At 38.4% G+C, this 72,089-nt stretch overlaps 2 protein-coding genes across 2 annotated transcripts; one reads left to right on the forward strand and one right to left on the reverse strand.

The window, feature by feature from the left end:
• The first annotated feature begins 41,173 nt into the window (after positions 1-41,173).
• Positions 41,174-48,203, forward strand: LOC111916864 (protein IQ-DOMAIN 10). Its single transcript, XM_023912520.3, has 3 exons — positions 41,174-41,393; positions 47,392-47,508; positions 47,605-48,203. The coding sequence occupies exons 1-3, from the start codon at positions 41,310-41,312 to the stop codon at positions 47,815-47,817; spliced, it is 414 nt and encodes a 137-aa protein (XP_023768288.1). The 5' UTR covers positions 41,174-41,309; the 3' UTR covers positions 47,818-48,203.
• Positions 48,204-55,214: 7,011 nt separating this feature from the next.
• On the reverse strand, positions 55,215-56,946 carry LOC111916884 (transcription factor TCP4). The gene is made up of 2 exons (XM_023912540.2): positions 55,549-56,946; positions 55,215-55,462 (listed from the first exon to the last, which is right to left on the reverse strand). The coding sequence occupies exon 1, from the start codon at positions 56,643-56,645 to the stop codon at positions 55,584-55,586; it is 1,062 nt and encodes a 353-aa protein (XP_023768308.1). The 5' UTR covers positions 56,646-56,946; the 3' UTR covers positions 55,215-55,462; positions 55,549-55,583.
• Positions 56,947-72,089: the final 15,143 nt, after the last annotated feature.

The raw sequence follows: 72,089 nt of genomic DNA on the forward strand, positions 1-72,089 counted from the left end.
CAACAACACATTAATGTTGCTGAGGAGGCCCCCAACATTCCACACTTTATGGCTCTATCCCCATCAACATTTTATGGTATTGCACCTACTACTGCCTTACGTCTCACGGGATTCGTCAACCACAAACCACTTCAAATCCTCGTTGATTCCGGCAGCACTCACAACCTGATTCAGCCCCACATCGCTGCTGAATTGCACCTTCCGATCCAGACGGCATCAACCTTTCCAGTCCTCATCGGCAATGGTGAACCACTGATGGGTTTTAGCCTTAAGAACATTCTATGTGCTCATGCAAACCCTAATGTGTGGATCTAGGTTTCTCTATTGTACATGCAATTCATCCAAGACTTTAACCCTAGTTCTAGCATACAATTAATCATATTAACATGTGAAAGGGTTTTTAGATCTTACCTTGATTGTTATGTAGTAATAACAATCTCAAATCCTCCTTGTAATGACTTTAGAAAGCTTAGAGTCACAAGTGTCACTCCTCTAATGGTTCACAAACACCAAGAGCAAGAGGATGAAGAATAAGGAGAGAGGAGGCTGCCCAAAACATGTGGAAACCTTAGAGGAACTCTTAGCCATGTTTTTGGGGCTTAAGGGTACTATATATAGATGTAGGCTATTAGGGTTTTCAACTAGGAAACCCTAATTTGACTGCTTAAGCCCTAAGCAGCCCATGGACCCTTTTAGAATAACCCTTGGACGATTTCTAATGGGTTTCCCCATAGAATTCGTCCAACCTATTATTCCAAGGTAATCCATAGCCCAAATGCAATTATCTTATAATTACAGTTCTAGTCCCTTAAGTTTAATTAATCTCTTTTAACCACAAAATTAATTATCAATTAATTCTTGACTAATATTAATTAAACAATAGGATTTCTCCTTTAATATATTATTCTCATAATATATTAATAAATCATAATTAATCCTTTCTCTTCATAATTCATCTTATCAAGTTGCTTTGGTGAAGGCAACCCAAAAGGACCATGCACCATCGGGTCAAGTACATACCAAAATAGTTATGGACTTAGACACTAATCCAACAACCACTACTTTGCAGTGGTTATTGCCCGGACGTTCCCCTCACACTCAATGAGGCTTCTTTTAATGTTCAGTTGTTTGTTTTGCCATTCAAAGGCTTTGATGTTATTCTCAGGTTCGATTGGTTACAATCCTTAGGTCCGCTTACAGCCAACTTTTCAGTTCCTTCAATCACTTTTCAACAGGGCAACAACACCATCACCTTGCAGGGGTCACGTCCATTTCCGGTCAAGTCCAGTCCAATTGTAGTAACAATCTCCGACCTTGAGGACAAGGTCGAGTCTCATGGGCAGGGTATTGATACAATCCGGAAGATAACTGATCCAAACTCGTGACCCACTAAGCCATGTGATTAACTTGCATGAGAGATTAACTTAGTTGAATTAGTCTTTTCCTATTTCCAGTCGTGGCTAGATAATAGCTCAGATGATGCATGCATAAGGTCTTTTACCATTTCCTTTCCTAGCTGGTAGTTACGTTTTCTTAGCTTTATTTAAATATATGTAATTCCCTTTTGGTAGCAGGAATGAAAAAAATATAGAAAATTGCTTCAAGGTTCTGCATCTTCTTCTTTCTAATTCTCGGGAGTGTGACCTACTCTAACAGGTCTCTTATCACAATTAATTTAAATTATTAAATCACATAAGGATTATCCATTAAATTAAGTAATCAATTTAACCTAATCCCTTATCCCATAGATTTTGAAATTTTGGGAAGGGATATTTCAAAATATCTTATTATCATATTAGACAATTAACAAGATAATAACAAAGGATAATACCTACCCACAACCCTAGATTTCTGAAATTTAATCTTGGGGTGGAAGGCAAGGCTTTCAACCTTGCCTAATTTTCGAAAATTCTAGAATTAGCAAACCCTAAAAATCGAAAATCTGAAGGCCAAAGGAAAGGGTTTAAAACCCATAGTAATTTTCAAAACTAGATGTAACATCCCGATTCCCAAGTATGAGAATTTTTATTAAAAAGGCAAATTTTCCTTGGAACTCGTCGAGTTGATGGCCTCAACTCGATTTGTATGATCAGTCGGAGCCAATAAGTAGACCTTAAAATACCATAGTGTTATTTGATATTGTGATATGTTAGAACAAAATGCTAGTGATAGGCTAGGGATCTTCAGGAATTGCAAGATAGAATTACCTGATAGCCTGGGATCTTTTTCTTTTATGGAATTGTCATCATTACTGTAGTTGCTTAGTGTATGCATCATGGTTATATATATAATTAAGATCTTATAGTTGAGAATGTTTGATTTGGAATTATTTCTTGTTCTTTTTTTATGAAGGGCTTAGGGTAGGATTAGATATTTGAAAGTATATAGGGTCCAATGTTATGTATGGCTAGCATACACGAGTGTTGTAGGGTTGGTGGAAGTTTCATGGATGAGTTGTGTGGGGTCAGCGGGCCAGTTGTGAGATGATTAGCTATCCTCTAAGAAGTGAGGATTAAGTTAGCATTTACGCTTGAGAGTATTTTTAGGGTGTTATGATAATCCTTGAGACAAATATGGGTAGGTGTGGAAGGTAGTATGGGCCCGTACTACTGAAATCACAGGACCCATACACGTAGCAAGGAAGTCACAACCCTTAGGGCTTCGTTGGGTCGGGATCGAGAGTTGGTAGTCAGGGTGGACCAGCATTGTTAGAGGGCCGCGTCAGGGAGATCATTCACGAGGAAGTGGTTGCTATTGTCCGGAGGCAGATTCTGGAGATGTTTGGGTCTATTAAGACCGCGATGATGGAGTTCTTTGATGATCATTATGTAGTCATTGCTACGACGGTTGTTGCCGCAGCCTTCGCCGCCATGGCGGCTACATGTGTTGGGACAGGGCAGGTCTTTCAGTATCGGGACTTCGATAATACGAATCCCCCGACTTTCAATGGAGTCCAGGACCCGATCATAGCTATGATGTGGCTATCTGATGTGGAGGGATGCTTCTTCACTTGTTCATGCCCTGCTGACCAGAAGGTTAGGTGTGCTCTGAATCTTCCGAGGTACGGAGCAAAGGATTGGTGGAGGCTCGCTACTAGTTCGTATTCTGTTGAGCAGAGGGCTACTGTGAATTGGGAGCAGTTTTCTGAGATGTTCCGCTCCCGATATGTCACGCTGATGGAGCAGGAGAGGTAAGCGTATGAGTATCTGGATTTGAGACAGGGTACTGAAACGGTGACAGAGATCACCAAGATGTTCACAGAGAGATCCATGTTCTACCTTGAGTTTGACACATCTAAGCAGGCTCAGATGACCCGCTACTTGAGCATGCTCAAGACGGAGATCGGGCAGTTTGTTTCTACTCAACGCTACAGTTCACTATTGGAGATGCAGGAGGCCGCCAGGCGACGTCATATTGAGATTGATCTGTAGACAAGAGATCAGAGGTCGGCCCTGGTGCAGTCGTAGCCTGTGCCAAAGCAGTTTAAGACCGTTGATGTCAGATCTGGGTCCGGAAGGGCCGCATTAGTGGCAAGTGCGACAAGGTGCATGAGGGTGCTTGTCGGTCATCTTCTGGGTGCCACAATTGTGGCTGGAAAGGTCACATAGCGAGGGATTACCACCAGCAGACTCCAACACTCAGTTCTAGGATTTGCGATCATTGCGACCAGGTTGGCCATGTGAAGGCCAACTGTCCATCGCTCGCAGCCAGGCCGACGCATGCTCCAGCACCGAATACATTGAGGATTACTGACGAGAGTCAGGGCAAGGCATAGCCCCTGAGGGCTCGAGGTCGTGTTTTCCAGCTTACTGCCGAGGAGGCCAGGGTAGCACCATATGTTGTGAATGGTACGTTCTTAGTGAACTCCTTGCATGCTATTGTGTTCTTCGACTCGAGTGCGAGTCGGTCCTTTGTCTCACAGTCTTTTAGTAGGGAGTTTGCTTTGCCTATATGAGAGTTGCAGTGTCTGTTGCGAGTTTCTATCGCTAACGAACACGGGTCTTCTACTGCTTCGATTTATAAGGGTTGCATTCTGGAGATTTTTGGAGAATCTTTCCCGATCGATTTGATCCCTATTTCTATGGGGGATGTTTGTGTGATAATGGGTATGGATTGGTTGAGCCGTTTCGGAGTCATGATCGACTACGAGGGTTAGCGCGTGGTGGTTCGAACCCCAAGTGGGGGAGAACTAGTTATTTATAGAGAGGCACTAGGCTAAGTTCAAGGTTTTGTTCGGCAGCCAGGGCTCGACTGTATATTCAACACCGGTGCGCGGTTTATTTGGCTTATGTAGTGGATACGCGGGTTGGGGATTAGGTATTAGTTGTTGATGTTCCAGTTGTCAGAGAGTTTGTCGATGTATTCCCAGGGGAGTTACCCAGTGTGCCTCCTGAGAGACAGGTTGAGTTCATAATCGACCTTGTGCCAGGTGCGGACCCTATTGCCAAGACGTCATACCGATTCGCACCACCTGAGATATAGGATATATCATCTCAGCTGCAGGAGCTGCTAGGCAAGCAATTCATCCGTCCGAGCAGTTCTCCGTGGGGAGCGTTGATTCTATTTGTCAGGAAGAAGAATGGTCTGCGGATTGATGATCTCTTTGATCAGTTGCAGGGAGAATCTTGGTTCTCCAAGATATATCTGAGGTTTGGGTACCATCAGGTTAGGGTGAGGGAGGAGCACGTGGAGAAGACCGCATTCTAGACTCGTTATGGGAATTACTAGTTCATGGTGTTGCCATTTGGGCTCACCAATGCACTTGCAGTATTTATGGATTTGATGAATCGGGTATGCAAGCTGATGCTCGATCGATCGGTTATTGTCTTTATTGATGATATCTTGGTATATTCTAAGACTATAGAGTAGCATGATGAGCATCTTCGCGAACTCCTGGAGGTTTTAAGGTGAGAATGGCTTTATGCTAAGTTCTCAAAATTCAAGTTTTGGTTACGAGAGGTTCAGTTCCTTGGACACCTCGTTAACCAAGATGGGATTTTGGTCGATCCGGCCAAAATCAAGGCGGTGATGCGGTAGGAGGTTCCAAAATCTCCCTTGGATATCAAGAGTTCTCTTGGTTTGGCAGGGTACTACCAGAGATTTATTCAGGATTTCTCCAAGATTGCAGTACCCCTCACTCATCTGAAGAGGAAGGGGGTGGATTTCCGGTGGGGCCCTGAGCAGCAATCAACATTTGAGACCCTTCGGCAGAGACTTTGTGAGGCTTTTGACCCTCCCAGAGGGAATTGAGGATTTTGTAATTTTCTGTGATGCATCCATCACTGGCTTGGGAAAATTCCTCATGCATAGAGGATGGGTGATAGCTTATGCTTCGCGACAGCTGAAGCCGCATGAGTCGAGATATCCCATGCATGATCTTGAGTTAGGGGCGGTGGTTTTCGCCCTTAAGATTTGGAGGCATTACCTTTATAGGGTATGCTGTAATATCTACAAGGATCATAAGAGTTTAAGGCATATTATGGATCAGCTGAACCTAAACATGAGGCAGCTCAAGTGACTGTATGTAGCCAATGATTATGACTACAAGATTCTTTACCATCCGGGTAAAGCAAATGCGGTCGAGGATGCTTTGAGACGCAAGTCAGTTGGATCTTCTGTTCCGATGACATGTATGAGGATATCTATGGACTCTCTACTTGTGGGTTTGATTAGGAAAGCTCGGACAGAGGGTGTTCGAGAGGAAAATTGGAAGATTTAGAGGATCAGGGGTGAGATTACCATATTTGTTTTGGACAGTCATGGTTTGTTGACCCATTGTGGTTGAGAATGGGTTCCTGTGTCTAGTGGGGTCAAACAGGTCGTGTTGGAGGAGGCTCATAAGTCTCGCTTCTCTATCCATCTGGGGGCCACCAAGATGTATTGGGATCCGAGGTTGAGTTATTGGTGGCCATGCATGAAGAGGGAGATTGATTGGTTCGTTCAGAGGTGCTTGACCTGCAGGATGGTCAAGGCCGAGTATCAGAGGCCGCATGGCAAGCTGCAGATTTTGATGGACTTCATCACCAAGTTGTCGAAGATGGCAAGGGGTGTTGATGCTATTTGGGTCATCGTGGATCAATTGACCAAGAGTGTCCACTTTCTGGCAATTCGGAAGAGCTCGTCGGCCGAGAAGTTGGCCGATGTGTATATTCGTGAGATCGTTGCTCTCCATGGGGTTCCGGTCTCTATTGTTTCAGACCGTGATGCTTCAGAACGTGATTGTTGCTCTCCATGGGGTTCACGTGACTTTCTAGCTCTTAGGTGCTAGATTGATGAAAAAGGACTGAATGTGTAAGAGGGTAAAACATGCAGCCAACTCGACGTTGGGGTTTTTCCCGACTCTCTGAATATTAAAGGAACTCGACGAGTTGATAGGTGCACTCGACGAGTTGGGACAACATGGACTGTTGACCTTGACCGTTGACTATGACTTTGACCATGGTTGACCAAGTTGGACTTTTGAGGGCATTTTGGGTATTTTGAGGTTTTGATGGGTTGGTCATGATGGTTGTAGGATTTGATTCGGTAGCTGAGATTCGGAGTTAGATCTTATCAGTTCAGTTGCTTGTGAGGTGACTTTTCCTCACTATACTTTCGGGTCGAATGCACCAAGGCCGACTCATTGGTTTGATAACCTGATATTGCCGATATGATGAGTATGATATAGTTATGCATGTTAGTCTTGTTATGCTAATTGGTAGATCTGTAGGACTACTGGTGAATTACATGTTATCTGTTTATGATTTTATTTGTTATATGTCGACATATTATGTGGGTTGGGTTGAGGTTTTACTGCTTTGTGTTGTAGCCAACAAACCTTGGAGTATGCAAAATGTGAGCTGAGGCCCAGGGAGGGCATGCCAAACTCATACTGAGGACTCATGAGCATTCCAGATATGAGCTGAGGGTCGGGAAGGGCATGCCAGACTCGTACTAAGGGCTTAGCGGTATTCAGTCTGTTGACAGACCAGGCCGGGGAGCAAGCCAGTCATAAGTTGTGGGCCTGTAAGGCAAGTCAGACTTATGCTATGAGCTCAAGAGTAATCCATTATGTAAAGTTGTGTACCCATTGCATAATATTATTATCTTGTGTTATTTGTTATGTATTATTAATTTAGGGGAAACTCACTAAGCTTTGGGCTTAGTGACTTTTAGATTATGTTTCAAGTACTTCAGAGGATCACGGGAAGGCGAAGGCATGTTTTGTTTTTATGATTTTGGGATTTCTCTTATATGAATCTTATTTTGGAAACAGTTTATAAATAATGAAGATTTTGAATGTTTTTAAAACTTTAATTTTTTCATGAATTTTATGGGTGTTACACTAGGGTTGTGAAACCCTAATTTGCGAAAAATCCAAGCTCTAGGGTTTAAAAGCCATAAACCCTAATTTGTCAAGTTCAATCTATTGTATTAAATCTAATTGAAAACGAAAACCATACGCTCTAATACTACTGATGGATATTCTACATAGCAAACAATCCTATATGTGCATGCAACCCTAATTTGAGGATCTATGTTTTCACTATTAGATATACAAGCATTGAGCACAAAAACTAGAAACCCTAGCATGCATCTAATAATTTTGAAATCTACATAAGAAGGATTAGATCACATACTTTTATTTCTATATAGTAATAACAATGAAATCTTGAAGATCCTTACTTTGAGAACAAGTACCACAAGCGTAGTACCTCTAATGGCTCACAAACACACTAGGGCAAAAGGATGATTATGAGAGAGGGGAGAGAGGAGATATGAAATCAAAGTTTCGGACCTTCTAGGGTTTCATAAGCATGGCCAAAACTCATAGGGTGAGGGTTGATGTGCACAAAAGTACCCACTAATTTTAACATTTATAACCTAACAAACTTAGACTAACTATGCACTTATATGCAGTGTACCTAGTCAGATTACAGTATAGCTTAGGTAAGTCGGGTGTCGATCATAGGGAACGGTGGTGAATTAATTTAAAATATTTGATTATAGGTTACAGGTCACACGAAAAGAATAAAGAAATAGTTTAATAAATCTCAAACGAACAATCAATTAACAACTTTCGATAAACTAACAGGAAAGCAAATCTCTTCATAGATAATTGCATACACAAATTCATTTATTCATGTTCTGTCACACCCCCAAACCAGAATGGCGGAAACATTCGGGGGTGGATGACTTCACGTAGTATCACAACTATTGAATATTGTAAAGAAAGTAACACAACCATCACATATATAATGAAAACGTATGTTGTTGCGTTATACATAATAGCAAAAGAATATTACAATGAGATGATAAATGTTCAATAATAAAACATCTTTAGTGTTTCCTTCTCCAAAAGCTGGTAGTTACCTGTATTACTGATTCCCTGAGAAATACAAGTGGTTTCGAAAAAGTGTCAACAATTAAGTTGGTGAGTTCATAAGTGTTTTGCATTGAAAAGTATGTCCTTTTTGATAGTAAAGCGATGAACGAGGTTTTCAGAAAATCCAATATTTTCTATATATGATTTGAAAAGTTTCCCGTGTTGGAGTGCATTAGTGTTTTCCATGCTTGAATAATAGTGATAACATTTGCATTGACAATAAAATGGAAAACTGAAATGCATGTATGAATCTCGTAAATCTAACTTGTTTTTATACTTTTATGTGAGTTTTATAACCATGCTAAAGACATTGTTGGCCTGTAACAACGTTCTTCAGGCGTTGGAACTGTTATGACATTTGTCACCCCAGGCCTGCCGGCCTAGCTGTAGCTAACAGCTTAGGTGTGGGATTGTCAATCCCGTATAGATCTATACACAAGTATCACGCTCCCCCTACAAGGGATTATGGTATATAATACAGGACTTAATAATGCATACTCGAACGTACGTGAAGCTGTCTCACATTACTAGGTATAAACAGATTTACGATGATAAAGACTGTACTTCTTTTGAAAGCATTTCATTTGTCGAGATGTATATGTAAAATGTATGAATCACTTGAATACTATGCTCATTATAGTTTGTCAAAAGTATGTTCCCATTTAGTAATAACAACTTGGTGATATAATATCCCTTTAAAACATAAAGTTATTTTTGTATCAACACTCTATAAGAACGATATTATAAAGATAACACTTTGATTTGTAATGTACTTGTATTTCCCCCCCTAAAACGTGAAAAGAATTGAAAAATAGGGGTATGAACTCACTCGTTTCGAAGAGAGAGGCTAGGGTTGAGCAGAACTTCGTCCGTGGATGGTTGCGTCGTCGGGCTCTTCGGGGATCTCTGCAGCGTAAATCTTCCGTCGGGGGCTCGAGTGCGGACACGAAGGTCGTCGGGGGTGGTCTCTGGGGCTTAGAAGTATGGGAGAATGACTGATGAATTGTGAGGGTGTGCCAAAGTTCGAAGCTCATGCCATCTATTTATAGTGCTGGAAAACCCCGTACGCGGCGCGTACTTCCGGAGTACGCGGGGCGTAACATGGCGTCATGGCTTACGACTCGGGTCTAGCTAGCGTAGCTTGGGCGGGTCGATGGGACTACTGGTTCTAGCCGGGTGTAGCTTGGGCGGGCCGATGAGACTCGACTCTGGGTCTAGTACGCGGGGCGTAATCCCTGCTTCCGACTTCTAAATTCCGTAACTTTCGCGTACGATCTCCGTTTTTCGCGTTCTTTATATCCACGCGTAGGTGAGATTATGCTCTACAACTTTCCTTTAGACTCCGTCGGCTAGTTTTGACTTTATTTTTAATGATATATTTTTAATAGGCCGGGCCTCCTAAAGTTCGTTAAAAATTCATAGGTTCTTTATTCGTCGTTGGTTTTCATTTGTCTTTTTATTGTTTTATTACTACTGAGGAGATCTTCAACTTTCGTTTAGGTTGCGTTAGCTAAATAACACTCGATCTTCAATCCGAGTTTTTAGCCCTCTACTACTGTTACGAAACTTTGAAAATTCGTAACTTCTTCATACGAGGTCCAATTTGGGCGATCTTTTTATGTACGTTCACCTTTCAACGAGATCTACGACTTTTGTTTAGATACTTAAGGCTTAAAATGCATTTTATTGAGGTTCTACTTTTTACGTCAAATAATGTTTTAACGTCGCGTCGTAAATATACGAGTGGTTATAATTTCTTCAATATAACCCGGTTTTGAGCGTTCTTTATGTTTTTGGAAACCTTGGCATGATATCTAATATTCGATGCATCCCAACTTAGATACTTGAACACTTTATTTTCGAGGTTAATTTCGTTGTTTTTAGCTTTCGAGTGTTTACAATGCTTTTTGGGAAAAATAGGGTTGTCACATCATCCCCCTGTTAAGGGAATTTCGTCCCGAAATTTACTCTAAGATAGAGTTTACAGTTTTAGGAAAAAGATGCGGGTACTTTTGTTTCATCTGATCTTCGCGTTCCCAGGTGTATTCAGGTCCTCGCTTGGCGTTCCAGCGGACCTTTATAATGGGTATGCGGCTTTGTTTAGTCCTTTTGATTTCCCGATCCATGATCTCTACTGGTTCCTCCACAAATTGAAGGTTTTCATTTATTGCAATTTCGTCTAGAGGGACGACAAGGGTCTCGTCGGATAAGCACTTCTTTAGATTTGATACGTGAAAGGTAGGGTGTACGTTGTGGAGTTCCTGAGGTAGTCTAAGTTTGTAGGCCACTGGACCGATCCTGGCAAGGATCTCGAATGGTCCGATGTATCTAGGGTTCAGTTTTCCACGTTTTCCGAAGCGTATTAAGCCTTTCCAAGGTGAGACTTTGAGTAGGACATGGTCTCCAACTTGGAATTCCAAGGGTTTGCGTCTCTTATCTGCGTAACTCTTTTGTCTATCTCTTGATGCTTTTAGACGTTCTCGGATTTGAACAATCTTCTCCGTAGTCTCCCTTATGATCTCTGGTCCAGTGAGCGTGTTGTCAGTTGCTTGTCCTTTTGCTAGTTGCGTGTCCCCCACTTCGGCCCAGCACAAAGGTGACCTGCATTTGCGGCCATAAAGGGCTTCGAACGGGGCAGCCTTGATGCTGGTGTGGTAGCTATTGTTGTACGAGAACTCGACCAATGGTAGATGTGTGTCCCATGCTTTGCCAAAATCGATTACGCAAGCTCTCAGCATGTCTTCTAGGGTTTGTATAGTTCTCTCACTCTGGCCGTTGGTTTGTGGGTGATAAGCGGTACTCATGTCTAGTCTTGTCCCCAAAGCTTTTTGTAGCGACTGCCAGAACCTTGAGGTGAATCTACTATCTCGGTCCGAGATAATAGATATGGGCACACCATGCAGTCGTACAATTTCTCTGAGGTATGTTCTTGTTAACTTCTCCAATTTATCCGTCTCTTTGATCGGTAGGAAATGTGCTGACTTAGTTAACCTGTCGACAATTACCCAAATGGTGTCGAGTCCGCTTGTTGTTTTGGGCAACTTTGTTATGAAATCCATGGTTATCCGCTCCCACTTCCATTCGGGTATTTCTGGTTGTTGTAATAAACCCGAGGGCTTCTGATATTCCACCTTGACCTTGGCACATGTCAGGCATTTGCTTACGTAGGTAGCAATTTCGGCTTTCATGTTTTGCCACCAGTACAATTTCTTGAGATCGAGATACATCTTATCGGAGCCGGGATGTATGGAGTATCGTGTTTTATGGGCTTCGTCCATAACGATTTCTCTGAATCCACCAAACTTCGGTATCCAAATTCGATCCATGAAATAATGAATTCCGTTGTTCTTGGTCTCAAGGTTCTTATCCATTCCTCTTAGGGCTTCTCCTGTCACATTTTCGGATTTCAAGGCTTCTATTTGGGCTTCCTTGATTTGCGTGAACAGGTGTGAATGGATTGTCATAGTTAGGGATTTCACTCGGCGACCTGAGTACTCCTTCCGACTGAGTGCATCAGCCACTACATTAGCCTTTCCGGGGTGATATCGGATTTCACACTCGTAATCACTTAGTAGTTCTACCCATCGCCTCTGTCTCATGTTGAGTTCCTTCTGGTTGAGGATATGTTGGAGGCTTTTATGATCAGTGAAGATGGTACATTTTGTGCCGTAGAGATAGTGTCTCCATATCTTCAGAGCGAAGACGACTGCTCCTAGCTCAAGATCATGCGTTGTGTAGTTCACTTCGTGCGTCTTTAGTTGTCTTGAGGCGTAGGCGATGACCTTCCCTCTTTGCATTAAGACACAACCAAGTCCTTGGTTTGATGCATCACAATAGACCACGAAGTCCTCCGTTCCCTCTGGCAAGGTTAGGATGGGCGCACTACATAAGGCTCGTTTTAGTGTCTGAAATGCGCTGTCTTGTTTTTCTCCCCAGTCGAAGGTCACATTCTTCTGGGTTAGGGTGGTAAGTGGCTTGGCAATCTTTGAAAAGTTCGGTATGAATCTTCGGTAATACCCGGCGAGTCCCAAAAATTGCCGGATTTCTGTAGGGGTTCTTGGAGTAGTCCAATTATCTATTGCCTTTATCTTGGAAGGGTCCACGTGTATTCCTTCTTTGCTTACAACATGTCCTAGGAAATCCACTTCTCGAATCCAAAATTCACATTTGGAAAATTTTGCGTAAAGTTTCTCTGCCCTTAATGTTTCCAATACTTGGCGGAGGTGTTTGCTGTGTTCTTCCTGGCTTCTTGAATAGATGAGTATATCATCTATGAACACGATCACGAACTTGTCCAGGAAGGGACGACATACTCGGTTCATCAAGTCCATGAACACTGCTGGAGCATTCGTCAATCCGAAGGGCATTACCACAAATTCGTAGTGACCATAACGTGTTCGGAAAGCCGTTTTGGGGATGTCTCCTTCCAGTACTCGTAGCTGGTGATAACCAGACCTTAGATCGATCTTTGAGAAGTAGCTTGCCCCCTGCAGTTGGTCGAATAGATCGTCTATGCGCGGTAAGGGATATCGGTTCTTGATTGTGAGTTTGTTTAGCTCCCGATAATCGATGCACATGCGAAAGGATCCGTCCTTCTTCTTCACAAATAGGACTGGCGCTCCCCATGGTGAGAAACTTGGTCTGATGAATCCCTTGCTTAGCAGCTCGTTTAATTGACTGGATAGTTCCTGCATCTCGGCTGGAGCTAAACGGTACGGCGACTTTGCTACAGGGGTAGCCCCGGGGATTAAGTCGATTCTGAACTCGACTTGACGTTCCGGTGGGATTCCTGGAAGATCTTCTGGGAAAATATCCGGGAAGTTGCAGACTTCCGGAATATCTTTAACGTTTTTCGATTCTCGTTTCTTGTCTACTACGTGGGCTAGAAAGGCATGATATTCCTTACGAAGATACTTTTGTGCTCTAATACAGGAAATGATTTGTAAACTTGAACTAGGTTTGTCGCCATAAATGACAAGAGTTTCACCGTTTGGCAAATTTAAGCGAACAGCCCTTTCGTGGCAAAGGATATCGGCATGGTGAAGGCTCAACCAGTCCATACCGATGATGACATCGAAACTCCTTATGGAAATGGGCATAAGATCGACTTGAAACAAGTGCTCGTTTAAATTTAGTGTGCACCCTACGTATAAATCGTTTGCGTGTTCTGTTTTACCGTTTGCCATTTCTACTGTGAATATTTTATTGAGTGGTTGGGGTTCTTGATTAAGTAGGTGTTCGAATTTATGACTCACAAAACTTCTCTCCGCACCGCAGTCAAAAAGTATGCATGCATAAGTGTTGTTGAGTAGAAACGTACCCGTAACCACCGTGGGGTCCGCTATTGCTTCTCTCTGTCCTACTGCCAGCACTCTCCCCACACCGCCAATATTCCTTTCCTTGGGACAATCCCTCCTGAAGTGTCCAGTCTCTCCGCACCCATAACATGCCCGGCTTACCCCAGTTCCAGGAACCTGAGTAATTGGTCGTGCCGGTGCTTTACAGAAACGGGCTGTGTGCCCTTTCCTGTCACAGTTCTTGCAGTGCATCTCGCGACAAATACCATGGTGATGGTAGTTGCACTTGCTGCACTTGGGCAGAATCCCTGCATATGGTTTTGTTGGTGCAGAGGTAGCAGGAGTTGTGGTAGGGGTAGTAGCAGCATAAACCGCAACCATTTGTTTCTTTGAAGGTTCTTGTGAAGTTTGCCCCTTCCTTTTGTTCCAAAATTTCTTCTTGTTGTTGTTGTTGGCATTGATTTCATTGTTGCTGTTCCCTTTGGTTGGTTCAGCCATAATCGCCGCGACTCCTTGACAGACACCATGATCAACAAGAGATTGCGCTAGTTCCTTGGCGCTGGCGAAAGTCAAGGGTCTGGAAGCTAGCACACTTCCTCGAAGTTGGGGTGATAGTCCCCAAATGTATCTCTCAACCTTTTGGCTCTCCAGGGTTAACATTCCTGGGCAAAGTGTTATTAAGTCACTGAACCTGTTGGTGTAACCAGCTATGTCCGATCCTACCATCGAGAGGTTCCACAGTTCCTGTTCAAGCTTCTGAATCTCGCCTCTTGGGCAGTATTCTCGAAGGAGCATTCTTTTCAGGTTTTCCCAACCCATGGAGTTTGCCACCACCAGGGTTAGTGTCTGGACGTGGCCGTTCCACCATGTCAGGGCGCGTTCAGAGAAAGTAAAAGCGGCGAACTTTACTTTGCTTTCTTCAGGACATGCACAGATTTCGAATACAGCTTCTGTTTTCTCTATCCATTGAGATAGAGCCAATACTCCCCCAGTCCCGCAAAAGGGAATAGGTTTTCCGTTGGTGAAGTCTTTGTAAGTGCATACCCCTGAACGGCTTTGACCTTGGCCATTTGTAAAACTGTTTGTTCCTCCCCCCGATCCGTTGTTGCTCATTTGAGCCATTGCTGCAGTTACAGCAGCGGTTACAGCAGTCTGGAACATAACGGTGTCCATAATTGGAGGAGGTGGTGGAGGTGGTGTTGAAGTTGAGTTTCTGCGTGTTGATCTACGAGGAGGCATGTTCTGGTAGAGAAAAATAAGAATGAATACTATAAGTTTCTAATGTTTTGACAATCGCGTGTTAGTTGCATCTTGTAATTTGTTTTGACTTTAGTTTATGGTTTCAAGGTAGGCATAGAAATTTAAAACTCGAAATTTCTGAGAGGTATATAATAAGAAATACTTTATATTTATACATATAGGTCACACCCGAGGTGTGTTACATTGCATATCTTGTTTGGGAAAATTTGATCCTCCTAGGGATCTCCGATTGCAGATACTAAAGGGAAATAAGGGAAAAAACTTTTATCCGAAATCCTAATCTATAACAAAATTGTTGGGCATCGAACAAGCTCTACTTGCGGCGTTTGGAGCTAGACTCGGCATCCGACCGTTTGACTCCCATCAGTCGCCTCTCGAGATCTGCTTGTTGTTCCTTCATCCCTCTTATTTCTGCCAGAGCCACTATCATTTGGTTCTGAAGTGTTCCCGTGTAGATTTGGGTATTTTCGTGTAGTCCTTCCAAACGGCGGATGTCAGCGGCGTTACCTTGGGTAGCAGCATTGATTTCACGAACTCTGGCTGCTTGTTGGTCCGCCTGGTAGTTCTGGTTAGCTATAGCATTCACGACGACAGGAAGTGCTCGATCTGCTGAGCCTCCCCCACTGACGTTGTAAAAATCCCGACACATGCCGAATGGAGGGCGTACACCTTGTTGGCGGCTCCAGTAGTAGAGGTGGCTTCCCCAGATGGGGATGGGTCCCGGTTGATCTGGTCTGATTACGGGAGGATGAGGGATGGGAGGGTCGTACACTTCTGGCTCGGAGTCTGTCCCGCTAGAAATCTCCACGATCTCTTCGTCGACTTCGAACTCCTCTCCGACTTCGACTTCGAATTCTTCCTCGACCTCTTCTTCGATTTCCTCTGGGTCTTCCTCCGGGTCTTCTTCTATCCAACCGCCGTTGCCTTGGTTTGGGTAGTAGGGATCTCCTGGTAAATGGAATCCGGCCATTTGTCTGTACTAGGATGGATGTATGAGAACGTTATAAGAAAAGAAATTTCTATTTAGCGACTTATTATTTTTAACTATAATTTTTGTTGTACAACTATTAATAATACTTCTATACTATTTCAACTTGGCGAAACTAGAACAATTTTGTATTTGGTAAGTTTTCGGCTTGTTGTCCACTACGACCATTCCTCGACGTACGTTGGTCAAATCCAGGATAAATATAGTTGATCAGGCTATATTTATTCTCGACATGATTACATACCCCGAGGCTCAATCGTAGTGTCGTAACTTGCCGTAATACTTTTTAGTAAAACTTGTTATGATACGAGATTTATGCATGCTTGTAAAAATGTATAACTTTAAAAGAAGTATTTTGTTCATGAAAATGTTTCATCAGAGGGTTTTTGGTCCCCTTTGCATTTATAGTTTGTATATCGTATGTGGTTCGATATACTTAGTTCACTATAAACAATGCTCTGATACCAATCTGTCACACCCCCAAACCAGAATGGCGGAAACATTCGGGGGTGGATGACTTCACGTAGTATCACAACTATTGAATATTGTAAAGAAAGTAACACAACCATCACATATATAATGAAAACGTATGTTGTTGCGTTATACATAATAGCAAAAGAATATTACAATGAGATGATAAATGTTCAATAATAAAACATCTTTAGTGTTTCCTTCTCCAAAAGCTGGTAGTTACCTGTATTACTGATTCCCTGAGAAATACAAGTGGTTTCGAAAAAGTGTCAACAATTAAGTTGGTGAGTTCATAAGTGTTTTGCATTGAAAAGTATGTCCTTTTTGATAGTAAAGCGATGAACGAGGTTTTCAGAAAATCCAATATTTTCTATATATGATTTGAAAAGTTTCCCGTGTTGGAGTGCATTAGTGTTTTCCATGCTTGAATAATAGTGATAACATTTGCATTGACAATAAAATGGAAAACTGAAATGCATGTATGAATCTCGTAAATCTAACTTGTTTTTATACTTTTATGTGAGTTTTATAACCATGCTAAAGACATTGTTGGCCTGTAACAACGTTCTTCAGGCGTTGGAACTGTTATGACATTTGTCACCCCAGGCCTGCCGGCCTAGCTGTAGCTAACAGCTTAGGTGTGGGATTGTCAATCCCGTATAGATCTATACACAAGTATCACGCTCCCCCTACAAGGGATTATGGTATATAATACAGGACTTAATAATGCATACTCGAACGTACGTGAAGCTGTCTCACATTACTAGGTATAAACAGATTTACGATGATAAAGACTGTACTTCTTTTGAAAGCATTTCATTTGTCGAGATGTATATGTAAAATGTATGAATCACTTGAATACTATGCTCATTATAGTTTGTCAAAAGTATGTTCCCATTTAGTAATAACAACTTGGTGATATAATATCCCTTTAAAACATAAAGTTATTTTTGTATCAACACTCTATAAGAACGATATTATAAAGATAACACTTTGATTTGTAATGTACTTGTATTTCCCCCCCTAAAACGTGAAAAGAATTGAAAAATAGGGGTATGAACTCACTCGTTTCGAAGAGAGAGGCTAGGGTTGAGCAGAACTTCGTCCGTGGATGGTTGCGTCGTCGGGCTCTTCGGGGATCTCTGCAGCGTAAATCTTCCGTCGGGGGCTCGAGTGCGGACACGAAGGTCGTCGGGGGTGGTCTCTGGGGCTTAGAAGTATGGGAGAATGACTGATGAATTGTGAGGGTGTGCCAAAGTTCGAAGCTCATGCCATCTATTTATAGTGCTGGAAAACCCCGTACGCGGCGCGTACTTCCGGAGTACGCGGGGCGTAACATGGCGTCATGGCTTACGACTCGGGTCTAGCTAGCGTAGCTTGGGCGGGTCGATGGGACTACTGGTTCTAGCCGGGTGTAGCTTGGGCGGGCCGATGAGACTCGACTCTGGGTCTAGTACGCGGGGCGTAATCCCTGCTTCCGACTTCTAAATTCCGTAACTTTCGCGTACGATCTCCGTTTTTCGCGTTCTTTATATCCACGCGTAGGTGAGATTATGCTCTACAACTTTCCTTTAGACTCCGTCGGCTAGTTTTGACTTTATTTTTAATGATATATTTTTAATAGGCCGGGCCTCCTAAAGTTCGTTAAAAATTCATAGGTTCTTTATTCGTCGTCGGTTTTCATTTGTCTTTTTATTGTTTTATTACTACTGAGGAGATCTTCAACTTTCGTTTAGGTTGCGTTAGCTAAATAACACTCGATCTTCAATCCGAGTTTTTAGCCCTCTACTACTGTTACGAAACTTTGAAAATTCGTAACTTCTTCATACGAGGTCCAATTTGGGCGATCTTTTTATGTACGTTCACCTTTCAACGAGATCTACGACTTTTGTTTAGATACTTAAGGCTTAAAATGCATTTTATTGAGGTTCTACTTTTTACGTCAAATAATGTTTTAACGTCGCGTCGTAAATATACGAGTGGTTATAATTTCTTCAATATAACCCGGTTTTGAGCGTTCTTTATGTTTTTGGAAACCTTGGCATGATATCTAATATTCGATGCATCCCAACTTAGATACTTGAACACTTTATTTTCGAGGTTAATTTCGTTGTTTTTAGCTTTCGAGTGTTTACAATGCTTTTTGGGAAAAATAGGGTTGTCACATCATCCCCCTGTTAAGGGAATTTCGTCCCGAAATTTACTCTAAGATAGAGTTTACAGTTTTAGGAAAAAGATGCGGGTACTTTTGTTTCATCTGATCTTCGCGTTCCCAGGTGTATTCAGGTCCTCGCTTGGCGTTCCAGCGGACCTTTATAATGGGTATGCGGCTTTGTTTAGTCCTTTTGATTTCCCGATCCATGATCTCTACTGGTTCCTCCACAAATTGAAGGTTTTCATTTATTGCAATTTCGTCTAGAGGGACGACAAGGGTCTCGTCGGATAAGCACTTCTTTAGATTTGATACGTGAAAGGTAGGGTGTACGTTGTGGAGTTCCTGAGGTAGTCTAAGTTTGTAGGCCACTGGACCGATCCTGGCAAGGATCTCGAATGGTCCGATGTATCTAGGGTTCAGTTTTCCACGTTTTCCGAAGCGTATTAAGCCTTTCCAAGGTGAGACTTTGAGTAGGACATGGTCTCCAACTTGGAATTCCAAGGGTTTGCGTCTCTTATCTGCGTAACTCTTTTGTCTATCTCTTGATGCTTTTAGACGTTCTCGGATTTGAACAATCTTCTCCGTAGTCTCCCTTATGATCTTTGGTCCAGTGAGCGTGTTGTCAGTTGCTTGTCCTTTTGCTAGTTGCGTGTCCCCCACTTCGGCCCAGCACAAAGGTGACCTGCATTTGCGGCCATAAAGGGCTTCGAACGGGGCAGCCTTGATGCTGGTGTGGTAGCTATTGTTGTACGAGAACTCGACCAATGGTAGATGTGTGTCCCATGCTTTGCCAAAATCGATTACGCAAGCTCTCAGCATGTCTTCTAGGGTTTGTATAGTTCTCTCACTCTGGCCGTCGGTTTGTGGGTGATAAGCGGTACTCATGTCTAGTCTTGTCCCCAAAGCTTTTTGTAGCGACTGCCAGAACCTTGAGGTGAATCTACTATCTCGGTCCGAGATAATAGATATGGGCACACCATGCAGTCGTACAATTTCTCTGAGGTATGTTCTTGTTAACTTCTCCAATTTATCCGTCTCTTTGATCGGTAGGAAATGTGCTGACTTAGTTAACCTGTCGACAATTACCCAAATGGTGTCGAGTCCGCTTGTTGTTTTGGGCAACTTTGTTATGAAATCCATGGTTATCCGCTCCCACTTCCATTCGGGTATTTCTGGTTGTTGTAATAAACCCGAGGGCTTCTGATATTCCACCTTGACCTTGGCACATGTCAGGCATTTGCTTACGTAGGTAGCAATTTCGGCTTTCATGTTTTGCCACCAGTACAATTTCTTGAGATCGAGATACATCTTATCGGAGCCGGGATGTATGGAGTATCGTGTTTTATGGGCTTCGTCCATAACGATTTCTCTGAATCCACCAAACTTCGGTATCCAAATTCGATCCATGAAATAACGAATTCCGTTGTTCTTGGTCTCAAGGTTCTTATCCATTCCTCTTAAGGCTTCTCCTGTCACATTTTCGGATTTCAAGGCTTCTATTTGGGCTTCCTTGATTTGCGTGAACAGGTGTGAATGGATTGTCATAGTTAGGGATTTCACTCGGCGACCTGAGTACTCCTTCCGACTGAGTGCATCAGCCACTACATTAGCCTTTCCGGGGTGATATCGGATTTCACACTCGTAATCACTTAGTAGTTCTACCCATCGCCTCTGTCTCATGTTGAGTTCCTTCTGGTTGAGGATATGTTGGAGGCTTTTATGATCAGTGAAGATGGTACATTTTGTGCCGTAGAGATAGTGTCTCCATATCTTCAGAGCGAAGACGACTGCTCCTAGCTCAAGATCATGCGTTGTGTAGTTCACTTCGTGCGTCTTTAGTTGTCTTGACGCGTAGGCGATGACCTTCCCTCTTTGCATTAAGACACAACCAAGTCCTTGGTTTGATGCATCACAATAGACCACGAAGTCCTCCGTTCCCTCTGGCAAGGTTAGGATGGGCGCACTACATAAGGCTCGTTTTAGTGTCTGAAATGCGCTGTCTTGTTTTTCTCCCCAGTCGAAGGTCACATTCTTCTGGGTTAGGGTGGTAAGTGGCTTGGCAATCTTTGAAAAGTTTGGTATGAATCTTCGGTAATACCCGGCGAGTCCCAAAAATTGCCGGATTTCTGTAGGGGTTCTTGGAGTAGTCCAATTATCTATTGCCTTTATCTTGGAAGGGTCCACGTGTATTCCTTCTTTGCTTACAACATGTCCTAGGAAATCCACTTCTCGAATCCAAAATTCACATTTGGAAAATTTTGCGTAAAGTTTCTCTGCCCTTAATGTTTCCAATACTTGGCGGAGGTGTTTGCTGTGTTCTTCCTGGCTTCTTGAATAGATGAGTATATCATCTATGAACACGATCACGAACTTGTCCAGGAAGGGACGCCATACTCGGTTCATCAAGTCCATGAACACTGCTGGAGCATTCGTCAATCCGAAGGGCATTACCACAAATTCGTAGTGACCATAACGTGTTCGGAAAGCCGTTTTGGGGATGTCTCCTTCCAGTACTCGTAGCTGGTGATAACCAGACCTTAGATCGATCTTTGAGAAGTAGCTTGCCCCCTGCAGTTGGTCGAATAGATCGTCTATGCGCGGTAAGGGATATCGGTTCTTGATTGTGAGTTTGTTTAGCTCCCGATAATCGATGCACATGCGAAAGGATCCGTCCTTCTTCTTCACAAATAGGACTGGCGCTCCCCATGGTGAGAAACTTGGTCTGATGAATCCCTTGCTTAGCAGCTCGTTTAATTGACTGGATAGTTCCTGCATCTCGGCTGGAGCTAAACGGTACGGCGACTTTGCTACAGGGGTAGCCCCGGGGATTAAGTCGATTCTGAACTCGACTTGACGTTCCGGTGGGATTCCTGGAAGATCTTCTGGGAAAATATCCGGGAAGTTGCAGACTTCCGGAATATCTTTAACGTTTTTCGATTCTCGTTTCTTGTCTACTACGTGGGCTAGAAAGGCATGATATTCCTTACGAAGATACTTTTGTGCTCTAATACAGGAAATGATTTGTAAACTTGAACTAGGTTTGTCGCCATAAATGACAAGAGTTTCACCGTTTGGCAAATTTAAGCGAACAGCCCTTTCGTGGCAAAGGATATCGGCATGGTGAAGGCTCAACCAGTCCATACCGATGATGACATCGAAACTCCTTATGGAAATGGGCATAAGATCGACTTGAAACAAGTGCTCGTTTAAATTTAGTGTGCACCCTACGTATAAATCGTTTGCGTGTTCTGTTTTACCGTTTGCCATTTCTACTGTGAATATTTTATTGAGTGGTTGGGGTTCTTGATTAAGTAGGTGTTCGAATTTATGACTCACAAAACTTCTCTCCGCACCGCAGTCAAAAAGTATGCATGCATAAGTGTTGTTGAGTAGAAACGTACCCGTAACCACCGTGGGGTCCGCTATTGCTTCTCTCTGTCCTACTGCCAGCACTCTCCCCACACCGCCAATATTCCTTTCCTTGGGACAATCCCTCCTGAAGTGTCCAGTCTCTCCGCACCCATAACATGCCCGGCTTACCCCAGTTCCAGGAACCTGAGTAATTGGTCGTGCCGGTGCTTTACAGAAACGGGCTGTGTGCCCTTTCCTGTCACAGTTCTTGCAGTGCATCTCGCGACAAATACCATGGTGATGGTAGTTGCACTTGCTGCACTTGGGCAGAATCCCTGCATATGGTTTTGTTGGTGCAGAGGTAGCAGGAGTTGTGGTAGGGGTAGTAGCAGCATAAACCGCAACCATTTGTTTCTTTGAAGGTTCTTGTGAAGTTTGCCCCTTCCTTTTGTTCCAAAATTTCTTCTTGTTGTTGTTGTTGGCATTGATTTCATTGTTGCTGTTCCCTTTGGTTGGTTCAGCCATAATCGCCGCGACTCCTTGACAGACACCATGATCAACAAGAGATTGCGCTAGTTCCTTGGCGCTGGCGAAAGTCAAGGGTCTGGAAGCTAGCACACTTCCTCGAAGTTGGGGTGATAGTCCCCAAATGTATCTCTCAACCTTTTGGCTCTCCAGGGTTAACATTCCTGGGCAAAGTGTTATTAAGTCACTGAACCTGTTGGTGTAACCAGCTATGTCCGATCCTACCATCGAGAGGTTCCACAGTTCCTGTTCAAGCTTCTGAATCTCGCCTCTTGGGCAGTATTCTCGAAGGAGCATTCTTTTCAGGTTTTCCCAACCCATGGAGTTTGCCACCACCAGGGTTAGTGTCTGGACGTGGCTGTTCCACCATGTCAGGGCGCGTTCAGAGAAAGTAAAAGCGGCGAACTTTACTTTGCTTTCTTCAGGACATGCACAGATTTCGAATACAGCTTCTGTTTTCTCTATCCATTGAGATAGAGCCAATACTCCCCCAGTCCCGCAAAAGGGAATAGGTTTTCCGTTGGTGAAGTCTTTGTAAGTGCATACCCCTGAACGGCTTTGACCTTGGCCATTTGTAAAACTGTTTGTTCCTCCCCCCGATCCGTTGTTGCTCATTTGAGCCATTGCTGCAGTTACAGCAGCGGTTACAGCAGTCTGGAACATAACGGTGTCCATAATTGGAGGAGGTGGTGGAGGTGGTGTTGAAGTTGAGTTTCTGCGTGTTGATCTACGAGGAGGCATGTTCTGGTAGAGAAAAATAAGAATGAATACTATAAGTTTCTAATGTTTTGACAATCGCGTGTTAGTTGCATCTTGTAATTTGTTTTGACTTTAGTTTATGGTTTCAAGGTAGGCATAGAAATTTAAAACTCGAAATTTCTGAGAGGTATATAATAAGAAATACTTTATATTTATACATATAGGTCACACCCGAGGTGTGTTACATTGCATATCTTGTTTGGGAAAATTTGATCCTCCTAGGGATCTCCGATTGCAGATACTAAAGGGAAATAAGGGAAAAAACTTTTATCCGAAATCCTAATCTATAACAAAATTGTTGGGCATCGAACAAGCTCTACTTGCGGCGTTTGGAGCTAGACTCGGCATCCGACCGTTTGACTCCCATCAGTCGCCTCTCGAGATCTGCTTGTTGTTCCTTCATCCCTCTTATTTCTGCCAGAGCCACTATCATTTGGTTCTGAAGTGTTCCCGTGTAGATTTGGGTATTTTCGTGTAGTCCTTCCAAACGGCGGATGTCAGCGGCGTTACCTTGGGTAGCAGCATTGATTTCACGAACTCTGGCTGCTTGTTGGTCCGCCTGGTAGTTCTGGTTAGCTATAGCATTCACGACGACAGGAAGTGCTCGATCTACTGAGCCTCCCCCACTGACGTTGTAAAAATCCCGACACATGCCGAATGGAGGGCGTACACCTTGTTGGCGGCTCCAGTAGTAGAGGTGGCTTCCCCAGATGGGGATGGGTCCCGGTTGATCTGGTCTGATTACGGGAGGATGAGGGATGGGAGGGTCGTACACTTCTGGCTCGGAGTCTGTCCCGCTAGAAATCTCCACGATCTCTTCGTCGACTTCGAACTCCTCTCCGACTTCGACTTCGAATTCTTCCTCGACCTCTTCTTCGATTTCCTCTGGGTCTTCCTCCGGGTCTTCTTCTATCCAACCGCCGTTGCCTTGGTTTGGGTAGTAGGGATCTCCTGGTAAATGGAATCCGGCCATTTGTCTGTACTAGGATGGATGTATGAGAACGTTATAAGAAAAGAAATTTCTATTTAGCGACTTATTATTTTTAACTATAATTTTTGTTGTACAACTATTAATAATACTTCTATACTATTTCAACTTGGCGAAACTAGAACAATTTTGTATTTGGTAAGTTTTCGGCTTGTTGTCCACTACGACCATTCCTCGACGTACGTTGGTCAAATCCAGGATAAATATAGTTGATCAGGCTATATTTATTCTCGACATGATTACATACCCCGAGGCTCAATCGTAGTGTCGTAACTTGCCGTAATACTTTTTAGTAAAACTTGTTATGATACGAGATTTATGCATGCTTGTAAAAATGTATAACTTTAAAAGAAGTATTTTGTTCATGAAAATGTTTCATCAGAGGGTTTTTGGTCCCCTTTGCATTTATAGTTTGTATATCGTATGTGGTTCGATATACTTAGTTCACTATAAACAATGCTCTGATACCAATCTGTCACACCCCCAAACCAGAATGGCGGAAACATTCGGGGGTGGATGACTTCACGTAGTATCACAACTATTGAATATTGTAAAGAAAGTAACACAACCATCACATATATAATGAAAACGTATGTTGTTGCGTTATACATAATAGCAAAAGAATATTACAATGAGATGATAAATGTTCAATAATAAAACATCTTTAGTGTTTCCTTCTCCAAAAGCTGGTAGTTACCTGTATTACTGATTCCCTGAGAAATACAAGTGGTTTCGAAAAAGTGTCAACAATTAAGTTGGTGAGTTCATAAGTGTTTTGCATTGAAAAGTATGTCCTTTTTGATAGTAAAGCGATGAACGAGGTTTTCAGAAAATCCAATATTTTCTATATATGATTTGAAAAGTTTCCCGTGTTGGAGTGCATTAGTGTTTTCCATGCTTGAATAATAGTGATAACATTTGCATTGACAATAAAATGGAAAACTGAAATGCATGTATGAATCTCGTAAATCTAACTTGTTTTTATACTTTTATGTGAGTTTTATAACCATGCTAAAGACATTGTTGGCCTGTAACAACGTTCTTCAGGCGTTGGAACTGTTATGACATTTGTCACCCCAGGCCTGCCGGCCTAGCTGTAGCTAACAGCTTAGGTGTGGGATTGTCAATCCCGTATAGATCTATACACAAGTATCACGCTCCCCCTACAAGGGATTATGGTATATAATACAGGACTTAATAATGCATACTCGAACGTACGTGAAGCTGTCTCACATTACTAGGTATAAACAGATTTACGATGATAAAGACTGTACTTCTTTTGAAAGCATTTCATTTGTCGAGATGTATATGTAAAATGTATGAATCACTTGAATACTATGCTCATTATAGTTTGTCAAAAGTATGTTCCCATTTAGTAATAACAACTTGGTGATATAATATCCCTTTAAAACATAAAGTTATTTTTGTATCAACACTCTATAAGAACGATATTATAAAGATAACACTTTGATTTGTAATGTACTTGTATTTCCCCCCCTAAAACGTGAAAAGAATTGAAAAATAGGGGTATGAACTCACTCGTTTCGAAGAGAGAGGCTAGGGTTGAGCAGAACTTCGTCCGTGGATGGTTGCGTCGTCGGGCTCTTCGGGGATCTCTGCAGCGTAAATCTTCCGTCGGGGGCTCGAGTGCGGACACGAAGGTCGTCGGGGGTGGTCTCTGGGGCTTAGAAGTATGGGAGAATGACTGATGAATTGTGAGGGTGTGCCAAAGTTCGAAGCTCATGCCATCTATTTATAGTGCTGGAAAACCCCGTACGCGGCGCGTACTTCCGGAGTACGCGGGGCGTAACATGGCGTCATGGCTTACGACTCGGGTCTAGCTAGCGTAGCTTGGGCGGGTCGATGGGACTACTGGTTCTAGCCGGGTGTAGCTTGGGCGGGCCGATGAGACTCGACTCTGGGTCTAGTACGCGGGGCGTACTCCCAGATTACGCGGGGCGTAATCCCTGCTTCCGACTTCTAAATTCCGTAACTTTCGCGTACGATCTCCGGTTTTCGCGTTCTTTATATCCACGCGTAGGTGAGATTATGCTCTACAACTTTCCTTTAGACTCCGTCGGCTAGTTTTGACGTTATTTTTAATGATATATTTTTAATAGGCCGGGCCTCCTAAAGTTCGTTAAAAATTCATAGGTTCTTTATTCGTCGTCGGTTTTCATTTGTCTTTTTATTGTTTTATTACTACTGAGGAGATCTTCAACTTTCGTTTAGGTTGCGTTAGCTAAATAACACTCGATCTTCAATCCGAGTTTTTAGCCCTCTACTACTGTTACGAAACTTTGAAAATTCGTAACTTCTTCATACGAGGTCCAATTTGGGCGATCTTTTTATGTACGTTCACCTTTCAACGAGATCTACGACTTTTGTTTAGATACTTAAGGCTTAAAATGCATTTTATTGAGGTTCTACTTTTTACGTCAAATAATGTTTTAACGTCGCGTCGTAAATATACGAGTGGTTATAATTTCTTCAATATAACCCGGTTTTGAGCGTTCTTTATGTTTTTGGAAACCTTGGCATGATATCTAATATTCGATGCATCCCAACTTAGATACTTGAACACTTTATTTTCGAGGTTAATTTCGTTGTTTTTAGCTTTCGAGTGTTTACAATGCTTTTTGGGAAAAATAGGGTTGTCACATGTTCACCGATTCCTAAAATGATTAGATTCGCGTTCACTATAACTAATCCTTTAGCAAACAAGTCAATTCAAACAGTGATCAGTTGATTAAACTAACATGCTTCCTAGTGTTTAGTTCGTATCAAACAAGACCTGTAAATATAGTTAATCAAATTAGTCATTCAATTAACCTCTTGTTGATGGTCATCTAACAAGGCTCACACATTAACTTACTTATTCCCAAGTTAATCCTAGTTTCACATTCGTTATTCCTAGACTTATAATCTCGATGGTCATTAAAATCATAAGAGACAAGCAATCAAGCAGATGTTCATACAACTCAATTTACTTAACAATTAACAACAAATAATTATCATTAATACGTAAGGATCTTTTAACAAGCTTGGCAAAATAAATTAAACATAAAAAAAACAATCCAATATAGCAATTAATCCAATAATCAAGGTTTCATTCAATCATAAACACAAAGTAAAAGGTTTTTACACCTAAATCAGAAAGTAAACACATAATAGTATCACAGTGGAATGCTAAGCATGGTCACGTTAACAAACCACATGATTACCGATATGAATCCGCTCTCCAATCCCTTAGATCTTTGTTCCATATCAGCTTAACGGCCCTCTGGCCGCCTTCTAGACCCTCAAAACGGCAGCTATGAAGTTTTCTTGTTGCACAAGTCGAAGTGGAATATCATAGATTATGAAACTGGTGGAATGATATAGGATATTTATAGTTGATGGAGATGGAATTATATGGAATATTAGAGTTGGATTGGAATAAGGAAACTAATGTGGCTTAGGGATTAAGCAAATTAAGATAAGGAAAGTGGTGCGTGGGGAATAAGTAACTTGGAGGGAATTTCCGTCCAGCTTTTATGCTTCGTCTTCAAGGCCGATTTTGGATAAGATAAGTGTCGAATTAGCCAAAAGTCCCTCTCACATAAGTCGTAGGAAATTTCTTCTAGTTTTCAAAACATTTTCAATCTGATATACCTGAAACACTGAAGAGGGGTCAATCTGCCAGCAATATCCTTTTTGCATCTTTTCAGCTCCGTTCTATTCCTTTTGCATTCCAGCTCCCATTTTTACTGTAATTAAATATTTCAAAGCATATTAAGTATATTTTAGTTCTAAATAATAATAATAAAGGCTAAAATATTAAGATATGTTTCACATAAATATATATAAAAACACACATATCAAGGGCTCTATTTATAGTTGAGGTGGCTTAGATCCAAAGCTAAGGTTTTGAGGTGGAAACCCTAATTCCTTAGCTTAGGGCCTAAGCAGCCCATGGACTCCCTTCCATGAGGCTTGGACGAAATCCCCTAGAATCTTCTAGAGATTTTCGGCCTACCCCAACAAGGGTGATCCATGAGCCCAAAACACCAACTATCAAATAATTACAAAACATCCCATGTATTTTTAATCAGTTCCTTTAATCCCAAAATTAATTCCAAATTAATTTCTGATTAAATACTAATTAATAATACGATTTCTATTTAATATATTATTTACATAACATATTAATAAATCATTTTATACATCAATTTATTATTCCAAATAATAAATTCAACATCTCTCTCCAACAGTCATCTTGTCTAGTTACCAGTGTGCATGCAACCCAAAAGGACCATGTTACTATCAAATCAAGTACATAGCAATTATAGTTATGGTCATAGACACCTAATATAACACAAAGATGTGTCGAATGCTTAATATTATCAAAGATCTAGAAGAGTTCAACATAAACTTCTCTGTGAGAGCCAAGTAGGGCTATGAAAAATCATTAACCCTAGAATGATACATGCATGTACATTAAATAGTCTAACACTAGAAAACCATAATGACAGATAGATAGGCCCAACCCGCTAATAAGTGAGACTATTCTAGTATAAAACACTTTGACACGATACATTAATACCCCAACAATCTCCCCCTTTGTGTCAAAGAAAGAAAGGATATTCTTCATTGTTGCACTTTCTTAACCTTGAACGGACGAGTCATTAGATTCAGAAGGGTATTTCAGATTGTGAGATACCATCTGATCATGCCAGTAAAGCACGTCAGATCATCAGCGTTTTTTGACTTTGTAGCTTCAACCAGACCCAAAATGTTGTTCAGAGTAGTTATTGGATATAAATGTTTGTCGAGTAAGAAGAACATGCTTTTTACCACCTTTTCGCCATCCCTTCGCTTGTACACAACATTCCAGTTTTCCTTATTGATTGCCTAGCTTCAGCTTTCGGAAGTCCTTCGGTTCTGGTTTAGGTTTCACAATTTGTTTTTTTACACAACAGCAATTTCTATATCCATCTTTTCTACTTCATGAATATAGCAAATCATCATTCTTTTCAAATGAGAAACAATTGGTTCATACTTCTGCTCATCCTTTGACAAAATCAGGAATAACAAAATCCAATCATTCGGATTTATGCACTGAAGATCAGCGAGAGTAAACTCGAATTCAGTACGACTTGAACCCCTGAAACCTTTAAACCTGACATTAATGAAGTTATCAGCCTGAAATGGTGCATAAATCTTTACCGCAACCACCTTCTGCAAGCTCCAAATCTGAAGTTGAGGTTTTCCATGCTAGAGTTATAATGAGAATAGCATATGGTTGACATCATAATGTGAGAGTGGTTCCCTCTCAATATGCTCAAAGCATCTAAATAGGAATGCCCTCAGAGTAATTGGAAAATCAAACTGCGAATCAGGCAAATTCACCTGTTCGAAAGAAACCATAGGCTCTAACCAATACAAACTTGGATTGTCAACAGCCTCATTTAGAATCCTTTCCATGGTAGACGTGAAACGCGAAGTCCGGGACATCAAGGATGTGCCCGACGTATGCGATTTTCCCCACGTGTTTCCCGAGGACCTTCCAGGGATACCACCCGTAAGACAAGTCGAATTCAGAATCGATCTGATTCCCGGAGCTACCCCAGTAGCCAAAGCGCCCTATCGATTAGCCCCGGCAAAGATGCAGGAGCTGTCCAGCCAACTGAATGAACTACTTGGAAAAGGATTCATCAGGCCGAGCTTCTCACCTTGGGGAGCACCCGTGTTGTTTGTGAAAAAGAAAGATGGATCGTTCAGGATGTGCATCGACTACCGAGAACTCGACAAACTTACCATCAAGAACCGATACCCCCTACCCCGAATCGACGACTTATTCGATCAACTCCAAGGAGCCAACTACTTTTCCAAGATCGATCTGAGGTCGGGATATCACCAGCTGCGAGTCCTAGAGAGTGATGTTCCCAAGACGGCCTTCCGGACGAGATACGGACATTACGAGTTCGTAGTGATGCCGTTCGGACTAACCAACGCCCCGGCTGTATTCATGGATCTAATGAATCGGGTATGTCGTCCATTCTTGGATAAATTTGTGATAGTATTCATAGACGACATACTCATTTATTCAAAGAATAAAGAAGAACATAGTCAACACCTGAGACAAGTCTTAAAGACGTTACGGACTGAGAGACTTTATGCAAAATTCTCAAAATGTGAGTTTTGGATTAGAAAGGTGGACTTCCTCGGTCACGTGGTCAGCAAGGAAGGAATCCACGTGGACCCCTTGAAAATCAAGGCTATCGAAAACTGGTCTGCACCAACTACACCAACAGAAATTCACCAATTTCTAGGTCTTGCTGGTTACTATCGAAGGTTCATCCAAAATTTCTCCAGCATCGCAAAGCCTCTTACCGCTTTAACCCAGAAAGGTGTGACCTACAACTGGGGAGAAAAGCAAGATGTTGCATTTCAAACCTTGAAACAAGCCCTTTGCAGTGCACCTATCCTTTCTCTCCCGGAAGGGACCGAAGATTTTGTGGTGTATTGAGACGCTTCGAAGCAAGGGCTGGGTTGTGTGCTAATGCAGAGGGGAAAGGTTATTGCATATGTCTCACGACAACTGAAAACGCATGAGGTCAATTACACCACTCATGACTTAGAACTTGGAGCAGTGGTCTTCGCTCTTAAAATCTGGAGGCACTATCTTTACGGTACCAAGTGCACTGTCTTTACAGACCACAAGAGCCTCCAACACATCTTCGACCAGAAAGAATTAAACATGAGACAACGACGTTGGGTCGAATTACTCAACGACTACGAATGTGAGATTCGCTATCATCCGGGAAAGGCAAACGTCGTAGCCGATGCCCTTAGTCGAAAGGAGTACTCAGGCCGAAGAGTGAAGTCATTAGCTATGTCGATCCATTCGCACCTGTCAACACAAGTCAAGGAAGCTCAAATAGAGGCTTTGAAACCCGAAAACGTGGCAGGTGAGACCCTTAGGGGAATGGACAAGAACTTAGAAATCAAGAGTGACGGAGCACGCTACCTCATGAACCGGATCTGGACACCCAAGTTTGGTGGATTCAGAGAGGTAGTTATGAGCGAGGCACACAGGACCCCATACTCCGTACACCCAGGGTCAGACAAGATGTATCTAGATCTCAAGCAACTCTACTGGTGGCCGAACATGAAAGCGGAGATCGCTACTTATGTGAGCAAGTGTTTAACTTGCGCCAAAATAAAAATAGAACACCAGAAACCCTCAGGTCTACTCCAACAACCTGAAATACCTGAGTGGAAATGGGAGCAGATTTCCATGGACTTCATAACCAAACTACCCAAAACTCAGAGTGGCCAAGATACTATTTGGGTAATCGTCGACAGATTAACCAAGTCAGCCCATTTCTTACCGATCAAGGAAACCGATAGGATGGAAAAACTATCAAGAACCTACATCTGGGAGATCGTACGACTTCATGGAGTACCGTTGTCCATCATCTCAGATAGAGACAGCAGGTTCACATCCAGATTTTGGCAATCATTGCAAAAATCCATGGGAACAAGGTTGGACATGAGTACAGCATACCACCCTCAAACTGACGGGCAGAGTGAGAGGACGATCCAAACCTTGGAAGACATGTTGCGAGCATGTGTAATCGACTTTGGCAAGGCATGGGATATTCACTTGCCTTTGGTCGAGTTCTCTTATAACAATAGTTACCATACTAATATCAAGACCGCTCCATTCGAAGCCCTTTACGGCCGTAAGTGCAGATCACCCCTGTGCTGGACGGAAGTGGGCGACACACAATTGGCAAAAGGTCTAGTCCCTAATAGCACCCTCACTGGTCCGGAGATCATCAGAGAAACTACCGAAAAGATCATGCAAATACAAGAACGACTGAAGTCCTCAAGGGATAGGCAAAAGAGCTATGCCGACAGGAGACGTAAACCCTTGGAATTCCAGATTGGCGACCGTGTACTACTGAAGGTCTCACCCTGGAAGGGCGTGATACGCTTTGGGAAGCGTGGAAAGCTAAATCACAGGTACATTGGACCCTTCGAAATCATTTCGAGAGTTGGTCCAGTGGCCTACAAACTCCAGCTTCCAATCGAGCTTAACAAAGTACATCCAGTATTCCACGTATCGAACCTGAAAAAGTGTTTGTCCGACGAAACACTTGTAATTCCACTCGATGAAATCGAGTTAAACGAAAATCTTAACTTTGTGGAAGAACCCGTCGAGATCATGGATAGGGAAGTTAAACGGACTAAGCAGAGTCGCATTCCAATAGTAAAAGTTCGATGGAATGCTAAGAGAGGACCCGAATTCACATGGGAACGGGAAGACCAAATGCTACAGAAGTATCCGCATCTCTTCCTCAGCCCCTAAAACTTTTATCTTGTATTTAATTTCGGGACGAAATTCCCTCTAACGGGGGGATGATGTAACAACCTGTTATTTCCGGGCATTATAAATCGAGTCTTGTAACCTCTTTGGAATGTAATAGGAATATCATCGATAAATGAATTATTCAAAAGCTCTTATTGGAGTACACTATGTAGTAGATATCGTCTTAAGGTTTCCAAATATATAAAGAACACTAAAATCCGAGTTATGACGAAGAAGTTATGACCATTCTAAGATTTCCGACAAAACCGGCAACACCGATTAAACGAAAAACGCGAAGTTTCAATACAATAGTTTTTAGCCTTAAGTATCTAAATAAAACTTATAGATAACATCAAACCGTGAGCGTACATAAAAAGAACGTCCAAATCTGACTTCGTATGAGGAAGTTATGATTTTTCCAAGGTTCGGGTATAGCAGTAGACAGCTAAAAACTCAAAATAGAGCTCGAGATACTTTTGACCAAAACAACCTAAATGAGAATCGAAGGTCTCAACATTAGTAGCGCAACGGCGAAAAGTCTGACGAAAACGGACATCGGATGAAGAAGTTATGGAATTTTAACGGACTTTTCGTGTCCCGGCCCGTTAAAAATAAATAATTAAAAATAAAGTCAAAATTTGCCGATGAAGTCTGAACGAGAGTTGTAGATCATATTTTTAGCTACGCATGCATATAAAGAACGTCGAAAACGAAGCTCGTATGCGAAAGTTATGGATTTTACAAGTTCGGGGTCCAAAATCCGAGGCTGTCAGGCCCCACGACGTGGCACAAGCTTGCCGCGACCCGGCAAGTGACTGAGGGCGTCCAATCAATGGAAGAGGATAGGTTTTAATCTCCACGACGTGGCCATCACTTGCCACGACGTGGCACACCCCAAAAATGCCCCTATAAGTAGATTTCAAGGGCTCCGAGTTCCATTGTTCAGTTCCTTTCTTTCTCGCGCCGAAACTCTGCGTTTAAGCCCCCGAGACCCTCCCAAAGCCCCGGTTTTCACCTTCAAGTCCCGAAGGAAGGTTTTGTGTTCCCGAGATTCCCGAGATTCCCGAGAGTCCCGAGATTTTCCCGCGTTTTCAACTCTTCCTGTCGAAGTTCTGCTCGATTCTTTTCTCGACTACTTCAAATCAACCACTTCAATCAAGTGAGTTCATATCCCCTTCGAACACTCTTTAAATACATTTTAAATGCTTTTACACTCTTTTAGGGGAGGAATACAAGTAAACACACGACTAAAATCGTGTGAAACATCAATCTTTTGATATACTTTTCATACTGTTGTTTTAATTATCTTATGAAGTTATTATGATGCAAAACACCTCATAACACAGCTTTACCCTCTTGGGATACAATATGTTTATATATAGAAATATGTTTTATTTATACGTTTACATACAAATACATCATATCAAGGGTAACATTCTTTACTAAATCATTTTATGCATTCAAAGAACTTATGATTTATGCTTTGTCAAACATTGTGAAAAAGGATAAACTTTGCATACAAACTACTACTTTAATACAGACTTAGTTGAGAATCCGTGAGACATGTACATCTTCAAACACTGTTTTTTTTTTTAGAAAAGGTATCGCTACAAGTCCTGTCTATAACCAGAGTCTCCCGTTCGGAGAACGTGTCAAATGTGTATAGATCTATACGGGAAGTCATGATCCCGCGCCCTGACTGTTAGCTACAGTCCGTCTTTTGGGGTGACAGTTGTCATAACGCTACGACGCCTGAAGAACGTCGCTACAGGCATATTATGTTTAGTATGGTTATAAAACTCATCGGATATACAATTATTATGGTATTATGCTTTTATGAACGAGTAGCTATTAAAACTATTCTTCATCTAACAAGTGCGATCTTCGTATAGCTTTACTATGTAAAACTATGACACAACTTACAAGCACGTCGGTTGCTTGCGATTTTCGGTCTTGGAGACTGCCAGTTATGTCAGGAAAATAAGGGTTTTTCCTGTATACAAACCAAACAACTAACAGGAAAATAAGGGTTTTTCCTGTATACAAACCAAACAACTAATAGGAAAATAAGGGATTTTCTTGGTGCAACCATTTACAACTTATAACACGAACATTCATATGCATTTCATACTTTTATAAGAAAATAAGGGTTTTTCTTGGAAAACACAACAAATCATATCTCAACTATTAGGGAAAATATGGGATTTTCTGGATCTAATACATTCATTTTCAACACAACGAATCATAACTCTTTACAATTGAAATACTGCGTTTTCTGGAAAACATACACGAACTTTCGAATGGCGTACATTTTCTCAAAACACTACTTATGAACTCACCAACTTAATTGTTGACACTTTTTCTTTGAAATAACTTGTATTCTCAGGGAACCGCTAAGCAGATTTGGAAATCAACTTTTGGGGATTAATGTGCTGACGTTAATTACTTCTTTTGAAGGATGTTTATGTATTTATCTTTTGAACAAGTAACGAATACGATTATGTAAACATTTTGGAAACATTAATATATATGGTGGTGTGTACTTTCCTTTCTATGAACTGTTATGATACTGAATATGACGTCCTCCGCCCCCGAATGTTTCCGCCGTTCTGGTTTGGGGGTGTGACAAATGGTGCTTCATCATCGTCACTTGCATGATGAACTGTGAAGGGACTAAATACATAGTTCCGAAAGTCATCTTGATCATCCCCATAAAGAATATTAGGATCATCTTCTCGTAAAGGAGAAGTTGTGGAAGTGCTTGGACCGACGGTAACACCGAAATCAAATGCCCCTGTATCAAATACATTGACAGTCGACATCGAAGTACTGATGGTGGTTATGGTTGCTATGGAGTCGGTATACAATGAAGTGGATAAAGGTACACAAATTTGGGGTTGAGAAACTCCAAAAGAAAATTTGGGTAAGGGGGAAATGGTGATAGGTGTAGTGGTTGTAATTGGAGATGAAATGGTGGTTGGAGAAGGTGGAGGAGTGGGCATGTCAAAGAAATCATCTGTTAAATGAATGGAAGTTGAAATCAGAGATGATACCTTCGGAATAGAGTCAGTAGGAGTTGGTTCCGAGAGCAATGGTTCTGACGTTGTAGAAGTATCCTCAACTTCCTTCTGAACTTGTTCAGTCCTCCGAACATCCGAGTGAGTTTTTGATTCAAAAGGCTCCTAAGCAATCAGAGAAGGTGATCTCGGTTTACGAGCTTGTTTCTTGACCTTCTTCGTTTTTGGTACTACTTCCGAAAGAACAACCTTTGGTTTTCTCTTTCCTCCCATCTTTGCTTTTGCACCCTCTTCAATAGCTTTCTTAAGATCTTCAGGCATAGGTCGAACACCAAATACACGAAGCTTTCGGTACTCATTCACGATGACATTGTCAGTCGGATCATTCAACAGCATGGCTTCTGGAATAGAACCCACGAAGCTGAACTTGGTTGGATCAAATGTTACAAAAGAGGATGTTTGTAGAAACATAATGGCAGCCATAACCGAATTTTCTGCCATCGAAACTTAGAAGTGAGTCAGGGCTCGCTTGACGATAACAGATCAAATCTGAGCACACAAGATCTCTGAATGTCGTGTAGACGAAACAGTGCTTTGAACAAGTCGAGTCTAAAGAATAGCACCATAGTCCAAATTGATTCCTCTGTAATGACCATAGATTAAGGTGTAAAATAACTTAATAGCATTATCGGACCCAGCAAACCTTTCAGAGAAGCTTTTGAACAACAACAACGTGAAAAGCCCATTCTGCATAGGAGGTAGACTAGACTTCCTGAACTTGAGAGAAGTGAGATATCGCTAATAAACCCCATCTAGTAGAACATTTCAATCAGTGTAGAAGAAGAAATTGAGTCAGGATCTACAAGCCCTTCAGTAATAGCAAACCCTAGGCGTCTACAGAAACGGGATTTTGAAATTGAAGTCTTGTGAGAAGCAACCTCGAATGTAATAACCCCTTCAGCCTGATTGTAGTTTGCAGTAGAATACGCCTTTGACAAATGAACCAAGGGTACAGATTTAGCCATGGTCAATGCTTGAGCCAGTGGTGAGAAACGGAGACATTCGATCATAGGGCGTAAAGCTTCAGGATATCGAGAAGAATCAATATCGAGGGTAAGGTTTTGTTGAGGCTTCACGTTCAACATCATCATGGAAGCAAATTGATCAGAAAACGAGGTAGTCTCAGATGAACCAACCATGGAAGCAGTGGAGACGGTGATGAACAATAGAGAGAGAAAAAGAGGGTTTTTCGCCTTGAGAGATTTTGAAATCTTTGATAGTGGTGAGAGAAAATCAATTGTCAAAACCCTTTTTATACATCATCATAGGTGAGAGAAAATCGGCGACTGACAGTCCATTATCCCTAAAAAGTAGTCTGGGAAAGTGTAATAGGTCATCATGCATCGGACGGCATGTAACTGACAAAAGTGATGTCAAGAAATTGAAAATGATGCGCCCAATTTTGAAATATTATCCCCAAGAAACCGCCGTTTCAAAGCTGCTTTTTCGGAATTAATAACAAATCACCACAACCTGTCACTGAATTATAGTAAATAATCGGAACCAGAACAAGACTTGGAAAAATCAAAAGATTTTTGTGCAAGAGTGTGCCAAAGAAAAAGAAATAAAATAAGTGTATAGCTGGGGAATTCTGTGATGTCAATTAAAAATTAACATAAAGGCAGTCGGATCCCGGGCAACGATCTCTTCCTTTGGAGTCAAGATAGACTCGTAAGTGCTTGTGTGGTTTCTCGTTGAATTACGATCATCTATTTGTGAAGAAATAGTGAAAGGCTTCTTTTCATAGGCTTATATGGGTGGCTAAAGCTTCAATCGAATTCTGAAACTCAACATAAGTTCAAAAAACCGAATGAAGTACTTGTTTGACCGGTGTAGCCAATGAAACAAGTAAGCTTGGAATATCTTATAAGTGACTGGATAGTAGTGAAATCGCAAGAAAAATATAAATTGTATCATTAGTCTTGGGTCGATAGATTTTCATAAAGATCACTCAAAACTTGGAAAAGAGAGAGAGAGAGAGAGAGAGAGAGAGAGAGCTTTTATGCTTTGTAAGGTACCAACCAAAAGGTTGTTTGTGTCAATTCTTTGGTGAAAAATCTAAAACATATTAATTCTTCACCATCAATTCAGAAGTAGGTTTCGAATTTTGGGTTTCACTTAAATCGTAGTGATAACGATTTCAAGATCATAAACACAGATGTTGTGTAATCATAAAACTTAGTGGTAATTTTTGAAAGTCTCAAGGGTTACAATTGTGAAAGTGAATGTGATGGAGAAATTATAAGGTGGGTCCGAAGAAAGTGTACCTCTACTACAAACGAAGGACTAAGCAGTCAACTCTTAACTCAATGTCAGAAGAGTAAGGTAGCTCAATGCCTTATGTGATTAGTTAGCCTAATTGGGAAGAAACGATCGGAATGAAAGTTTCATTAAGGCTTCAAACATAGATTCTCAAAGGTTTGGGTTAACATGCAGAATCATGCTTCTAGGGACACTTAGATAGTACAAAGATTCGGAATGTTATACCTGCCCCATCGTTCTGAATTGAGATCATGATGAATATGTACCTAAAAGCTTCTCAATAGTAAAATATTTTTGTATTTTTGTTTTTCTGAAAAAGATATAAAAACAAAAATAAAGAAAATATCTTTGTAATTTTGATTTTCTGAAAAAAGAAATAAAAACAGAAAAACAATTCAAAAACACTAATGAACAGTATCTTCTGAATCATTCTGAAGCTTGAAACCAGACGGAAGACACTTAAATAAAAAGTATACAGAGGCGTTCTGAAACCCAGATGAATAGTGTGCTCCAAAATATTCTGAAGCTCGGATCGTGAACAGTAAAATCTGAATGATTATGAATGCTTGGAAGTGAACAGTAAAATCCAATTATGAAAGGGATTTTGGAACCGAATCAGCTTCTATCATTCTGAGACCTTGTAAAATACGATTGAAAGTCGTTTCTGCCGTCAAAGTAATGATGTGCACTCACATCATTAACATATGTACCAACATCATTATCACCGATATACTTATAATTCTCTGGTTGAACATATATAACCGGTTCTGGCACCACGTTTACATTTTCAACAACACTATGATATTGACTTTTACTTGGAGTTGTAAAATTACCTATTGTGGTGTTGCTCCCTTTTTTGCTGGATAAGTTAGTTGCAGATGTCTTTCCTCTATCAACAACTTCGTTACCCCGAACACCTTCTTCAACCACCATATACACAGACACGGGTTTACCTCCAACATTATTTATTACCTTTATCAACTTTCTAATATCACAATCATCAACAATAGCACAATAATACATTTAGTCGGGATGTTGATAAGACAGACTGACTTTTGATTCATCGGGAATACACATCTTGTTTTTCACCAAATAAACAAATTCAGTGAATGTAGTGGTCTCGAAAAATTCAACACTGTAATAAAACATTTTCGGAATGTATCGCAATGGCCATACATATGATAGTTGGGAATTAACAAACTCTCATCTTCCTTCAATGATAAGCAATAAGAAATACTCGTTTGAACTCATTCTATGAATTTTGAAAGAAAAAAAAAAACTTAAGAAGAAAAATCATAAACTTTTAATCTAAAAAATATAAAATTTCTCATATATACTAAGTACAATATAGTTGTCAACACCTAAAAAAATTAGTCAACTTCTACAAATAAATAGTGTATAATGCAAAAAAAGAGTTAACTTCTACAAATAGGTAGTCCATAACACAATAAAGCAGTAAAAAAACGGAAATCATAGGTTCCTTGTCGAAACCGTATTTTTTTTAAATATCTACGGTTTGGGAGACCGTAGGCCTTCGAGAGCATACTTTAGGTTTCTAAAAACCTATTGTTTTCAATTTCAAAAATGAAAAAAAAAAATACTTAAACCAAAACCGTAGGTATTAAGGCGAAAGAGTAAGTGATCCTAATCATCTACGGTTTTGGTAGTTATATTGGGACAATGTTAATTTTTGGCTAAAAATTGATAAGTAATTAGTGGTTTTGGCTAGTTCAGTAATTTGTAATTTTGTAATTTGTAATTTTCTCTTCTTTTTATGATATAGCCATTAAGACTTTAATTTAATTTTATAAAAAATATACAAAAGCAAAGTGTGGTTAAAACAAAAAATAAAAGTACTTTTGTGGTTAAACAAAAAAAATATATATCGGATTTTTATGGAATTTGGCCATATAGAAAATAATTAATAGTATATATTTTTCTCTCAAAAATAAAAAACTACTTATATATTTATAATACTTTGTTTTAGTCTCTGGGATAACAGAAAAAAGAGTGTTGCACAAAAGCTTGTTTCATTGTTCAAAGCATTCTACGTTGAGGTTTCATTTTCCAAAGGGTTCATAATTGAAGGTTCATGGAGTTTAAAGCTTTCCACCTACAAATCTAGTCCATCTGTCAACTTCTGAGAATTCTTCCATACCTTAAAGCCATATTCCACTTTGTGAAAGTTGATCCAAATATAGCCATGGATCATGACACTTCTCCTTCCATCCTTTTTCATGCTATTACAACTATTCATTTTCTCAATTCAATGTCCATATCTTCTGTACCCTTTTCAGTTTCTTCTCACTATTTCACCACTGCTATTCAGGTATATATATTCTTGCTTTTATTGTGATTGTTTTTGTTGTATTTAATCACATATAATCTTACTTATCTTTGTTGTTAATTACTTAATGAATTGCCTTTTGGAATTTAGGCAATTTCTCAAATGTTTTATGTAATCTTTGTTGTTTATATGATTTGCATTTTGTGACTTGCTTCAAGCATGGTTGTGTGTCAAAGTTTTCTTGTTATATTGTTTTGGTTGATAATCCGTGTGGTGTTCACAAGGTTATTATTCTTCATTACTTCATATGTGTAATTCATTTGCATCAACAGAAGTTTTTGATGTAGTTTCTAAACTATATAGTTTTGTGCTAGGTGTTTGCAATATTTCATCGGCATAAATGGGTGTTTGTGATTGGTTTAAAATGATAAGTCGCAATAAGAGAAAGAAGAAAAATACGCCCATAAAGTTGAAGGTAATGGCTTTACCGATACGATCTTATTTTCATCTTTGTAATTTGAAATTTAAATTGAACGTAATTTACGTTATATCTTTTCTTACTTCATGGGCTTAACCAGAACAAACTTAATACGAAAAGCTAGATCATATATGTGCTTATTATTTTACTTGTTCCAATTTTATTGGAGGTCCCCGAAGGGACACTTAATGCTCGTTATAACAGATACAACATGATTCCATCGATTCAAAAGGCGTAAATAACGGGTATTCAATGGAGAAGGAATTGGGATTTCTTGTCTCTAGTAGAGAAGTTAAAGGTCTTAGCATGGGAACCAAGGAATTAGCCGCTATACGAATCCAAAGTGCATTTCGAGCATATAAGGTATGTGTTTTATTGTTTTCATTTTGTGGGTCTCATGTACATGTAATAAGGATGGGACCCACAAACAGTTGCGGGTTTACTAAGGATCCAGGGTATCCCGTGTTAGAATTTCGAAAGTGATATCATTGTTCTGTTATAAAAGAACGTTTCTTCATGATACTCTTGTTTTGTATACAACTAAATTAATGATAGGCAAGGAAAACGCTACGTTATCTACAAGGGATCTCGAGATGTAAGGATAAACTTACCTTTAGACAAGCTTCTACTGCTCTTGAAAGATTGCATTTTTGGAGCAAAATCCAGGCGGAAATCAATAGTCGTCGCATGTGCATGGTCAAAGAAAGCCGAGTAAAGCAGTTGAAACTTGAAGATCGGTTGAAAGTTGAGGCCAAGCTTCATGAACTTGAGGTACAACTTAAATCCCTACCACATGATATTTAACGCTAAAAGTTTGGATGTGATTGTTTAGTATAATACTTTTGGAAGGAATCGAATGGAGTTGGGTTATGAAATAATTAAAATCCTGAAAAAACAAAATCTCTAGAGGTGTTTGTTTTTAATAATCTTGAAGTTATATATATATATATATATATATATATATATATATATATATATATATATATATATATATATATATATATATATATATATATATATATATATATATATATATATATATATATATATATATATATATATATATATATTGTAAAATTATACAACTATGTTTTCTATTAACCAAATCGTCTATAAATATATTATAAATTCCTTTTTTTATGGTTCTCATTCTGTAGAATATATTATTGATAATTATATTTTGTAAGAATGAAAATGAGTGAAAAACCATACATGAGAATAAAAATGAATAAAAATTAGTGAGATTGTATGATAATGACGATAGTTGTGTGATGTTGAACGTATACACATTATCAAACAACTTATTCTTTTATTTATTCTCATATAATAACACTGTCCACACACGGCCACATAATAGATATATATATAAAATGAATTTTTTTCACCCACCTTATTAAAAGCGAAACTTGAAGACTCCGACGAAATTATAATTTTCATGGTTGTCAAACTCGTGATTCTGATCTTAGGATCGTACGATCCTACGATCCTAAATATGAAAAATGAACCAGGTTGTAAACAGATCGCATGTAGGATCGTAGTTTCGGGGTCCGATTCGATCCTATATTCCCTTGATTATTATTTTTTTTTGCAAATGATTTTTTTTACCATTTTATGTCTTTTATCCTTTACCAATTCATCGTTTATAATTGTGTGTTATGACTTATGACTAATATTTTAATGTTTTTGTAACATTTGAACAAAAAATTGAATATTTTTTATATTTTAAAATTATGTTTATTTCTCGATCTTGATCTTGTAAACCCAAAAACGATCATATGTAGGATCCCGATCTTGATAACCTTGATAATTCTTTTTGGAAACTTAATACACCAATTCAACGAAATCTAAAATCCCAACTCCATCATATCCCTCGGAATCTACAAACCCCTGACTTTTATCTATGTTTTTGCATTATCGTCCTTGACTCTTGAAAAACAACTCTTTGTTCTTGTGAAAAAACCATGGTTCTAAAAAGCACGTCATGGCGCGCCTCAAGGCGTGCCATGGTGCGAGGCGTGGTGTAGCCGTTACGAAAATGTTTAAGGCGGGTTTGTTAAGCGTGACACCCAAATAACGTGTCAATGCGCGTCTTATCGCGTTATGGCGCGAGTTTTTTTAATTTTTTTTTCTTTTGTTTTTTTATCGGGCCTAAAATAAATGAGTTTTTGTTAACTTTTTCCTATTAGATATTAATATAACACTTCTAAAAACTTCATATATTTGATAAAATTCAATAATTATATGATTTATATCTTTTTATGTATATAATATAGTCACACCTTGAAAAACGTCATGACTCGCTAAGGCTTGTCATGGCTTAACTTTTACCTCACCGCCAAGCCACGCCTTACGTTATTTAGAACCTTGGAAAAAACCCTAAGAAACATTGTAAATTTGCAAAAGTAGTATCAGTAAACATGTTATTTGTTTATAAGTTCTTAACTAAAAGATAATGAAACTAATATACAAATGATATGACCCAATATACTATTTTTTAACAATAACTATTTTTAATGCATAATGTATGAGTTCAAATCCTCTTTAGGCTAAGGTCAGTGTTCATCACCAACCTACTAAAAAGGTATTTTTAGTCGGTGTCATATTAACTTCACTACATGTTCATTAACTATTAAAAATGGTTACCACTCCATAATATTTATCTTTTTATTTTTTTTTGTGCATTAGATTAATTAAAAACATAATTAATAAACGTAAATAAATATTTTACATTACTTAAAACCTCATTAAATATCTCAAATTTAAAACCTAAATTACTAAAAAAAACATAGAAATTTAAACATAAATTACTAAAAAAAACATAAAAACATAGAAAATAATAATAATAACAACAACAACAACAACAACAACAATAATAATAATAATAATAATAATAATAATAATAATAATCTAGGATGGAATTCGTAAATTTTAAAAATTTGTTTTAGAAGGAAATTAGAGATGGGGTTTGTTGTGCTTTTGACCCAAACTTAAGAGACCATAGTTAACAATTGTTGAAAAATATGTTCTCTTCTTGAATTAAATAGACACCTAGCTTTCATCTTCCTCACTTGAAATACCTACATATTTCACACCTTTAAAAAGAGTTTTTTTTTTAATTGCTTCCGAATGCTCCAAACGGTCAAAAAAAAGAAGCCAACCAATAGCAAGCTCCGTCTTCATCTGCCTTTGCAGAGACTCCACAGCCAAGCCACCGGACGTTGGGACGATATTCACTCGTCCCTTGGGATGCCAAGCCAACTTCACACATGCGTTTATACTCCATTCTGAATAGCCTTATTATATAAGATAGAACACATTTTGATGATTTTTTCTGAAGATGGGAGTTGGTTCCCAAAAAAAAAAAAAAAAAAAATGAGATGACCGCGTAAACCAATATCAACTCCAGTAGATTTTCACCAATCTTAGAGCAATTTCGACGGATCTGCAAACTTGTGTTTTGCAGGCTCAATTTCCTACAATGGATCTGTATAATGCCATAATGGTCGGCAATTTGGTGTAATGCTATGGTAAGACAGCAAAATGGTGTAGGACTATTCATCACCCCTATATATATATATATATATATATATATATATATATATATATATATATATATATATATTCAATTTTATCCATTTTATAATAATAAGAAATCATTAGTGTTATTATTTATTTTTTTTGGAACTAACCTAGATACTATATTAAATACTCGTTTGTTATATATCTATAATTTTAATAGTTTAGCAAAATCAAATAATTAATACATTATGATTTCATCATATCACAAACTTTAACAAGCATACCATAATCCATTATTTTATCAATTAATACTATTATTATTAGTAATTTATATATTATAATAATTAAGTTAAATGAAATCATATAATATTAAAGAAAATATTATTTTATAATTATAATGTTAAAATATATTTTTAAAGTTATTTTTTTAGTATGCAGTTGGAATTGAAAATAGTTTTTAAGAGATTTTTACCTAAAAATTGTATAATTTATAGCGGTAGCTTTGGATGGTCTTAGAAAATGGTATTCCCTCCGTCCCAAATTGATAGTCCACTTTTGATTTTTGAAGTCTTTTTTCTTCAACTTTGACCTTAAATATTTTTATTTGTGTTATATATTACTTGATAAAACTTATAAAAATGAACAAACATTTAAAATACAATCCATTCATATATTTTGCATCAAGTATTATCTATTAAAAACAAAAATATTTAAGATCAAAGTTGAAGAAAAAATTTTCAAAAGTCAAAAATAGACTATCAATTTGGGACGGATGTGGTATTTATGATAAATAGAGATAGAAAGAGGGAAGAACGATGGCTGGAGATGGGACCCACAAAAAACCATTGTGATTTACTAGAATTTATGATCCACTTCCTAAACTTGCTTTTTATCCAAATTCATTTTTTACTTTATTTCCAAATTCATTACTCTCTGGCCCATTTATTTTTCATTTTAGTCAAAATGATCTCTTTGGTCAATTTGGTCATTCTTACTATTTTTTTCTTTTTCTTAATTCTACCCACTTAAAATGAAAAATAAAATAATATACTATGTATTTGGATTACCTTACGTTTTGGATTGTTAGTAAAACATTAGGTTATTTTCCTATACGATTGTGGCTATTGTCATGTGTCTACCAAAATTTTATGGTTATAACTTGGTTCCATCATAAAATGCCGATTTACAAACTAATTTTTTTTTTCTTATATACATTTTCTTTGTCTATTCTTTTATAGCAAATCGTTTATTATTATTATTTATGTTAGTTTAAGTTGTCAACCCATATAAATATAATAAATAGCAATCTACTTTGTCTTGGACTAATGCTAGATACAAGTAATCATTTTAATAAATTCTTATTTCTTTTTTACATATTATGAATAAATTTATAACATTGACTATCTTTACAATTAAAACCAATGACCATTTTTGTCAATTGTATAAACGTGGACCATTTTTGTAATTTATTTATAGTTAAAACTTGGTATTGTATCTATAATTCCAGTATAATTATAACCATTGACTATTTCTGTAATACGTCTAAATATAAACCATTTTATATATGTTTCTTCACATCACCTTATTTTCTGTCTATTGGATTTTATATTTCATTGTATAACATTGTGATTTTTAATTGATATTTTGAAACCATTTTACATGTTATTTAAAAATAAAGATGATAGATTTCAGACAAAACATGAAACTATATATAAAAATAACAGTTTTCCAAATGTATGATTAATGATTACGATTTTAAATCTTTATATTGTTTTACTTAGTTAACCGTGTAGCACACGGGTTATAACCTAATTTATGATAAATAGAGATAGAAAGAGGGAAGAACGATGGCCGGAGATGGGACCCACAAAAAACCATTGTGATTTACTAGAATTTTCGATCCACTTCCTAAACTTGCTTTTTATCCAAATTCATTTTTTACTTTATTTCCAAATTCATTACTCTCTGAGCCCATTTAATATTTCTATCTATTTTGGTAAATAAATAGTATTACTCATTCTATCAAGTAATAATATTCTTTTAGGAATAAAAGTTTTGATTGTAAATTAAATTCTTTTTTATGTTTATACATTTTTAATTTACTTTTGAATACTAGTTATAATTTAAATGTAATAACTATAACTTATAATATCATGTTTAATATTGAATGATATTAGCTAGTTATAAATATAAAGTTTATTTTTTTTGAAACCGGCAATTTTTATTAAAAGGCACTCACTAGCAAGTCACTAGCAAGAGCCAAACTTATCAAGGTATAAATATAAAGTTTAACATTGTTGTCTCGAATTCATATAAATTTTAAATATAATTTTCAAAAATTGAAATGTGATAGCTTCAATTAATGCACATTACTTGCGAAAGAAGTGTGGTTAATAGAAGTCTGATGCGACGATGGATGAAGATAATCAATTTCACAATTTAATGTTTGATATAAAAAAGATAAAAATATTTACTTCAATTTACCATATATGAATTGATAATTTATGGAAAATTTATTCCAATGTATAAAGTGTACCTTTTTGTCAAATGTATGTATGATATTAATGCATAATATATATATATATATATATATATATATATATATATATATATATATATATATATTAAAGTGTTTTATAAATGTAGTTTTTTATTTAATAAATTTTGATTTAAAAGTGTTCCATAATATAGGAACAATTTGTTAGAATTTTAAGATAATATAATTTATATTTTTTACAATAATTTTTTTTTAAAAATACATGTTTATTAGAAGCTAATTAATATAAGTGTGTCTTTCACCATTTAATATAAGTTACAGAAGAATATATTGGGAATGTATTTTTTTGGATAAAAAAATATTAAATAGAATAGGGTCATAGATAAACACTATTTGAATTTTTGTATTTCATGATCTAAAAAATTAGAGATGATCTATCAAGAGTTTTTCCTTAAATTTTTTCATAACATCTCAACTCTCAACTCAAACAATTTTATATGCCTTAATACATCTTCATGATAGTAGAGCTTTTTCATCAAATTATTTATAACACTTACCCAATTTGATCTATATAAGTTTATTGATTTTTATATAAGTTGGTCCGTTTTAAAGTTACATTCAAATAAATAAAAGACAAAAACACTAATTGAAAAAGCTCTTTACAAGAGCTTGTACATTCATAATAACTTTTGAAAAACATGTCATAATAATAGGTGATAAGATTTTCCATTCTTTAACAATGCCATTTAACAGATGAAATGGTGTGATGGGCCTAAGACAATGGTGGAAACCACATTCAGGAGGATACAACAAAGAGAGGAAGCAAATAACAAACGTGAACGAGCATTAGCATATGCATTTTCTCATCAAGTATATCCTCACAAAAAAAAAAAAATCACGTCTTTATGAATTTTTTTTGTTTTGAAATCAATGAAACTAAATTTATGTTATGATGATTTTATATAGTGGAGGGCTAATTCAAGTCGATATTTTGGCCAAGCTTATTATGATCTAAGCAAAGAAAATTGGGGTTGGAAATGGACTGAACGATGGATTGCGGTATATCGATTAGAGGCTCATGTTGTTGTTCGGCCCATTGTTTCACTAAAGACCAGACAACCGAAGAAACCATGTGAAAGAACAAAGATAGAGGTTGGAAATGAAAAATCAGATAATTAATAAGTTATTGCGTATGAAAGAGATCGCATGTTTGGTGTTTTCATGACATGTCCCTTTCGGTAGTACATAGTGAATGGGTGTGAATTATTTATGCTTTTTGATTTATTTGTTTATATTTTATTGTAAGTAATTTTAATTTTTTTTTTGGAACCAAAAGTAATTTTAATTGATTTTGGAAGGTTTCTATGACATTCTTCAGTTTTGTAAATGATATTCTAAACTTTAAAAGCATCTTTATTGGAAGTATCTTTTTTGTATGAATAATTAATAGAGTTGCTATTTTCTTTTTGTTTTTTTCATTGATAAATCTATTGAATGCTTATTTTACTTTTAAGTTTTGTACATATAAATCCTTTTAATTCAAAAATAGCTCATTTCGCATCCTTTATTGTATTTAAATTTTAAATAATTATTTTTACTAATTTATTTATTTTATTACTTATTTAATATTGTTTTATATATAAAATTCTAATTTATAACAATCATATAATATTTTCAAATGTAAATAACAAAAATAAATAAATATATAAATAAAAGAAACATTGTTTTTCCACCAATTTTATAGGAAAAACATTGCTGATTTTTTTTCATCAAAATCATTCCTACTTTTTTTTTATTAAGATTTACCAAAACTCTAATTTTATGGTTTTACTATCAGTTATATTATCATTTTGATTTCATAAATAATTATAAAAAATATTTGATTAATAATAAATCATCTTTCGTTTGAGGCCATGAGGTATAATCCCTACGTCATCTCCTTTCACCTCACCACCATCTCCTTGTTGTGTACATGTAACATGAACCACCTTCATGAAGAAGAGATATGAACATGGAGAAGAATGAGATTGGGTGAGAAAACCCACACTCGTCCCCATTGGTAATGCCTCAAGCTTCTTCCTTATTTGTTTGTTACTTCCCATATGACGCATCACGAAACGGCACGATCGTGGAACCGGGAATGGTGTGCACAACCATGGCCACGTATACCGTAAGGCCTAACACCCTAAGTCTATCTCTCTATTTATAACTAACTTACAAATCTCTCTCTCTCTCTCTCTCTCTCAAAATGAAAAAGAAAATGTGTCAATCTATTTTGCTCAATTACTGGTTACTCCTTGTAGCTAATTAGTACCTACTATCTAGAGTTATTAAAAAAAACTTAGAGAGAATTCTTGATGTATCCATGTATTATGTTACAAAAGATGTAGAGGTGTTGTCATGTATTTGGAATGTGGGAAGGAGTTAAGACTAAAGTGCCCTCACTTATGATTCCGAGGATGAAATGTTTTAAAGGGATGAGAGATTGTAACACCATAATTTCTGAATGTGTAAGAGTAAATCGAGCGTGTAGATAATAACCCTTAGATGTGTTGGCAAAATACCAAACTAGAAATTTGTGTAGTTTCGAGAATATTTGTTGAATTTATATTCATTCTACTATTAGCAAATAATCGGTGTTTTATATTATGAACATGAGACTTACTGGCTTTAAATGATAAATTTTTGTTCTTGGAGTGTAGCCATCATGTAACACCCTGTTATGGTTCATTCGGTGATTCAGGGTCGTGGGTCGGAAATCGATTTTGTAAAAGCTTTGAGGTCTTAAGGAGGCGAATTTAGTGCTTGAGAAGGAGGTAATGATGGTTAGGAGATCAAATCTTTGAATTTTGTTTTAGGCCGAAGAGTAGAAAAGGGAAAGTCATAAGTTGGGATCCGTACATGAAATATGGATTTTATTCGAGAAGTTTTTAGTCCAAGATATCTAGATGATATTGTGAGGCTTTTCATCACCTTTCTATAGATATAAAGATTGTCAAAATCGGAGTTAGAATGAAGAAGTTATGGCCATTTGAAGTTAGGAGGGTTTTTAGGTTGAGCCTATTACGCTAGATGTACAGGGTGTACATTGGGCGTACTAGGCGAGATATGATCACGGAGTCTAACCTAGTACGTTCGGCGTACTAGGAGTACGTTGGGCGTACGCAAGCTGATGCCAAACCCTAATTTTTAGGGTTTTACCCCTATTTAAGCACATTATCTGACCCTTCGACCTCCCATAATCAGTCTTCACTCCCTTTAAGCCCTAATATCGAACCCTAGCCTTGAGAGTGAAGATCTTGGAGTCTTTTGGTGATTTTTGTGCATTCTTGTTGAGGAATAAGGTCTTTAAAGAAGGTGGTGTTGCTTGCAAGCTTGTAGATCCAGAAACTCCTTCAACTTGTGCATCTTTTGAAGGTATAAAGTCCATACCTTGCTGATGTTCTTTCTAGATCTCTTTAGATGGGTATTTATGAACTTTTTTCCTAAAATCTTGGACTTTTGTGAGTATGAGGTACTTCGGAGCTTCTTGGCTATCCTTTTAGATGTTTTTGAGTGCTTTGATCCATAAAAATGGTTGCTTGACCATTTCCTTTGGCCCATGCAGGATTTAAGTGTCCTTGAGTGTTGTGGAAGTTAGAGTTTTGAGGTTTGAGCCCTCTTTAGTCATGAAAATACTTAAAGTCAGAGACTTTATAGGTTAAGACATTATTTGGGATCAACTCTGAGAAGTGGACTTAGTGACTTAACCATTAGAGCCCTTCACGATGAGTTTGGGCTGATGTGGAGTACGCTCGTCATACCCAGCTCGTACACAACGCGTATTGGCCAAAGATGTCGTACGTTGGGTGTAGATTGAGTACGCAGGGCATACTCAGTCATTGGTCCACCGTTGACTTTTGTTGACCTGATGACTTTAGGTCAACTATGGATTGGGTTGGACTTATTTGGGGCGAAATGTCTTTTTCCTATTCTCGGAATAATAGGATCATTCATGGGGTAATATCTTAATTATTGATTAGGTTTGTATTTATTATTAGTTGGTGCGAGTTTATCCAGTTCAACGACCCGAGCAGTTATTTGGTTACTAGCGGATTTACCAGCGGATTTAGGATGCTTGTTGTCTTTGTGACTCTTGTATAGTTGTATGTATATATATGTGTTGATCAGTTGGGTCTTATTTTTTGTTATTATTATATGTGATATTGTGTATGCTGAGACAGTTGATAGTCTCCAAGGTTGTTGATAACCCATTGGGCATGCTGTTTGCCCACTGAGACCTTAGGTAGTCTCCAGGGTTGCTGATAACCTACCAAGCGTGCTGTTTTCCCACTGATACTTCGGGTAGTCTCCAGGTTTGCTGATAACCTATATCTGTTTATTATGTTGTGTTATGTGTGGTATTTTGGGGAACTCGCTAAGCTTTGTGCTTACGATTTGTGGTTTACATGTTTCGGGTGTTCTTATATTAAAGAAGGGGCACAGCTCGATTGCATCGCATCAATGGGGGACTTATATACTTGATAACTTTTAATGATACTCTGATAAATGTTTTAAGATCTTTCAATTGTGATTTAAATAAATACTTAAAGTTTTAATCGAAAAAATTGGGTTGAAATTTGGGACGTTACAAGTTGATATCAGATCCTTGGTTTGAGGGATTCATGCACACTCTCGGGTGTGCTTGAACTCAAATTGAGGAGTTGGTAAAATTTTCTAAAAGAAAATGATTTTCTAAGAAAGTTTTTAAAATAAAGGAGAGTGTGATGCATGCAATCAACCGAGCTCAAGTAAGTGTTTCACAAAATACCCATGCATGTTTTATGATTGATGTTTAATGTGAGTATATGAGAATTGCATGCTAGATTAAGGCTAAGGATATGTTCAGTGTTGCATGGTAGGATGCTTGATTAAGAGAGATGCCTTTATGCATGTTGTGTGGGCTAGTAGTGATGCATGCCAGAGATTTGAGATCTTCAGGAGCTTCTTGTTGAATTAGGTGTCTAAGATCATAACTATAATTGATATAAACTTGAATTGATAGTAGCACAGTCTTTTGGGTTGCCCTCAAACCTAGCAATAGGACAGGATGTTTTGGAGAGAGAGGTTGATTTATTATTTGATTAATAAATTGAAATAAATAATTTGTTAATATATTATGAAAATAATATATTAATTAGAAATATTAATACTTAATTAATGTTTAATCAGAAATTAATTGGAATTAATTTTGTGATTAAAAGAATTAATTAAAAGTGTAGTGACTAAAGTGTAATTGTTCAATAGTTGAGCAAAAGGCTCCAGAACCTTCCACACATAGGGTGGACAGTTTTTATAGGATTTAGGGTTTCTAGAATTATCCTTGGAGGATAATTAGGAAGCTAGGTAATTACTCAATTCAAGATAATATTATTATATTTGTTTTGGGTTTATCTAGGATTTCCTGGCTGCACTATATAAGGAGGCCAACCCCTAGCATTTTAGGCACTCATCATCCCCTATGGGTTGGCCGAATTTCTGATCTCCTCCCTCCACTCTCCTCAATATCCTTCTTATTTGTGTTGGGTGTGAACCACTAGAGGCACGATGCTTGTGGTGCTTGCTTCCAAAAGATCAACAAAAACGATTCTTGATTGTTTACTTCAACAACCAACAAGGTATGTATTCTTACTAATGAATTCAAAATTTTGTTAGAAAATTTTGTAGTTTGATATATAGTATGTTGCCTTTATGTGAAAGACATAGATCCTTCTTAGGTTGCATGTGCCCTAATCATTTAATGGTTAAAATGTTTTCCATTTAGAGCATTGTTTTTTGTAACCAACATAACCCATCACTTCTGAGGTAGGACTACCTGTTTATGTGATGCATTTAGTTCTAGATGCTCGAATGTTGCTTGCTTTGTGCTCTGTAGAACTCATACTGATGTAAGTTGGCTATCGCATGAATATGTTAAGTTACATGTATTAAAGGTTAAATAATCTTAGAGTGGTTGACTTGGCCTTATTGCACAACTCTTGTTTGAATCTAACCGTTATAGGTTTGAGTCTTTTAGTCGAAGGATTATCTAAGCTTTGTCGCATGTAATTGTATTCGCGGAGTAGTTAACTAACATTAGTAGAGGTCCTTCAACAGCTGATGACAGGGTAGATGGGATTCGTAGGAGAGACTAGAAAGGACTTTAGTGCGAGTATAAATACTTTGTAATTGTTTCTTTATTTCTAGCTTTTATAAAATCCAGTGGTTGACGGGGCATTGGGTCGTCCACTTACAAGCTCAAGTTTCTATAAATATCAATGACTCAACAAAACATGAATTCAAGAATCGTTAATTGTTTTAATGGTTCTACTATACGCTGCCATTTGCTACTAAAAGTGGATACGATTAGTATTTAGTCATGTGATTAGCCACTATTAATTATCATATACCTTTTGCATGGTCTATATATTTCAACTATTTATGTGAAATGCGCTCTTTAATAAAAATAGATACTCTTCTTTGGAAGGATGGGCATTGCTTATTCACATAAATACGGATCAAACTTGAGTCTTCTATACGAAAGTATATTAAATCTCGAGTGATTTGTCAACTTGGCCTTCACGACAAGTTATATGAAATACTTAATCTAGTTGAATTGAGTTGTCTTAGTCAATTATAAAGAAACTAGCTACACCCATAAAGCAATTGTCTCCATCTCCAAAGAAACCAACACAAACGAAAGAAAAAAGAGAACCCTTAAAGAAAACAAAAGAGTCCTTCACATGAATCAACCACATTGCAATAATGACACACATTTTCATGTTTGTACCTTTAAGTACTTCTTCTTAATGCACATTCAATTTCCCTTTGCCTCCAAGACTCCTCATCATCCTACTTTAATCACGAATCAAAGTTCTTGATATTTAAATTATTTAGCTTCGTGGCATTTGATACCATCCATTTCCATGGACCACTAGCCACCGCGTGCCGAGGTTACAACCGCCATGAAATGGGACCGGTCCGGTTTTGTTTATCATCAATAAATGAAGCTTTGAAAATGACATGTTCTATAATAATTTTGAAAAGGTATTTTAGAATTGATATGGAAAAATAAGAATTGAACAGTTTTCAAGTAATACAAGTTAGGGGTTGTTTGTTTTTTTTTTGTGAAGAGCTGCGCAACCATTTTTGTCTGTGTCGCGCAGACAACACGCAGACATATGTCCTCGCAGAGTGTTTGTTTTTTGGAAGTGCGCAGACTAAAAAACGTCTGCGCGAGGTCTTCCTGGCGCAGACATGGGGCCATTGTCTTCAAAGGTCTTCAGACTTCATTTTAACCAAAAAAAAAAAAAAAAGACCACCAGTTTTTTTTTCTTTCTCTTTTTGCTGAAAATGCATTTTTAATCTTTATGACATGAAATTAAGTTTGAAAAATTAATTTATTTCAACAGCTGCAGACGTTAAAAACAAACAGTCGTCTTATTGGAGACTGCAGACATTTGGTCCACCTCTTCTGTCGCAGAGGCTTGTAGATGTGGTTCGCAGACTACAGACATTTTGGCTTCAAAAAAACAAACAACACCTTAGTCTTAACAACAAGGATTAATTTGACTTCCATAATGTTATGTGGTGTGCCATCTTAATTTTGTTAATTTGGATAACAAGATAATTTTTTTTTTGTCAATTAAGTTACTATACTTAGGAAAACAAGCTATTTGGTCGGTGTGTAAAAATGTTAATCCAATTACCTAGTTGAAATAAAATATATAGTTTAACAGCGTTACTAAACTTGGTATATCAAAAGTTTATGTAAATATTAAGTTCCTTATGGACGAATAATTTAAAAATAGTTTAATATATTTATTGTTTAAAAAAAATATAGATTTATGAGTAATAAAGTGTGTATTAATTTAACACTTTAATGACTAGTTTAGTATTATATTCAACTTAAAATCTATAAATGTCATATGTATGCCCTCTAGATACATTAATTAATAGCATTATCAAAATCATCATCTATTAGGTAAGCAATTACCCAAATCTACTATTTTAAACAACTATAAATGTTGTGACATAATAAATATGAAAATGTTTGTTTAATGATCTAATTAGTAATAAAAACATAAGTTTATTACCTTAAATTAAGAAAAAGAACAGTATTTTTTACCTAAATTAACTGATAACAAAATACAATAGTTAAGTTGCCTAACAATCCAAATTCGCAAATTCCAATCCAAATACCCATTTCAAGCTTATGAATGCTCTCATAATGTCGATGTGAAAGATGAGATTAACGATCATGACTCTTTTTTCATCACATTCTTTTTATGGATTTTGATAATCGTTATTAGACTCTATAAATTACCAATTGAAGAATACTTATAAATAGGATATACACGATAAAGATCCGAAATCCGCAAACAAAAACAAAGCTTTTTCTTTCAGTTTATCAACTAGTGTACAGAGATCCAATTGACCAATCATTAAAAAAAGAGCAACATCCCAACATTATCTTATGGCTTCAATCAATCACCAAAGTGGTCAATTTTGTGTCGGAAAACTATCAAGAATATGTTATCTATGTTTGGTGAAGAATAGAATGCATAATCAAAACATATATATTGCTCTGTTTTAGCAGAGTATTAATTTCGATCCCAATTAGCGTACATAAACTAAGAGCAGATGTAATTCAAAAATAATTTAGCATGGAGTTTAGAGTTAAACATATGCTCGATTAAAACAAAATACAAAAATCTTGAAAAAGTAGTAGTAGCGGCCATTGATTTGACTCTGTGAAGCTGAATCATCTTTTTTATCCTCTGTTTTCGTAAAACTGTAATTGATCCTGTAGTTATTGCAAATTCCACGGTAATCAGATTGATTTTACGATAAATAGCGAGTAAAATTTCAATGGGTGTTTGAGATTTATACCTGTTCTAGAGAAGATTATAAAGAATGAAGGTGAATCAATGGCGAGAATCAGAGGAAGCAGAGGACGGTTTATCAGAGATGCCGTCGTCTTCCTCTTGTTCACCTTCAATACGTGCCGGAATAAGATACCCAGAGAACCCACCTACGCCGGAAGTGAAACCGGACATAGAAGACGGGTGGTCAACTGCCGCAGCGCCGACGAACGGTGGCTGGTCGATCCAAGCACGAACTGAAGATGTGTTACTGGACTGAAGGGGTCCCCTCTGAGAATTGTTATTAAACAAATCATTCTGTAGGAACGGCGTTGTTTGTGTTGGCGGCGAACTGAAGGGAAAGCCACCGGAAGCACCACCGCCCCAACCCACCATTCTTTCCGGCCAGCCGGAGCCATCTAGAAACATACTGTTACCTTCTTCGGTCTGTTGGTGGTGGTGGTGGTGGTGAAGCATCGGATCTTTGAATGATTGAAGAGAGAGTCTTAGATCTTGAGTTTGATTACTACTTCTTGAAAGAAAATCCGTCGGTGAGAAGCTCTGATGAAATTGCATTGCCGACGAGTTACTGTTGTGCGGTGTTGAGGAACCACCCATCGGAAAAAACGACTTAATCGTATCAGCTATGGAGTCTGAATCAAGAGATGGAGGTAAAAAGCTTGAATTTTGAGCGTTACTCATTTGATTATCAATAATGCAATCATTTGGGTGTTGTTCAAAATTCAAAATTGAAGTTGAATTTGTGGCGGCGGTGGTGGAAGTGGGTTTCCAGGCCGGAAGCTCGTCGAGCTCATCAATGGCGGTTTTGGCTTTTTTAATAAGCCAGTCGACGGCTTTGCTCGGACGGTCGTACCCCAGGCGGTCTTGTACGTCGTAGAATTGGATGGCAGTGTGGGCGGCGAGGCGGACACGGCGATCTCTCGGTCCTTTCGCGGTGCATACTTTACTGTGTCTATCTTTCCGACCAGTTGACCGTACAATGTGACCACCGTGAACTTCCACAATTTCGCCACCGGAGTTTCTCAACCCCAATCTCGACGACCCACCCACCGGTGACTGCCGCCGGCAGAGTTCTTGATGTTCGTACTGATAACTTCCTCCCATTTTCTCATCCGTTGCATTTTCGTCTTCCACCAAAGAAAACAAATACGACCGTTTCTTCTGCGGCGGAAGCAGAGGTTGCACCGCCGCCGCCGCCGCCTCCCCAGCTAATCCACCGTGAAACGGAAACCCATGCAACCCAATTCGAAACCCTTGATTATCTTCCTCTTCTTCCGCTACATATCGTGAATCCAACAGTTCTTGATTCTGATTCAAGCTGTTCTTGTAAAAATCCAGATAATTCCTCTGAGAATCCAGACTCAGACCCTTTGGAAACGAAAACACAAAACTCAAACAAAACACGAACTACTTTCTTCACTTTGATCAAATTCGCTATAAATTTCGATTAATCTCTGCAAGAAGTCAGAAAAAAACTGATCCTGCAACTGCATCGCCGTAAAGTGTCTGCAATTCAGCCCATAATCAAACTCCATAACAGCACACACATACACACACAGAGATAGATTAAAAAAAAAAAAGTAGACCTCCCTAAATTGTAGCCTAACCCATCTCCACCTTCTCAAACAGCTTTTAACAGCAGGCTTTTTGGTGAGTTTAATAAACTATTTTGGGGATGCCCAATTCTGACACTACAAACTGTACACACTTAAATATGAACAGGTGATTTGGTAGATGGTGGTGGGGAGGAGGAGAGAGAAAGCTTAGGCTTTGTAGAGTGAGGGAATGGGTTTATTTTCGGAGAATGCAATTGTCACATACACCAAGTGGTGATGGTGGTGGTGGTGATGATCATGGTAATGGTAATGGTGGTGGTAGTGGCGGAATAATGAAAGTGGAGAAGATTGGTTTGGAGATGAGAGAGAGAGAGAGAGAGGGGTGGCAGGAAATTCAGAATAAGACCATAAAGATTCTTGTGATCCCTCTGTGTTGGGGGGAGGGGGAGTACTCTAGCACTAAAGCTTCTGGTCCTTTTTGATGAGCAACTAGTGTCTATAATTTGCTTTGTTTTTCTTCCCTTTAACTAATTCTTGATAAAAGTCGACAACAAATTATGATGATTTTCTCTTTTAATTGTTTACTTAAACCAACATTTAATTTAGAGTGTAGTTGATGATGTTTAGACTACAAGGAATCGACCTCGCCAAGCCCTCGTCAAGGAGAACACGAAGCTTGTTTGGCACATTGTACACCACCCCTAGAATACGTTACGGGCATGCATCGAGCCATCCTCGTTGTTTCTGCAACACGAGGAGAGAGGGGAGAAGTTGGAGAGAATATGTGTGGGTAATTGGTTCTTTTTTTATTTGTGTTTTTTTTTTTTAATTTTTTGATAAAAAGGTTACGGTATAACTTGTTGCTCGTTTACCCGCAAAGTATATATAAATTTTTTTTATGAATTTGGTAAGAAAAGATATTTTTAAAATAAAGAAAGGTAAAAAAGTAATGTGATAATGTATTTTAGTACTTATGTTAATATTGTTAACACCTTGTCATGTCATTTTTTTTATTATCATGTTATTTTTGTGTGTACCATTTCACTATCATCTTATTCTTATCATTTCTTAGGAAGTGGTATCACCCTTAATACTCTTTGATTTTTTTTTCAAACTTAAATAAATTATATTTTTTAATATACAAACATTTCATATTAAATAAATTCTTTTTTACAACACAAATAATTAACATTAAATAAGTTATATTTTTTTAAAACACAAACATTTCATATTAAATTGAAAATTTTACAATAAATTAAAACTTAATTAGATTATAAAAGGTGAATGATTATTTATATTAGTTGAAATAGATTTTTAAAATTTGAATTTTAAAAGCAAAAAAAATACTATATTTAAAAAAAAAAAAAAAAAAAAAAAAAAAAAAAAAAAAAGTAAAGTTGTTTTTTCAAAAAAAAAAAATGAAAGGTTTTGTTTAAAATATGGTCAATTTATATATATTGAAAGTATATTTTATATATTTCCTTTAGAAGAAAAAACACTAAAAATATTTGATGGTCAATTGTGTTTTAGAGTCAACAATCAAATGTCAAATACCCAATCAAATCCCTCTGACTCTTTCACTTTCCTCTCGCTAAGATCCTAACAAGTTATTGGTGGCGAGCCCCCTCACGTGTGCTAGGGGGCGGTGTGTTGCGAGCTTAACGACTTGGTAGCGAGCATGCTTAGTGAATGACTCCTTATAGCCGTATAAGCATGTTACCATTCATCTTAGCCTAAAAGATATCACACTAAAGATGATATTGCGATGCGTTTGAAAAAATTCGAATCTCTCAAACTTTCAATTGCATGTCGTTAAAAGAAATACTTTCTCATAGATTAATCATTGTTGTGTGTAAATAGTCTATAAAACCTTTTAAAATAGGTTTTATCATTCAAATTTTCTTTTCAAAAAATTATATTTGTTTCTAAGTTTTGTTTAAGTTAATATTTGATCATCTCTGTATAATCAAATTTTACATCACATCTTCACTTGCGATAAATAAGTAAAATATATAATTACATGGATAGAAATATAAATATTAGACAAAAGGAGTGGGGGTAGAATGAACCTTGAAGCCTCACTCAAATTCAAACTACAAAATATTATCTAATCGAAATACATAAAATTAAAATAAGGGTTATGATATAACACGTAAACATCAACCCTTTTGTGTTATAAAAGAATAGGTAAAATGTATGTGTATTGTGAATGTTAAAAATATGAAAAACTGTATATTGTTTAAAACAGTTACATTAACTTTTACATAATAATTTTTATACTAAATTTATGCATAAAATCTCAATTATTTTGAAGAATATTGTTCAATGACCTCTACCCATTGCTTGTGCTAAATGAAATTATCAATTTATTAGTTATTTTAACAATTCTTATGATCGGTTAATTTAAATTTTTAAAGAGTTTTGGATATTATTTCAATTGATTTGGCATTTCGATTCAAGTTTATATTAAACATATTTTAACATGGGTTATTGTCACTGTAGCTCAACAAAGTTACGTATAATGGTTTAAATGGTCCCTCGTGACTATTTTTTGCATTTTGAGGGCATAAACTTGTGTTTTACCGATTGGGAAAGTCATCTTACCCATTTTAGCAGGTTAACCTGCCTCGTCACTTGCCATGTATATATGTGAGTTAACCCATTGAGTCAATACCGAGTTGACTCGATGACACAAAAGCTGACACATGCAAAGAGTAATTACCGTCTTTAATTTCCACCAACACCCCAACAACCTTACAATGTCGATTCACAGGCACACGTCTCAAATTATAAGGGGACACACCCATGTGGGGTTTGAAGTAAAACAACTATCAAACTTGTTTACCATATTCGGGCAAACAATCATCTGGATGAACCCTTAAAAAGCAACAATGTCGGCTCCACTACCTTCACCTTACTCTTTAAATTCTAGTGAAGACATAAACTACAATGTGCTCCGCTCAATCTTCTTTGATTATGGTCAGAAGATTACAGAAAACCAAATTGAAATGAAACGGTAGAAGGAGCAGCTTGGACATGAGTATATCGTTTGTAGGATCGACCACATCTGTCTCCAGCACAATCTAGATGACCCTGATGAGAAGTTTAAAGTCGTTGGTGTTGCCATGGGTGGCATGATGGTGGGGATGCTCTTATTGCTGGTGGTTGTGCTCCATTTCGTTCTTAAGCTTGGGTGATGGGTGGATTTGAAGCAAAGGTGGTTCATGGTTAAGAAGCTTATTAGTATGTAGAGTTTCTGTTTTTTTTTTTTGGCGAAATATGTAAAAGACCTCTCTAAATGATAGGCATTTTTTAAGTGAAAACCAACGATTAATGAAAGACATGTCTAAGTGATAGGCATTTTGTAAGCTTGGGTGATGTTCTTTGTTCATTGCTTATGATCTTATTTACTTGTTAATTGACATAAAAAATTTCGTTGAAAATGCAATAGTAATGGGAAGAAGGAAAAAGTGGGGATGTCAGTGACCCCACATGCCTTGCACAGTGGGGGTAATATAGTCTTTTACACATACTACCATTTATTATATACCAACTTTTTTCATTCTAGCACATTGTTTTCTTCATCAAATTCTCTCCACTGTGAAGATACATAATGAAGAACATGGAATGTGGATGTGGAGCCGAGGCTATAATAAGAACATCACGTACTACCAATAACCCAAGAAGGCCCTTTTATGCATGTCCCAAAAAGGTAATTTGCCATTTATTCAATTTATGATGTTAACCCTAGTTTTTTTAAGATGTATTAATTCAAGCAAATAGTTGGAATCAGGATGCTCATTCACGTTTTATAGCTTGGGTTGATGAAATGCAATGCAACTGTAACACATGTTCCAGGTATTACTTAAATGATCTAATTTTTAAGGTTTTGTTCATGGACTCGGCGAGTTGGGAATCCAACTCGTCGAGTAGAGATATTTTAGGATGCGGGATCGAGACTTACTCGACGAGTAGGAGCTATAAAGAGAAACCCTAATTTTTAGGGTTTGCACCCTATTTAAAGAACATAACATGCCACTTGTGGCCTCCCTTAGCACCTTTCTACCCAAAGAAAATAGTTTTCGGCCGTGAACCCCTCTTGAGTGAGAGAAATAGCCTTTGTGAGCAATTTTGGAGTATTTGTGAAGGGTTTTGGAGCTTCAAGAAGAAGGAGATAGGAGAGGAACAATAGATCCAACATGTACTTCATATTGGCCATCATCTTAAGGTATAAAGTTGTAAACTTGATCTCTAGTTGCTTAGATCTCTTTTCTTGGAAATAAATGGTCATTCTTGGTGCAAAATGGAGTCAAACTCGGATCTAGACTTATCACAAGGATATGCTTCCAGATCTGGACCTCTTTAGGTCCCCAATGGCATAAAGTTGCTTCCTTTATGCAGTTTAGTCCCTTTCCATGCACAAGAACCTTGTAAGAAGCCTAGTTTTGAAGATTTAGCCATGGAGGACCTTGCATGCACGTAAATTTTGCAACTTTACGTGGTATCTGCACTAGGAGAAGTTGGATCTGAAGTTTAGGACCTTAGATCCCACTAAAAAGGGTTGAACTTGAAGAAGACTGAAGGAACTCGTCGAGTCCCTTGGCTGACTCGACGAGTCGAGTAGGGTTTACTCGTTTTCGGATTCAGGAGTTTTCGGTTGTCATGAGTTTCCGGGTTCAGGAGTTTTCGGTTGTCATGAGTTTTCGGTCTCATGAGTTTTCAGAGGGACTCGGCGAGTTACACATTTGACTCGGCGAGTGAATGACCAACTCGATAGGAACTCGACGAGTCTCTATATGCACTCTGTAACACTCGTGTTTCTAGCCTAGGCATTAACATTAAGGTGATAGTCTAGGTTAACCTTTGTAACTCATTTTGAAGAAATGAAAAAGGAATTATGTGAATTCTATGTGTTTTATGCTTTAATTACTAGGGCTTAATTAATTAAGAATAAAATGAGTGTCAAAGTTAAAGTGTGAGATAAAGCCGATATCTTTACATAAAGTTGTAGTGGTCGAAACAAGAATTTCGGGGATATAAAGAATACCAAAATCCGAGTTATAATGAAGAAGTTATGACCTGTCGAAGTTTCGCGACAAAACCGGCACGGTGCTGAATGTCGTAAAAAGTGAGTTTTTGATAAACTACTTTTTAGCCTTAGTAATCTAAACGAAACTCATAGTATTCGTTTATGACATCCCCATTTTTACGGCCAGAAAAGACCGATTTTGTTTATGCTTTGTTTAAAAATCAGAGTAATATTTTAAATAAAAGTGTTGCGGAATTTGTCCCAAAACAATATATGATAAAGATTTATCAAAAACATTTCCGTAGAAATGTATTTCATTAAAAAGACTTGGGATGTCATGTTCGATACAGATCATAAGCATAAACAATACAATATATGCCTTACTACATTATTCCGTATTTACAGGCCTAAAATCCATTAATCTCTCATCCCAAGACATCACATCTATGCTCATGCGCTACTACCTGTAATACAAGAAACTGAGTGGGTCAGGCTTGGGATCCTGGTGACCACATAGGGTTTTCAACCCACAATAAATAAGTTTATTAACTTTATCAAACCAAACAAACCCGATTACCCGTTCCCGTTATCCTCACTTTACGTCCCTAAAACATCTAACATAAGGGACTTAGTCTAAGGACTATCATCGGGATGGACACTGCTGCTAAGGGGATTCCTCAACAATAAATGTCCTTAAGGCAACCATGTGGGGGATGGAGTACACCTAGTGAGCACACAGTTCAAATAAACACCTACAGGTTGCGAGCTTGCTAGTGTTCCACTGGACTGTCTAGAATAGTCTGTGGTCGTCGTCTATACTCCGCTAGATGAATGGATCATCAATAACATCTAAAACGAGGCCTCTCATTATTTTATTTTGTCACACAGCAACTATTACATCTACCCATGTTTTACCCAACACATTTTGTACATATAAAATACATATACAGTTTAAATCGTTTAAAACATGTATAAATTTGTTCATCCAGCATAGATAGCAAGTATACAGATAATATGCACACACAGCACGTAATTTATATAAAATATTTCATATATATGTGTAAGCTGAAAGTAACTATGCACTCACCTGAAAAAGGTGGTGATTCTGCCTTCGAGCAGCGCTTCGTTATCTCAAAACAATTATCCCTCGATAAAACCTAGTATCAATACCACTAGGGTTTAGTCTAACGTTAACCGTGACTAATTAATAGTCTAGCTATTATTATTATTATATAAGCATTAAACAAAACTCCATATAACTAATAACAATAGCCCAAATAATTATTTTAAGGTCCTAATAATGTTACTATATTAAAATGATGTGTGTGAAACCAACTAGTTTTAATCCTACTAACTTAGACACAAAATAAACACACGAAAGGCAGTGTACCTATCGATTAGTAATATAGTTCAAGCAAGTAGGGTATCGAACACAGGGAACGGTAAACAATTAAAATAAATGCTAATATTATCTAAATAAAACAAGTAATAGAAAATGGGTTTTCTCTAGTTTTTCAAGACTAGAAACTTAAATACTTTACTAACACGCAAACTAAGCAACTAATAGCTAAGAAAACAAAGATCAACTAAATTCAATGATTAAAAAAGCCTTCTGTTTAGGTTTGAATCATTTGTTCCCATGGATGATTTTATGGTAAATATATCGGATTAATTCTTCATTGGTTACCGACTAAAGTGATTAGATTCACATTCGCTATAGCTAATCCTTAGAAAACAGATTAATTCAAGCAATGGCCAGTTGTCTAAATTAATGAATTTCCTAGTTTGTTGATTCGGGTTTAGAAAGACTTGTAATTAGCTAATCAAATTGGTGATTCAATTAACCTCTTGTTGATGGTGTATCACACAAGCTCACACATTAACTTACCTATCTTCAAGTTAATTCTAGTTTCACATTCGTTATTCCTAGACATACAACTATGTGGTCACGTAAATCATATGAAATTAGCAACTAAGAGATGTCCATACAACTTAATTACTGATTTATTAACAGAAGAATAGTTATTGTTAACACATAAGGTTCTTTAACAAGCTTAATAAAACATAATCACCAATTAAAATTAATCCTAATCAAATAATCAATCCATGTTCACAAATTCATCTACCTAAACAGAAGTTATGAGTTTTAGCTCATGATTGCAGTAAACATAAACTCAAAAACGAAATCAAAGTATGTAAACATGATTCAAATCAAAAAGTTACTAAGAATAAACCAAAATTGTCTTGATTCTCTTCACAATTGAATGTAGGGTTGATTCTTCAGTTCCTCACGACCTAGCAGCACTTCCAATCGTTTCTCAGCCTCCTAGGGTTTCTCTCCATATTAGGGTATCGATCTGAAAGTCCCTTTATATAGATTTTCACAAAACAGAGGCTACTCGGTGATTCCAGTTACCTACTCGCTGAGTAGATCACTTAAAACCCGTGTACGGCAAGTCAGCGCGTCCAGAATCGCGAAAGCTCAATACAACTCGCCGAGTAATCGACCCTACTCGCCGAGTACGTTTCGAATCAGCATTTTCTCAAAACACAAAAGTCGTCCGAAATTGTGTCTACTTTTCAGAACATTTTGAATCTCGTCAATCGGAGTTACGGTTCATGAGATATGGCCAAAACACTGAAGAGGGATCAAGTTGTCCAACAACATCCTTCTTTCTTCAAAATCCAAGATCCATGCGTCCAATCGCCAGTTCCGCTTCCTTTTCCATCCGAGCATGTCTTTGTTACTAAAAGTGAAATATTTAAGCTAATTAAGCACCTTTGTTTCATTATTTGAGATAAAATTAACATAAAGTATTAAGATAATGCATGAATTTAATAACTAAATATGCCCATGTCATAAAACATAAGTTATACTAAAGATAGGTTAGGTACAACTCACTTACAGCGGGTTTCCTTGGAAACCGGGCTCCGCGGAGCAGCGTTCCCGAGTTGAAAGGCTCTTTTCTCGGGACTCCGGGAGGCTCGGGGCTTCCTTCGGGTGCTAGGGGGTTTACCTAGGCTTTTAGGGGGGGGGGGGGGGGTTAGGGAGCTTAGAGAGAGAGTGTAGAGAGAGAAAGAATGTTGGAGAGGTGTGAAGTGAAGTGAATGCTCGACACCTCTATTTATAGGAGGCCTGACTGGTGGACTCGCCGAGTAGGAGGACCTACTCGCCGAGTTGGGGCATGTGGCAGCCTTCTGGTGGTGCCACGTGTCCAATTCTGGTGGTGCCACGTGTCCAATTCTGGTGGTGCCACGTCACCCCCTATCGCGTATCAGCCTTCAAACTTAGAAAAATCATAACTCTCGGATACGAGCTCCGTTTTTGATGTTCTTCTTTTCAACACGTAGGTAAAATCAAGATCTACAACTTTCATTTAGACTCTGTCGACTAATTCTCGACCGATCTCAAATTTAACAGTAGGAGGCGTTTAGACTGTTAAATGACCGCGAAGAATTCGTAACTCCTTCATACGGACTCCGTTTTCGTATGTATTTTTACCGTTGAGTTTCTATTAATGACATCTTCAATTCTCATTTAGGTCGCGTAAGCCAAAAACCGCTCGAACTAAAATTCGAGTTTCGGGTCGTGCACTGCTAATCCGAATCTTAGAAAAATCATAACTTCCTCATACGAAGTCAGAATTGGGCGTTCTTTTTATGAATGTTCTCAGTTTAACGTATACTAAAACTTTGGTTTAGATCACTAAAGCTAAAAAGTCCTCTATCTTAAACTCACTATTTACGTCTCCCGGTGTTATGCCGGTTTTGCCGAAAAACTTCGACGGGCCATAACTTCTTTGTTATAACTCAGATTTCGGCGTTCTTCATATGTACGGAAACCTTGAGACATATTCTACAACTTGGTTAAGATTATTTATTCTAAATAATATTTTGTCAAAAAGTCGTTTTTGACCCCTATTGCCTCTAAATTGACTAGCCCGGATCTACGGGCGTTACAATTATCTCCTCCTTAGGATGATTACGTCCCGGAATCATCAACGAAACAGGGCTCGTATAATGACTCCATACGTCATCTCTTCATCCTAGGTAATAATTATAACTTCTATATTCCTTCAAGTCTATCTCTTAGACTTATTGACTGTACGTAGTACTTGATCGTGCACCTGCTCTCTACCTCAGGTTAGACTCCAAATTATGACCTATCATCATGTGATGCACGTTTAGACTCAGGTCTCTTAGAGTTAAATTCTAAAACAGACTATGCCTTCCTTCATGTTCTAATGTGATATAATCACACTTTAACATGTAGCATTTCTAGCTACCAACTTCTTTAACAACGAGCGCGATACTTCTATTGATTGCTTTGATTTCAATTGTTTGGTTTAAGTCGGACGCTACATCAAACTTGGTTCTCTGAACCACGTAACCTACTCATCGTAGTTGAACTCAATGTGATATGACCACTAGGGTCGGGATAACAATAATTTTCTTAGTCATTACCGAAACAATGGTAATGACATACTTGAATAAAACGAAATCATTTACTAGCCTCTTGGTAACCTTGTGACCTTCCCTGATCCAAGTGTGAGTCTTGTGCTTCTGGTAGTATAGGCCTCTACTACCTTTCACACCTACTCATACTCGTCCCAAGTATTGTCCCGCAGTTCACCCAAGTCACCATACAAGAAAAATCATATAACAACTTGACATGTTAGATAACAAAACTAGGTTTTATATTATTCCTTGAAACGATTACATAGGTGTTCAAGTTCAACCTATATTATGCCTCTAATAGGCTACACCACGTGGTACTACTTACACGACTACTTCATAGATCCTCATTCCTGATCCCTTTCATTTCCATCTCCTTTGTCGAGGATCATATGGAACGCTCTTGCCGTCGGTTTTGGTGGAACGTTTGGTCTTGCTGCCTCTTTCTTCTTCGGGCAATCCTTAGCAACGTGCCCTTCTTCACGACATTCATGACACACCCTTTTGCTAGCGGTGCACTCGTTGGCGTAATGTCCGGTCTACCCACACTTGTAGCAAGTCACTTCATCGCTACATTTCCCAAAGTGCTTCTTCTTGCACTTCTCGCACCATTTCACTTTGTTTCCTCCTCCGCTAAACTCATCTGAACCAGACTTGATCTTCTTATTGGGCCCCGTAGACCCCTCAAACTTCCTCTTTTCGCCAACCTCAATCTTGTTGACAGCTCTTCCCTTAATCATATTCTCCACAGACTTGGCAGCCCAGATAGTTGCTTCCAGAGTATGTGCCTGACGTACTGGCACCGCGTACTCCCATGGAAGTCCCTTTGCGTACTTGTCGATCTTTGTTAGCTCATCCGGAACAAGACGCAAGGCAAACTCCATGTTTTCCGTGAAGTTGTTCGTGTATTCATTGATCGACATGTTTCCCTTCTTCAGGGTCAGGAACTGGTTCTCTAGCTCGAGCAGGTTTTGAGTCGATCAGTACTTTCGTTTGAATTGCACCAAAAATTCTGCCCATGTCGGTTGCAGGGGCTCGTTGGGGCTTAAAGTCTTCCCCAAGGTATTCCACCAATGTACAGCGCCTCCTCGAAACCGACGCACTGCAAACGTGGTTTGTAGTTTTCTTTTGCAACCGCACGTCATAAAGGCTAACTCCATCTCCGAGATCCAATCCATGACCCCGATCAGATCTTCCTTTCCCATGAAAGTCGATGGCTTGCAAGTCAGAAAATCCTTGTACTTGCATCCATTCCTCTCGACTCCGTCATCTTGGTTGTTTTGTTGAACTATTGGTGGGTTGACTTGACCAACAGTTCCACTGTAGTCTCCCTCCTCAGTCTGCCCTTCGTTCAACTCGGGCTGTTCGATCTGAATAGTCGCTTCCTCTCGATTTTGCTGGAGAAAACGTCTGGTTTCCTCCATTTGACGATCCAACATCTCCTGGATCATCGCTTGCACTCCGGCCATCGTTATTGGCTCAGCAGCGACTTCCACAACCGGTATTTGCTCAATCACTGGGGGCTGATCTCGGTTCCCATTTGCATTCATGTTTCCGCTACGGGTCCTTGCCATCTTGATTTATACACCGAATAAGGTGAATCTAGATCTTTATTTAGGATTGACGTTTAAATCATCCTTATCACTCTGAAACGTTTATATGCTAGTTCTAATATCGTAGTCGTACGTTTAGAATCCTAAACACATAAGGTTTCCAGATCCGGTCGGCAACAGACCATAGATCCGAATAATTAATAGCATATAAGGCACAAAGCATTTAGCACATAAAAGCATTTTAGGCACAATCCCTAAAATAATCTAGTGTTAACAACTCACAATCATCGTTTAACATTCTAAGTTTAAGTCTAGAAATAAATCCATATTCCTAGTTCGCTTAAACTAATGATCCGATACCAACTGTGTCATCCCCATTTTCACGGCCAGAAAAGACCGATTTTGTTTATGCTTAGTTTAAAAATCAGAGTAATATTTTAAATAAAAGTGTTGCGGAATTTGTCCCAAAACAATATATGATAAAGATTTATCAAAAGCATTTCCATAGAAATGTATTTCATTAAAAAGACTCGGGATGTCATGTTCGATACAAATCATAAGCATAAACAATACAATATAGGCCTTACTACATTATTCCGTATTTACAGGCCTAAAATCCATTAATCTCTCATCCCAAGACATCACATCTATGCTCATGCGCTACTACCTGTAATACAAGAAACTGAGTGGGTCAGGCTTGGGATCCTGGTGAGCACATAGGGTTTTCAACCCACAATAAATAAGTTTATTAACTTTATCAAACCAAACAAACCCGATTACCCGTTCCCGTTATCCTCACTATACGTCCCTAAAACATCTAACACAAAGGACCTAGTCTAAGGACTATCATCGGGATGGACACTGCTGCTAAGGGGATTCCTCAACAATAAATGTCCTTAAGGCAACCATGTGGGGGATGGAGTACACCTAGTGAGCACACAGTTCAAATAAACACCTACAGGTTGCGAGCTTGCTGGTGTTCCACTAGACTGTCTAGAATAGTCTGTGGTCGTCATCTATACTCCGCTAGATGACTGGATCATCAATAACATCTAAAACGAGGCCTCTCATTATTTTATTTTGTCACACAACAACTATTACATCTACCCATGTTTTACCCAACACATTTTGTACATATAAAATACATATATAGTTTAAATCGTTTAAAACATGTATAAATTTGTTCATCCAGCATAGATAGCAAGTATACAGATAATATGCACACACAGCACGTAATTTATATAAAATATTTCATATATATGTGTAAGCTGAAAGTAACTATGCACTCACCTGAAAAAGGTGGTGATTCTGCCTTCGAGCAGCGCTTCGTTATCTCAAAACAATTATCCCTCGATAAAACCTAGTATCAATACCACTAGGGTTTAGTCTAACGTTAACCGTGACTAATTAATAGTCTAGCTATTATTATTATTATATAAGCGTTAAACAAAACTCCATATAACTAATAATAATAGACCAAATAATTATTTTAAGGTCCTAATAATGTTACTATATTAATTCATAAGCTATACTAAAGATAGGTTAGGTACAGCTCACTTACAGCGGGTTTCCTTGGAAACCGGGCTCCACAGGAGCAGCATTCCCGAGTTGAAAGGCTCTTTTCTCGGGACTCCGAGAGGCTCGAGACTTCCTTCGGGTGCTAGGGGGTTTACCTAGGCTTTTAGGGGGGTTAGGGAGCTTAGAGAGAGAGTGTAGAGAGAGAAAGAATGTTGGAGAGGTGTGAAGTGAAGTGAATGCTCGACACCTCTATTTATAGGAGGCCTGACTGGTGGACTCGCCGAGTAGGAGGACCTACTCGCCGAGTTGGGGCATGTGGCAGCCTTCTGGTGGTGCCACGTGTCCAATTCTGGTGGTGCCACGTCACCCCCTATCGCGTATCAGCCTTCAAACTTAGAAAAATCACAACTCTCGCATACGAGCTCCGTTTTTGATGTTCTTCTTTTCAACACGTAGGTAAAATCAAGATCTACAACTTTCATTTAGACTATGTCGACTAATTCTCGACCGATCTCAAATTTAACAGTAGGAGGCGTTTAGACTGTTAAATGACCGCGAAGAATTCGTAACTCCTTCATACGGACTCCGTTTTCGTATGTATTTTTACCGTTGAGTTTCTATTAATGACATCTTCAATTTTTGTTTAGGTCGTGTAAGCCAAAAACCGCTCGAACTAAAATTCGAGTTTCGGGTCGTGCACTGCTAATCCGAATCTTAGAAAAATCATAACTTCCTTATACGAAGACAGATTTGGGCGTTCTTTTTATGGATGTTCTCGGTTTAACGTATACTACAACTTTGGTTTAGATCACTAAGGCTAAAAGGTCCTCTATCTTAAATTCACTATTTACGTCTCCCGATGTCGTGCCGATTTTTTGCCGAAAAACTTCGACGGGCCATAACTTCTTCGTTATAACTCGGATTTCGGCGTTCTTTATATGTACGGAAACCTTGAGACATATTCTACAACTTGGTTAAGATTATTTATTCTAAATAATCTTTTGTCGAAAAGTCGTTTTCGACCCCTATTGCCTCTAAATTAACTAGCTCGGATCTACAGGCATTACGTCATTAAACCGAGAAGTTCGATAAAAAGAAAGCCCAAATCTGACTTCGTATGAGGAAGTTATGATTTTTCGAAGTTTCAGCTTAGCACTGGACAGCTAAAAACTCGAATTTTAGATCGAGTGATTTTTAGCCGACACAACCTAAACGAGAATTGAAGGTCTCGTCATTAGTAGCACAACGGTAAAAAGTCTGACGAAAACGGACGTCAGGTGAAGAAGTTATGAATTTTTAACGGATTTCCTGTCCCGATCTGTTAAAAATAATAATATAAAAATTAAATTCAAAATTAGCCGACGGAGTCTAAAAGAAAGTTGTAGAGCGTAATTTTACGTACATGTGCATATAAAGAACGTCAAAAACGGAGCTCGTATGCGAAAGTTATGGATTTTAGAAGTTTTGGCGCGAAAAACGAGAAAAATCCCCAAAACCGAGGAATTTCGCACACGTGGACTTCGGCCACGTCACCCTCGCTCAAAACGCGCCACATGTGTGAAGTCTGCTGAGTCATCCGAAGCCGGGGCACATCCGAGGAGCGACGCGTGTGCAGCCTAGTCCGAGCCTCGCAATGCCTGTCGCGTGTCCGACCTTCGCACCAGCTGTATCCCTTCCCTCCTGCTTCGGGTCCGAACCTCGGACCTAGACTTCGGTCCAATAAGGAGTTGCCAGCAAGCCTTCGCAGGTGCGAGCCATGTGAGAGCCACTTGCGAGCCATCCCCCTGCGAGCTTCGGATCTGCGGCGCGTGGCTTCTTTCTAGCCGTCGGATCAGAAGCCTCGCCCCTATAAATAGGAAGGTGCGAGACCTCCCGGGTATATTTTGGAATCTTATCATTTTTATCCCCTAAACCCATATTTCTTTCATCTTAACATCCCCCAAAACCCCGGTATCAATTATAAGCCCCGGAATACTCCACGAAGTGCCCGAGAAGCCCGAAAAATTTATCTTTTCGGTTTCGAAGCCCGACCTTTGCAAAGTCCGGTTTCTCAATAAAACTCCCCTTTTTATTAGAAACGATCGTTTTAGGAAACGAATTGCTGCCCGATTATCATCAAATCATGTGAGTGTATAGTCACCTTCATCTTACACCTAGATATGAAGTATTTTACATGAAATACGTGCTACCTGTAATTATATTAATTGTTTAACTGAGGTGACTGTTAAATTGACGTTTTATACAAGTTTTAAACTGTATATGTATTTTTATCTACAAATATGTTGGGTAAAACATGGGTAGATAGTGATGTATGATAAAATAAACGTGATGAGAGGCCTCGATGTGTTTTGAGATCCAGTCATCTAGCGGAGTTTGGATGACGACCACGGACTTTCTAGACAATCCAGTGGGAAACATTAGCAGGCCTGCAACCTGT

Source organism: Lactuca sativa, chromosome 9 (genome assembly GCF_002870075.4).
Source record: "Lactuca sativa cultivar Salinas chromosome 9, Lsat_Salinas_v11, whole genome shotgun sequence".
In the NCBI taxonomy this organism is placed as follows: Eukaryota; Viridiplantae; Streptophyta; class Magnoliopsida; order Asterales; family Asteraceae; genus Lactuca; species Lactuca sativa.

Coding starts and splice junctions, on each gene's coding strand:
- LOC111916864 (XM_023912520.3), top strand. CDS start 41,310: ATGTGCATGGTCAAAGAAAGCCGAGTAAAGCAGTTGAAACTTGAAGAT. Junction 41,394..47,391: donor CCAAGCTTCATGAACTTGAG/GTACAACTTAAA, acceptor GCCATTTAACAG/ATGAAATGGTGTGATGGGCC. Junction 47,509..47,604: donor CATATGCATTTTCTCATCAA/GTATATCCTCAC, acceptor GATTTTATATAG/TGGAGGGCTAATTCAAGTCG.
- LOC111916884 (XM_023912540.2), bottom strand. CDS start 56,645: ATGGGAGGAAGTTATCAGTACGAACATCAAGAACTCTGCCGGCGGCAG.